Source organism: Myripristis murdjan, chromosome 16 (genome assembly GCF_902150065.1).
Source record: "Myripristis murdjan chromosome 16, fMyrMur1.1, whole genome shotgun sequence".
Taxonomy (NCBI): Eukaryota; Metazoa; Chordata; class Actinopteri; order Holocentriformes; family Holocentridae; genus Myripristis; species Myripristis murdjan.
Window position 1 is genome coordinate 1,288,228 of NC_043995.1, and position 62,119 is coordinate 1,350,346.

Genomic DNA, 62,119 nt, shown 5'->3' on the forward strand with positions numbered 1-62,119 from the left:
TGCCTAAGCTTGTTCTTTAGACTGACTCTCTCTCTAGAATACTTGTTGCAATGAAGAATGACGTGTTCTACTGACTCTTCCACTGAGCATACATCACAAAGGCCTGTTGGATGTTTTTTAATCAAGTGAAGTGTTTTATTCAACCCAGTGTGACCTACCCTCAACCTTGTCAACATGTTTTCTTCTTTAGTGCTCTTTTTAACTGATCTCACCATGCCCACTTCCCGTTGCACTGCATATAAATGTCTTCCCACTTCCCCATTATCCCATAAGTGTTGCCATTCCTTGTGTACAGTGGCGGCTGGTGAAAAAAATTCTTGGTGGGGCTGGTGTGCCAACACATTTCCCTGCCTAGTCTAGTATAAGCATTCAAATGAACAGTGGGAAAATTACTAACAGTTCCACAATAATATTTAATTTCCTTCTCAAAATCAACAGTTTCAAAGATAAAATAACAATTTACAGCTATATTAGACTTTATGCTATCAAATACTATACAATACAATACAATAATGAGATAAATTTACAGAAAGGGATTTCAGCTGAATCTATACAAATCAACAGTGAGTGAGTGAGTTTACAGCAAAGTTCTTTTCAAAAATTAAAACATAATCAGATGATTTACCCTATCTGATCAAGAAAAAATGCAAAATTTGCTTGAAGAAAAAAGCATCAGTGCCATAGAAGCAGCAAAATTTGTCAGTGCATGTCACAAACACAACAGAAAAACAGGGGGTTACGGCAGATCTTTTGTAGCACAGAGGAGATATGTTGCTCAAACACTAGGTATGTAGTATTATGAGTTGTAGAACATAATAAATTATCTTGAAGGAGTAGATGTTTACCAGCAAGCTTGACTCCAATAATTTAACAATATGTTAGATTATCATTTGTTTTAAAAATGTAAATTACTTATCAAACAGACCTAACAATTCAACCACCAATGAATGAGCAGTAGTATGCATGTGATAACACAGATTGAATATGAAAAATAAGCCAAAGTGATACCTCTTCTCTGAATAGACACGCTAAGCCAGTGTGCTGCTGTTAGCCAGTGAAACTAGAGCCGAGTGGCACCTCTTCACTTTGTAATAATCTATGTCAGTGTGCTGCTGTAGCCTGGAAAGTTTCTTTGCCTTGTGGGTGTTGCCTTTTGGCTCGTGCGGTGCCGGTGCCGTTGTTATTATGTCAAATTCCGAGTTAAAAACAGTCACCCAAATGGCCACGAAATTCACCCAAATGGCCAGGCAAAAAGCGAGTTGCGCTTTTCGGCGCGCTGTTTGCATCCCTGGTGTGTGTCTGTCTCTCTCTCTGTGTGTGTGTCTGTCTGTGTGTGTGTCTGTCTCTCTCACTGGGTCTGTCTCTCTCTCTCTGTGTGTGTCTGTCTGTGTGTGTGTCCACGCTGAATCATACCTGTCACTTCTGAAAAGGATGCAGGGGAAGCAGTAAAGTGCACTGGCTGTTCCACAACCTGTTAGCTACGGCTTGCGCTGAAACCAGCTCCAGCAAAAAGTCCTGTTATAGGATGTAGCTTTCTCCTTGGTTTTCTGTTGGATGTTGATTTTGGGCTTGTCGTGTCCCAGCTCCTTAACGCGGATTTTTTCCGCTACCGTCCTTCTCGCAAAAGGGTAATTTAATAAGGATCTCAGCGAATTTGGTGGAAGCTGCTGCTCTTGAACTCCTGTCAACGTCGCCGCCATTATCTCTCTCACTCACTCCTCGCGGTATTTTTTTTTCGTAGGGCACCGTAAGTCTGGGAATCTCACTACGAAAAACAATGATCGCTGGCTCCTCAAGTAGCTTTAGCAATCCGAAACCTTCACGCATTTTACGTGGACGTAGGGGCGACATTTCCAGCGCCCCTACGGCGTTAAATTTGGCGACGTTGATTGGCCAATTATTCATCATTTTCCCCTAGCAACCATAACCGGATTGGCTATTTAGCTGCAGGTCTGGGGCGCTTTGAAAAGCGCCCCTAAAGAGAAATGATACAGTATGTCGGAGGAAATTCACCACTGATTGAATGAGTCAGTTGGTGTAAATGTTGTTTAAATTATTCAGATTGCATGTAGGCACACACTATTAAGTAAAATTGACACTGATGATAAAATTTGTAAATATATACATTAGAGGTTTTTCCCCTCCACGTCTGGAGGGGCGGCGCCCCAGCGCCCCCTATGGGCCAGCCGCCACTGCTTGTGTATATTTCTTTTTATAACTCCTTTTGCTTCACATTTACTGAGTGCAACAGCCATACTCTCCTGTTGTTTTAATGCATGTTTAGCCAATGTATCAGCCATCTCGTTGCCTTTAATTCTTCTATGAGCTGGTACACATAAAGGTGACTACCTTATCCTGCCTCTGAAGTCTGTGCATGGATTCATAGATTTCATTAACTGCATCTTGTCTGCTGCTATGTGTGAATGATTTTATTGATAGTAATGCTGATCTTGAATCTGAGCATATAATAACTTTCTGGAATCTTAATTCTTCAATCCACTGTACAGCTTCTAAAATTGCCAACATCTCAACAGTGTATACAGCCAAATCATCCGATGTCCTCCTTTTGACTGAATTCTTCAATTGTGGAATAACAATAGAAAAACCTGTTCTTCCCGTATGAGGGACTTTGGATCCATCTGTAAATACTGGAATAAATGCATGATATATGGTATGTAATCATTCCTCCACTAAACTCACAACATCACCACAACCTTTATGCACAACTTCTTGAATGTGAAAGTCAACATGAACTGATGGAAAAAACCAGGGTGGTGTTACTGTTAATTGTACCGCAGAAATAATTTTTTTCTGATTTAATTTCATGTCTGCAGCTGTTCTTCCACTGCTCCATGCAAAACATTCTCCTTTGTATCTTTCTCTTTCCCAACATGGAAGAAGCACTTTTACCGTTGGGTGTTTGTCTTCTGTATGTCCCTGGAGATTTGCCCAGTAGGTTACCATTAATTGTTTCCTTCTGAGATACAGCGGCATTTCTCCCACTTCTACCTGCAGAGCTGACACAGGGGGTGTTTTGCGCGCACCACAGCAAAGTCTCAGTGCTTGAGCTTGCATGTGGGCAACACTTTCTCCCAGAATGCATTTCTACTTCTTCTTCATCTTCTTCTTCTGCTGCTGCTGCTGCTTCTTCTTCCTGAGATAAAAACAAGTTGCAAATCAGTGTAGTTCCATAGCGCTACCTCCTACTGTAGTGGAGTACGGAGCTTATACATCGCATTACGTACATTTAATTATACTAAATTATAATCTATAACTTCACCTTCCCTAAAGATACATTACACACACACACACATTATATATAATGTTGGGCAAGCTACTTGGAAAATCTAGTCAGCTGAGCTACTAGTTAGTCTCTATTAAATGAAGCTTCACTACACTGAAGCTACCCACCAGAGAAATGTAGCAAGCTAAGCTACAATACAATGACAAAATGTAGCCCAACTACATCAAAGCTACGTTGTTGTTGTTGTTGTTGTTGTTGTTGTTTTTAACATTGAACCAACTTCATTCCAAGTCATTGCTATCTTAGTGATCAATAAGATTTCTGCTTTTACTGCTACAAACCACTGCAACAAAAGCAAACACCATGCTTCACATAAAAAACAAGTGGTGTGTATATGCTCATGTGGGGGAAGTGTGTATATGTTAGTGTGTGTGTGTGTGTGTGTGTGTGTGTGTGTGTGTGTGTGTGTGTGTGTCTGTCTGTCTGTCTGTATGTATGTGTGCACACCTGTGTCTGCAGTATGCCTAAAATTAGGGCACATTTGGACGACAATGTGTAAATATCCTTAAAACTCAATAAGTTGGTTCAAACCACAGGAGCAAAAGAAGAAACCCTGCTCCGAACACTAACAGCTTGGCAAAAAAAAAAAAAATGACATGTAATGTGTGTGTGTGTGTGTGTGAGAGAGAGAGAGAGAGAGAGAGAGAGAGAGAGAGAGAGAGAGAGAGAGAGACCAAGTTTCTGCTTCTTAAGTTTTTTCCTCAGTGGATATAGAGGCCAGGCATCCTGATCTTTCTTACAACAGCTGCTTGTTCACGTGTTCACGCGACACAACAGAAACATTTCAAAATGCTCACCTCCCTCCTCCTCTGTCATCTTTGTCACCCGCATGCACTATTCCCGCTGCAGCAGACAAGTCCGCATCAGCGGCAGGATAGGTAGGCGACGTTACACGGAAAAACGTCTGGCGGCTGCACGTACAGGTCTGTGAGTGGCGGCGACGTCACCCACCGCTTCTAGATTTCAAACCGCAGCAAAAGCTCCGCTGCGTTTACGGTATAGAAATGCCTGGGAAAATGTAGCTTCTGTGGACGCTACCGCGCCATTTAATCATTAAAAAAGTTTCACTGCTCAAAAGCTATTTGATTTAAGAAACAGCGACGTTACAACCACACTACTGAGAAATGTAGTTAAACTAGTAATATCGCTACTATATATAAATACACTACTCACAAAAAGTTAGGGATATTCGGCTTTTGGGTGAAATTTCAGGATGAACCTAAATGCATTATAACCTTTACAGGTGACCTTAATGTGACCTTCTGTAAACTTTTGAATGCACATGTCCAACTGTTCAGTGTTTCAGTACTTTTTGCACAAGTTGCTGTTCTCTAACAAGGAGTTTAACGGCAAAATTCACATCAGGTGTTTGATCCATGAATCAACCAATAAATTTCCTGGTTCATTTAGAATTGGCATTTAAACAGTCCTCCTCATCATGCTGTTCACATGTTGACATCATGAGACCAAGAAGACACATCAGTAGAGAACTGCCCTACACTTTGTGAATGGTACAGTGACAAGCCCATGCTACCTGAATAACATCATTAATCCAGTCATTGTGCCCCTGCATGACCAACACAGGCCTAATTTCTTCTTCATGGACGACAATGCTCCAGCTCATCGAGGTCGTATCATTAGGGAACGGCTGCTGGAGGCTGGGGTACCTCAAATGGAGTGGCCTGCACTTTCTCCAGACCTGCATCCAGACCTGCATCCCGAGCCTCTACACGGCCGAGTCGCCGTGTAGAGGCTCGGAGCTCTGTACCCCAGAACCTCAATGTCCTGAGGGCCGCCCTTCAAGAAGAGTGGGATGCCATGCCTCAGCAGACAATAAGTCGACTTGTGAACAGCATGAGACGTCGTTGTCAAGCTGTAATTGATGCTCAAGGGCACATGACAAGTTATTGACACTGACATTTTTTGTTGTGGTATATCCACCACTGTTGTTGGCCTTTGTTTCAAGAAATTGTTTGAGATGAGGAAATCACCAGTGTATGCTTTTACTGCACTTCCATTCTTCTGTTTCCTTTTGCTCATCCACCATAAGCTCCCTCTCTGTCTGGTACCTTCTACAACTGTTGACTATGTACGTGTCTGTCCCACAGTGATTGCATTAACATATAGGATGCATCCCAGTGATGTGCAGAGATTTATTTAACATACTGTGCTGCAAGTCACAACCATGCAGTTATCACTCTCTGCTATTAACTGAAGTGCCTTGTCCTGCTGTTGGACCTGATCATGCCATTTTTTTTTACTGCTATTTTCTATATAAATCCCTTTGCTTCAGCTTTACTCCTCTTGATACATAAATCTAGCTTTTCATTCAATAATGTTCCTTTGGCCAGCTTATCCAGCTCTCCCATAATCCCCACATGTGCCGGAACCCGTATGCATTGAAACTACTGTATGTGCCAGCTTGCACTACTCTGTTGAGAACGTCAATAACTTCTCAACTTCTTGAACTAAAATCCTCTAAGTTGACAAATGCTGAACATGAATCAGAGCATATCAATATTTTATCCAATCCCATCCCCTCTACCCACTTTAACACTGTTAACAATGCATTTGATTCCACGATAGACATTTTGGGGTTCATCTGGTACACATTCAGTTGTATGAATTTTCTTATGTCTGGCTGAGATTTTCTTCACTGCCTCCTGATGACCTAGATCCCACCAGCCTGAGCAGAGGAGCTTGAAAGGTGGCAGGAGGCAGAGTCAAGAAACTTTGGCTAGGTATAACAAAAGGTGTGTTATGTACAAAAAAGTGGCACCATGTTACACATGTAACCAAAAATATGTACAAACCCAGAAAAACAACAACAAATACACAGTTAGCTTGGCATAACTGAACCCATTGTAATGCAACTTAACTTAACATCATGTGCACACAGCCACACACTGAGGTCCAACTCTTGTAACAGCCAACAAGCAACTGTTTAAGTAAACCCATCTATCAGCAAGAGTCAGGCTAGGCTGTCCCATTCCTGCAGGTAACTACAATACCTCTCATGCAAACAGAGATAAAGTTATTCACTTCACCAACCTCCAAGTAGAAATTCTTAACACAGGGTTAGGGTTAGCAGAACAACAACAAAGATGGATGGGACATCTTGCCGCTGTGTCAGTGATTCTAAACTCCTTCAATGACACAACACATCTTGACAGAGACTGACTCTGTCCATCCTTATGGTGCAGAGATATGAATGGAGGCTGCAGGCCTGCTGCGCGAGATGATCAGTTTCCCATTCATCAAGTTAGTGCGCACAGTTCTTGCTGTGCTGGACCCACTGAACAAGCTTCTACAGAGAAAGGACACTGACTTGATGGCTTGATGCCACGACTGCCAGTGCATCACTGCAAACAAGAATATGGTTGAGTATGTTGGTGTGGGAACAACAGGACACAGGGATGATGATGACAAAAAAAGAGAACCTCATTTCTTGATGATAAGGCTGTGAAGCAAGAATATAAGCATAATTATTAACACTGTATATTTAATAGACAAAAATTATGACGTTCTGAAATTTTAAAAAGCAACAACAAGAATATAGGCATAATCAATAATAATAGATAAAGGATTCTGACATTCTGACATTTTGGTCCAGCACCCCTAGTGGCAGTGACCAGTGGTCCCTACTAGTGACCAAGGTGAGTGGACAGACCTGGTAATGGTAATGACCTGTGGTCTCTGTTAGCAACCATGGTCATTGGACAGACCACTGAGTTGGCAACAACACCCTCTCTTAGATTTGTTCTGACACCACCTCTGTTTAAACCACAGACACACACTTTTGACACCTTCTGGAAACCTGGAGGGTAAGCTGAAAAGAAAAAGTACTTTATCAAACTTACATTTCCTTTTTTTAATTGGACTTACTATAACGTAGCCTAATTACTTTAGGAATTCAGTATGTCCTTATCTCCCTGTCTCTGTCTCTTTGTCTCTCTCCCTCTCCCCTCTCCACCCAACCGGTCGAGGTAGATGACCGCCTGCCCTGAGTCTGGTTCTACCTGAGGGTTCTTCCTGTTAAAGGGGAGTTTTACCTTGCCACTGTCGCCAAGAGCATGCTCAGGAGGGAATCTGTTGGGTTTCTTTGTTTTTTGTTTTTTTTTTTCCTGTAATTTGTAGAGCATGGTCTTTACCTGCTCTACCTGTAAAGCGTCATGAGATAACTTCTGTTGTGATTTGATGCTATATAAAGAAAGATTAATTGATTGATTGATTGACTATGCATGACTGAAATTTTTGAGATTAACATTTAAAAAAATCTCATGTATCCCTTGCAGTACTCCAACATACCCCTAGGGGGATGCATACCCCCATTTGAGAACAACCACAATAAACAACAGCTAAATTTAACAATGCTGAACTGTGATGAACAGTAGGGTAGACCGGGGTTGGTTGTCACATTGCTTATTACAGAAATGTAATATGATGTTGATATGAAAGAGTTGGCCTGACCTCCTGTTAATTTTGCACTGGTCATTTTGTGGAGCACACAGAAAACATTCAGGTCAGGAGATATTTTGTAATTTTTATGGGTCAGAGTAATTTTTATGTTGGTGTTGTTTTTGTATTAAACGCTTGTAGGTTATTAGTCATTTAAAAATCGAACACTTATTAAAAAGTCGAAGGCAATTGCTTTGATTTGAGTCAACATTTAGCTAGCAAGCTTAAGCCATGTGGTAGCTAACTTAAAATGTTTGTCAAGATGTCAGTTGGGGATGGTTGTCTCACTGCTCTGGGGGTTGGTTGTCACATGTGTGACAACCAATTCTGGCTCCAATGTGCTGTTTGTAAAAGTTGGGCTCATAAAGATCGCACCCCAGGCAATCCAGGGGCATACATTTGTCAGAACTTTGATTCATGTGATTCTGATTGAGGCACAGGATTTGCTAGATGAAGACACACACCACTGGAAATGGACAGTTGTTCAGATCATCAGTATTTGATATTGATGTGGTAGTCCATTTTGTTCTTGAATGTTTGCTGCCAATAAAACATCGACATACTCATGGTTGTTCAAGTTACTTTGTTAAAAAAAATGTTGGACATGTAGGCTCAGTTAAGGTCATAATTTCTTGTGATATTTTTACTTCTTGATTTTTTTTTAACTTCTTGTGGTAGTTTTAATGGCGTTAAATGAGTTCAGAAGGACAGTCGGCATGGCAAACGTTATAGTTCATTTTGATTTTATACACGCATACATACAATAGATTCAATACAGGTTACTTTTTTTCAGCACTGTAAATTGTTTAATTTAACTTCTCATTTCGGAGGATGATTCAAACAACCAGTCACCTGGTTCTAATTTGTGTTTTAAATACAAGGTATTGATGAGCACTATTATACAGGCAGGATTTTTTAAAAACTTATTTGGTGATTCTATCTTAAAAAACTAAAACATTACATGTGATTTTTAAATCACCATTTTTATCACTGAAAACCCATTGATAGCTGTAGGGACAACCAACCCCATACCTTGTGACAACCAACCCTGTGATGGGGATGATTGTCATAATGTCTCAGAGTGTCTTTGATGGTTAATTACTTCTTTTTACAATAACTTGCAAAAATGAAAGGGATACCCTGTAAAAGCCAAGACCTTAGGCTTTCATTTAATCTAGGAATGGCTATTGAGAGATGTTTTGATGACGAGCATTTCACAGAAGAGTAAAAAGTGTAACAACCAACCCCGGTCTCCCCTACATCAACAATATCCTATTAAACATCTCAGTCATGATCAGATGGCTTTTTCAGCCACATATAAATTAATATGAACTATGGTGTCTTTTCAGGAGAAATGACAGCTAAAAAAAACCTTTCAAATAATTATCTATGCCTATCTATGAGTTATTTATCATCTTTTCTGTGTAGCAGTAACATACAGATGGCATATTAGCGCCATTGTAGAGAGAAAATAATTATGGAGCTGCAGGAGGGAGGAGGGTTAATATTCTGAGAAAAAAAACTCAGAATTTCTGAGATTGAAGTTGTAAGTTTATGAAAAAAAAAAAAAAAGTTTGAGAAAAAGCCCTGAAAATTCTGAGATCATGACACAAATATATGAGAAAAAACACAGAAAAGTTGTTTTTCTTTTACTTTTTTTTTGGCCAAGGAAGCACATGGCTTGACTTTGCCAGGCTGGATCAGCCACACACTGCAGATGCTGCAGCTTGCTATGTATCATGCCTGCAGTTGATGGCCTCATCAAATTCTAATTTGCAATGGGATTTAGCAACAAGGAAATCCTAGTGAATTGTGATTCTTGCCCAGAATCACAATATTGTTTTCTTCTGAATAAGCCCAAGGTCTCTTCAAAGTCCGGATGCTGATAATAACACTGTGATTCAGGGCTCAAATCAAAAGGATTTTCTCCTTACTAAATCCCAGAGTAGAAGAAAAACAAGTTTTCCCAGTTTTTCCCATAAATTAATGACTTTAATTTCAGAATTTCTGATTTTTTTCTTGCAAATTTGTGATGTTATAATTCCAGAATTTTCGAGATTCATTTTTGTAAATTCGCTGTTAATCTCAGAAAGCTTTTTTTCTCAGATCATTATTATTATTAACCACCATCAAGATTGTATTACTTTGGCAGATATACTGCTAGTGCCTTTTCATTTTTTTCCTGGAATGACAACAATGCACTGGCATTAGTGACTTTTGTCTTTCTGTTCTTCTTCTCTCTGCCTCATCCTTTGTAAAACTAAAGGCTGGCACACACTACAGGATTCTTCAAACCTTCACAGATTTAGAGACCACACACTCGATGATAACAAAAGACAGATCGCACAAGATCTCTCTCTTCTGATCTTACATTGTGTGGTGTGCACCACGGAGCACACCACACACTAACCGATTCTTCAGCAGAGCATCAGGTTCTTCACGCTCAATATTCCAAATTTCGCGTTGTCAAACGTGACTTCAGTGTAAACAAACATGGCGGACAAACAGGAAGAAGCAATGATGGTTGTTTTCGGCCTTTTACTTTGAGAAAAAACACACACAAAAAATGTAAAAATATTAGTAACGTTTGTTTTGTTTGTTTTTACTTCCTCTTCCATCAGTCGGCTGACTCAGCTCGTGTCTTGATTGGCTTTTGTTCCAATACACGTGACACCACATGCTCGGCTCCTCTCGGAGCACCCCACACACTACACGACTTCTAGTCGCAAATGTTAAATATGTTCCTTATTTACGATCTCACCTTCCAAGGCCTTCCAAGCGGATCGGACAAAATCACTCTTAACACACCCCACACCACAGGAAAATCAGACACGATGTCGTTTACAAACATCAGACAATCGGGCCTTTGCTGGCCTTGATCAGAAGGGGGAAATCTGGACAAAAATTGACCCGATTATCCTGTAGTGTGTACCAGGCATAAGCTGGTCAGGGAAAGCCTGAGGGGTAGCATCACTGCAGCTGTGACACAAGAAGAATGGCAAAATGGAATGCAGCCCAGAGACCAGTGTTGGTGTTGTTCCAGGGACAGGTCGGACCTCCTGACCAGGAACCAACTTAATAGGGTGTCACAACCCTAGGCCTGGTCCTCCTTCACCACCTCTGGAATAGAGGTTGAATACAACACCATCCAGCAAAAGGACTCAGGTCTGCTACACGAAACAAGAATTAATGAATGAATGAATGATGAAGAAATTGAACTTCCATCACTCATCCGAATTTCCAGATCAGATTAGCATAGATAGAAAACAAAATGGCTAAATGTGCCTGCCCACACTACATAAAAGTATGAGGAGTGATAGATAAGTTTGTGGTCAAAGTAAAAAGGAAAGGAGCTACAATTTGTCTGAATTTGTTTGCAGTTCAATTTGGGGAATATTTGTATAAAGGTTAGACATTACTAATTTGAGCTTTTTTGAAAAGGGTTAATTAAACTTTGAAAGTCAGTGGTCCCTGAGAAAATGGAAAACATTAGCCATTGTATAGTCATCTGCAACCTTAGTCTCAGGGGCTTAACACACATGTTACAGAGAGCCTGGGAGATGATCCCTCATCTGGGGAGGCCAGTCACCATAACAACACAGTGGGGCAGTGGCAAGATTAATGACATCATCACAACAGATCAGCAAGTAGCCAACTGTGACATTGCCACCAAGCTGGGTATTTCTCAGGAATGCATCCACGGAATTACCCATAAAGAACTCCAAATGTCCAAACTGTCAGCTTGTTGGGTCCTGACGCTTCTTGGACCTGATCAGAAACTGATTTAGCACAACATGTCAAGGGACAATGCTGACTTTTGGGAGACGGATCTCCCACGGGATCCATGTCCATGGATGACATCTGTGTCCATCGCTTCCATCAGAGATGAGAGAACGATGAAGGCAGTGGAAACACCAAGGTTCTCTTCAGCAGGCAAAGTGATGACCACCTTTTTCTGGGATGCAGAAGGAGTTCTGTGGGTAGAAAACCTGGAGAGGTCTTACACTATCACTGGGGCCATGGCTGCGATCCACAAGTGTAGGTTGAGAATGGTCACACCCATCCGATTCTCCTGACTTGACATCCTGTTACTACTACCTACTCCCAAAGATGAAAAAGAAGCTTGATGGTTACCAGTTTGCCTCACATGATGACGTCATTGATGCTGTGGACCATTTCCTGAGGACCTAAGACAGTGGTTTCTACAAAGAAGGGTTCTGGATGCTCCATGACCACTGGACAAAGTGGTGATTCCATAAGAGGCCGAATCAAGTCTGATAGTTCCTGAATCCCAGTACCGGGCGTCGGGTTCTACCACTTGGTTCTTGGTTTCGTGGTTTCATACTAACTTTCTTTATCTATTACAATCATCTGTTTATTTCAGTTCCATCTGTATATTTCACATCTCATATCGTATATTCTTAGGTTAGCCCTTATTGTATATTTTTAGTTTTTAGTCTTTATGGTCTTTATTGTATGTATTTAGTCTTTATTCTATTTTATTTAACTTTATTATATGTTTCTACTGATGCTCCTGTAACACGAGAATTTCCCTGGTTGGGATCAATAAAGTATATCTATCTATCTATCTATCTATCTATCTATCTATCTAAAGCACTGATCTAAACAGGACCAGGGCAACTACATATAGCTTTAGTACAAAGTTTATGGTGATGTTATTTTGACAGGACACCACATCATTTTTTTTCCATTAGACACATGACCTGCATATATCTAAACATATTTTAGACACAGAATAAGTCCTATACTTTAGCTGCAACTGGCTGCTAATTACTCTCAACTGTTTGGATGTATACTCAGAAAAGACGATATTAAGTCTTTGCTACCTCTTACAGTAATAAGGTGTTTATTTCCTAGTGTCGATATTTGTAGTGTCTGTGCCACTTCCAGTAGACAATCAAAATCTAATGTAGTCACACCCAAACTAGCACACCAAGCACAGTCAAAAACTGTTTGCTTCTCTGTAATTAGCAACACCTGTGTTTACTGGCAATGATCTTAAATGTCCTATGGTCAGCCTCAGCTCTATTCAGTCATAGTGTCGTGAATGGCTTAACAATTGACACTTTAGTATTCTACTGCTTCTATTGCTTCTGTTGTTCTGTTTTTCTCTTGACTCCAGACTCAATTTACACTACAGACTTTAACCCTGACTTTCTGGGTTCCCAAATATCAGGGATAAACCTGCCGTGGAGCAGAGTTTAATAAGCCCTAGGCCAAAGGTGGGGGTCAGGCCTATCCCACATTCTGTAGTTAGAAGTTGAAATGACTCAGGGTTAAGAGCCTCATTAGCCTGGGCTACAATCACTTTAACTTCTAACTTACAGTAGAATGTGGGATAGCCCAGGCCTGACCTAGGTGTGTGAAAAGGTTAAGTGTGAAAAGGGCAGTGTGGATGGTGTAGAGACTCAAAGGGTAAACTGTTCAAGACAGCCAGCACTCGACTATTGAAACAAATGCTGATTTTATCTTTGCAACACAACATACATCAGAATTTCATGCATTATATGAATGCCAATAGATCTTTTTCACAGCAGCCCTTCTGACATAAATAGTAGGATAAACTACAGGTGTTAATGATTACATTAATTAAAGGTTACACCCACAGAAATTGAATGTGTAGAACCGGCATGGGCTTTTATGGGCCTTCAGTTCACAGAAAATCAGTATTTCCGGGTGGCTCATCTCATCAAGGCAACAGCTGTAATGTCAACAGATGTCACCACATTGGCAGAAGAGTTTATTTGAATAAGTTTATTGAAACTTCCAGTATGACAAAGCAGGAACCTGGTCATTCGGTGGATCTCTCTGTCTGTGTGCACAGCTTGTACAAAATTAATTAAAATTATCAGTGTGCTGCTAAAGTTATTTTAAAAATTATTAAAAGCTAATTCATAGCCTGTCTCAGGCTAGTTAATCCTAATTGGCTGCATTGTTGGAAAGAAAGTTATTGAATAATGTTGAGGCAAAGCCACCAACAACTTGCTAGGTAAGACTCAACTCCTCCCAATATCAGTGTTTTTGTTTTTAATTCTAAATCAAATAAAGAGCCACAATGTTACTTTCACAATGCTTTTTTTCATTTTCTTGGGAAATCAGAATGTTTCCATTAGTTGTGCATCAGCTCTCCCAATGTAAACAAATTCGTGTGCTGCCAATGTGACGTCAACATTGACAGCCTACTCCTCATAAAAGTGGACTGTGTTTCATCCATGATACCATCCAAGGCAGTTTTTATACACTCAGTGAAATAGCCAATAGCCAAAATTTTGTGATCATTATTTAGGAGGCTAATTGGGCGCCAATTATCAATAATTTTTCACAGGTTTAGGAATAAGGGTTATAAGGCCCTGAGTTAAAGTAGGAGGGAGAACACCTTTGGCAAAACTTTCATGACATACCTCTAATAAAAAAGAGGGGCCAGATCTCTGGAGACGGATTAATAGAGCTCTGATGTAAGTACATCCTCTCCAGGACATTTCTTGTATTTTAAACTATTAATTGAATCTACTATGTCCTTAAGACAGATGGACAATCACAGAATTCTTGGTCAAGAGAGCTGATTGGGTTTGTGCCAACTACTGGATCCAAAAATGAAACAGCCCTCTCACTGCAGTATTGAGACTAATAAAGACTTTTTTAAAAGTTGGAGTAGAAGTTTGCAATCTGGTTTGCATCATCACATACTGTGTTCTCAGTTCTAAGTTGAAGAATGGCATTATTTTTGAACTGGGAGTTTTCTAACCAAAAGAAACACAGCAAATTCTGTTCACCCTCTTCCAGCCATTGCCCTCTGGAGCAAGATTACCACAATATTTCCTAAACTGGCCAAAATTGGCCAACTTCAAATTTTAAAAATTCCCATTTACTGTCATATGGACTGTTAAGAATATTGAAAAACACTATAGTAAAAAGGACTATATACTGTAACTGGATACACAAATAAATAAATTGGGGGGAGGAGGGAGGGGGCTTTGGGAAGACAGTGCAATGTGTATAAATGCATTTTCCGTGGATTACTGTTATTTTCTCTTTAATAAGCTGCTGAGCTTCAAAAGCCTCTTCAGCTAAAGTTGTTGTTAAAATGCTGGCTTCAGCTGGAACAGGAAGAGAAGGCCTACAGTGTAACTCTCTGACCCAGTGGAAAGGGCTATGTACTGTCTCTGTTGGAACCCAAAAGTAGCATGGAGATAAAAAGCACATGTAGATTTATTCCAATACCACATGTTACTAAAATCTTTACTAATACTGATATTAATTTGACAGAGAATGATGACAGTGGCCTGAATTTACAATCAGACATGTAGGGGAGACTGGGGACAGTTGCAACGAGGGACGGTTGCAACAAGCCTTATTTCTCCAATCAGAAACATGCTAGAGTGATGACACTCACACTGCACATGCTCAGTTAGACCCTCTACCCACAAACAAGAGAGTGGCCATATTGATCATCTGGTCCAGCTTTTATCAAGGCAAAACTGTTTTGGAGGTATGAAAGTAGATTTTTTCATGAGCTGTATTTTTGTCATACTGTCCTGGTCTTTTGTATGAATTAATCCAAACCTACCTAGCTTGAATCACTGTTTTGTTGACTATTCAGTGACACCGTTTACATGTGTCAATGTCACTGTGGCTAGTTAGCACATGGTGTTTTGTCATGACTGATACCACAGGGACGGTTGCAACAGTTGCAACTGTCCCTATGCTAATATCAAAACAGACCACACAACAGTATTTTTGAAGATTTTTAGCTCAAAATAGGCACAATTAATATATTTCATTGCTCATGATGAACAGAACAGGCAATCATAATGAGAAACTAATGCTAATGATAAACAAAATAATTCCCCAAATAACTTGTTGAGCAAAAATGAGCAATTAGTTATTGTTGTATATGTTAATTTTAATTTTGTTAATTTTGTTAACTAAAACCGTTAACTGTTTGTTAACATGTTTAATAAATGTTTTTTGTACTGCAAACTATTCCATTCTTTTTGTCCCAAACTGAAATATTGAGTTTCTATAGCTTCAGTAACATCTACACATTAACTCAGGGTAGGCCTATGTTTTACACAAAACAAAACTTAGTAAATACTTTAATACTGTATACTGTGCTTATTCAGACAAAAATCAGAAGATAATTGGTGAAATTTAATGATTTTTTAATATGTTGCAACCGTCCCTGATCCGTGTTGCAACTGTCCCCAGGTTTGGGGTCAGTTGCAACGTTTGAATTCCTTTATTCAAATAAATATTGTGATTGATATGTTATATGTAGCCATCTTTAAATGGTATGGGTATATAGCAGACAGATGTAGGTTTAATATGTAAAAATTTGGTGTGCCTAGTCCAAATAGTCTCTGAGTAACTGAGGGTAATGTAAAAAGTGTTGCAACTGTCCCCAGTCTCCCCTACTTCATTGATACTCTGAGGGTCACAGTGAGATTCCATATCACAATGAGATACTATAGAAGTCAAGGGCAGATGAGCTGCTGAACTCAACAACTGTCACCAAGACTGCAAACAGCAAGATTACCGCAAAACCCAAACTTGGTTTGACTTTTTGACGTAGTCACTTCTTTTGATCTTCTCAGATGGAACCTGTTTCAACTTTCTGCCAATGGTGAGTTTCAAACACTTTTGCATAAGATTTTCAGAAATTCACCCAAAATAAGCAAAACAAAATCATCCATGTTGCAAAGTTGGGGCAGAGTGGACTTAACAACACCATTTGTCACCTATGTACCTGTTCATTTCTTAACCGTTTCATTATCACACCTTTCTTTTTTTAGTTTCATTACCTGTTACAATAACCATGAATTCCAGTTAATAGTGCCATTACACTACTATCCAGGGTCTGTTTGTGTTTAGTGTCATATATAACCCTCCATTATGTTTGGGGTCAATATGACCCCAGCAGTTTAAACCATAAAATTATTATAACTAAAATTGTTACCAAAGTTTATGTGTCAGGTACTTTATGTTTCTTTGCTGACTACCTAAATAACCCTTTAAATAAAACATAACAGGCAATTCTCAGCCTGTTTAGCATTCAGTGATGTCAGCGACGTCAGCGTCATAGTACCGTAGGAGCTACCATGTTAGAGGAAGAAACTGTTGATGGTTTTGTTTGTATTTCATTTATGCTTTGCAGATGGTTGAGGAGAGTAGCTGATGGTGCATTCAAGTGCAGTGGGAAACTTGAGTTTCCAGTGATAATGATGATGTATGGGTTTTTTTTTCCATTGCTGTATTGGATACAAGGTTCTAACTGGAGCCACAAACCACCAGGAAACAAGGGTTACAATCAGACGTCCAGTTTATTTTATGCTGTAAATGTTGATGTTGTCATAATGGTTGCCATGGTTCTAATGTGTTAGCACAGGTGGTTCAACCTGGTTGGCATTTCTGCCTGTCACACCTCTGACGGTGCTATTGTGCAGGCTGCAGGGTTGTCAGCCAGAAGCCATCCTTACAAGGAATACAAGGAAGTTTATTGGTCATTATAAAACAGGTTGTATAATGAAATTAAAATGTGGTTTCCTCTTGATTGATTAATTGATTGTATAAAAAATAAAATTATTAAACATGGAGGAGTGCAGATGGTGCATTTAGTAGTCTCACAGCCTGAGGGAAGAAGCTGCTCTGTAGTCTGGTGGTACGGCAGTGAATACTTCTGTATCTTCTGCCTGACGGCAGCAGGGTGAACAGGCTGTGGCTGGGGTGGGTGTTGTCTTTTAGGATCCTTTTGGCTCTGCGCAGGCACCTCACCTCCCCGATATCACTGATGCTTGGTAGATGGGTGCCAATGATGTTTTGGGCAGTTTTAATCACTCGTTGCAGAGTCTTCCTGTCCTGGGCCGTGCACATCCCATGCCAGTTTGTGATGTTTCCAGTCAGGATGCTTTCAATCGCTCCTTTGTAGAAGCTGACAAGAACTTGGTGTGGGAATTTTGCTTTCTTAAGTTTCCTTAAGAAATACAGCCGTTTCTGGGCTTTTTTAACCAGGGCAGAGATATGTGAAGTCCATGTTAGGTTCTCTGTTATGTTGATTCCCAGGAACTTTAAACTGCTCACTTGCTCCACCTCAGCTCCATTGATGTAAACAGGGTTGTGTGTCTTTGCCTCCTTTTTTCTAAAATCAACTATCAGCTCTTTGGTTTTGCTGACGTTGAGTAGTAAGTTGTTTTCTGTGCACCATTCTGCAAGATGGTTGATTTCCTCCCGATATGAAAACTCATCATTGTTGGAAATCCGGCCGATGATGGTGGTGTCATCTGCGAACTTCACAATAGAGTTCTCTCCATGTCGGGGGTTGCAGTGGTGGGTGTACAGCGTGAACAGGAGGGGGCTGAGCACACAGCCCTGGGGCGCTCCGGTGTTGAGCACTAGAGTGGAGGAGGAGAGACTGCCAATCCGAACTGACTGGGGTCTGTTTGTGAGGGAGTCCATCCAGTTGCAGAGAGTGGTACTGATGCCCAGAGTGTTCAGTTTTCCAATCAGCTTCATGGGGGAGATTGTGTTGAAAGCTGAGCTGAAGTCAACAAACAGCATTCTGATGTAGGTGTTGCTTTTCTCAAGGTGAGTGTAGACTGAGTGGAGAGCAGTGGAGATGGCATCCTCTGTGGATCTGTTGGTTCTGAATGCAAACTGCTGAGGGTCCAGACTGGCAGGGATGTTGTTCTTTATGTGCTGGAGAACCAGTTTCTCAAAGCACTTCATCAGGATGGGGGTGAGTGCCACAGGGCGGTAGTCATTTAGATTAGACACTGCAGACTTTTTAGGCACAGGGATGATGGTGGCTGTCTTGAAGCAGGTGGGAACACTCTCCTGTGACAGCGATATGTTGAAAATGTCAGTAATGACATCTACTAGCTGGTTGGCACATGTTTTTAGTACACGGCCAGGGATGTTGTCAGGCCCAGCAGCTTTACTCATATTCACTTTCACCAGGACTTTCCTCACATCCACTGTGGATACTGACAGTGGCCGGTCCTCTGGAGGCGGAGTAGACTTTACAGCTGACTCCCTGTTGAGGCGATCAAAACGAGCATAAAATGTGTTTAGCTCGTCTGGTAACGTGGTCTCACACATGATGGGAGCGCTCCTGCTTTTGTAGCCTGTCACATTTTTGACCGCCTGCCACAAGTCTTTGCTGTTGTTGGTGTTGAGGTCTCTCTCCAGTCTCTGCTGATGCCTTCGCTTTGCCTCCTTGATGACAGCTTTCAGTTTTGCTCTGGCAGTGTTGTAGGCTTCTTTGTCACCTGACTTAAAGGCAGCTGTTTTGGCTCTACATAGAGCTCTCACCTCTCCATTCAACCAGGTTTTCTCATTAGGGAATCATTTAACTGTCCTTATTTTTACCACATCATCAGCACATTTGCTGATGTATGATGTCACTGATGATGTGTATTTCTTCAAGGTCGATATGTAGGGATGCACCGATACCACTTTTTTACAGAACGAGTAGAGTACGAGTACTTACATTTCAGTACTCACCGATACCGATACCGAGTACTTAATAACGCCATTACACATTATAGAATTACTTTGATTTTTTTTTTTTTTTTTTTTTTTTCACAGATGTTCTGTTATTTGAACAACATTCCTCAGCATGTTTTTCTTGAACATGGGTGACTGTCACAAGTTTCACTGCAGTACAAACACAAATTTAACAAAATTGTCATACACTGCGGATATGTTGTATGCGGATGTTTCAGGGCTCTCAAGTTTTGAACTGAGTTCAGAGTGAGATTTTGGTGGTGGCGGCATCGGGGAGTGTTATGTTAAATTATTACCGGTATTACTATTTTAAAATGTAAATTACAATATCAACAATACAATATCAAAAAGACCTAACAATTCAGCTACCAGTGAATGAGCAGTAGAATGCATGTGATAACATAGATTGAAAAATAAGCCAAAGTGATACCTCTTCTCTGAATAAACAAGCTAAGCCAGTGTGCTGCTGTTAGCCAGTGAAAATAGAGTGGCAACTCTTCGCTTTGTTACACAATCTATGTCAGTGCGCTGCTGTAGCTGGAGAGTTTCTTTGCCTTTGCTCTCAAGTCTCACACACTGGGCGTGAGGCTTGAGAGCCCTGATGTTTTATGCGGATGTGTTTTTTCACGGAGTCATGCAGCTTCGGTAGCACCGTGTCTGTGATATGGTGACGGCTGGGAATCTCATACCTTGGCTCCAGTACACAGAGAAGACGCCGGAATTCCAGATCATCGCCCACGGACAGTGGCTGGTCATCCAGGGAAATATACTTGGCAAGAGCATCTGTGATTTTGACCGCACGCGTATTGCCTCTGGACATTTTCTCCCACCTCGCCAGCATCTGCCGCAAAGTTTGTTGTCTTTGTCGGTTTCGCTAGTGAACTCTTTATATTCTGTGTTGTGCTGGGATTTCAAATGTTTTATCAAGTTGCTTGTGTTGTAAATTGCAGATTTGGTCCCTCCTCTAGACAGTTTTGCTGAACATAATTTGCATTCTGCTTTGTTTTTGTCACGCTCGCTCTCATCCACCTGAAAATATTTCCACACCGCTGACATGAATCCACACTGCCCGCCTTGCAGTCAATTAACGTAAACTGCGCGCTTCCGTAAACTGGTATCGGTGTCGTGGTATTGGCACATATTTTACGAGTATGAGTAGAGTACTCGCTTGAAAAAATTCCCATGGGAATTCTCGCTCTGGAATATTGGAAATTTTCAGGAGATTTTTGCTGTCGCTTTTTGTCCTATTTTCCCGAAAATTCCCGGGAAAATTCGGCTCGGGAATTTTGGGAATTTTGGGTTTTTTTTCTTGTCATCAGTTTGAATGAGGTTTTTAAAAAGTTTCCATGGAAATTTAAGCTTGGGAATTTTGGAAATTTTCGTTTTTGTTGTTTTTAACTTAAGGTGAATGGAGCAAAAATGAACAATAATCAATACAATGAATGTCAACATCAATATCATGATTTTGGAAATGGAAACCCTAATCTCCTGAATTCAGAACTCACCTCTAACCCAAAGGCCACAATGTCAGCATACTGTAAAATCATCATCCCCATACCCCATACAAGTGTGTGAAATAAAACTTAAATATAAAACTAAAATATAAACAGTCAACTTTGCTTTTTGGTGGAAACAAATATGTTGCATGATTCAATGCAAATTCAGCTGTGCACCATGATTCACATATGCAAATAATTTCGAACACATTTGATCATCATCAATCAGTAGCCTATACTCCACTAGGCTACAGCACTTCCACTGAGACAGACGATCATCACATCAGCATCACGATTCAATTTCCTGCATTTCTATGCATTTGAATGGGTAGTTTGAACCACTTCATATGCACATCTTAACAATAGTACTGCACACAGTCCTATGCCTGAATTAGCCTGCACCTCTTACTAACGCTGTATAACTGCTGGACGTTGTATTAATATCCTACAACAGAACAGACATAGGATTATTATGAAGAGAAAATTCGTTGCACATGGGTGATGCCATTAATATCTTAATGTAGAATATTTACATAAAACACCCCGATGGATCAGGTTAATTTCATTTGAACAACAGATTTCCCGAGCATTTATATGATATGATAAAAATTAATCCACGGACCACCAAAGTAACGTTTGACTATTTAATTAAATCAACTTGTGCTCCCCTTTGCTCCCCCTTATTTCACACACTGGTTATGCCAATATTCACCACAGTTTGACTCAGCGAGGGAAAATTCCCGAAAATTCTCTGGAAATGTAACATGTTTGCATGCATATCTGCTTATAACAAACCAAAATATTTATTATGTATACATGTATATGACCGGGTGAATGCAGTCAATATAAATTCGCGAAAATTCCCGTTAATTCCCGTTAATTTCCAAAAATTCCCATGGAAATTTTCCAACTTTGAAAATTCCAGGAATTTTGCAACACTACGTGTGCATGTAAACGTAGTCAGTGATGTTCTGGGCCAACCTGATGACTGTCTGGAGGGCCTTCTTGTCAGCAGCTGTGCAGCTGGAAAACCACACTAGCATGCCGTAAGTAAGGCTACTCTCAATGCAGCAATGGTAGAAAGACACAAGCTGGTCCTGGAACTGTCTAGATTTTTTTTAGAGTCCTCAGAAAATAGACGCTGCTGTGCTTTCTTCACAAGTTCAGTGATGTTGTGAGTCCATGTGAGGTCCTGTGTGATTAGTGTGCCCAAAAATTTAAAGAAAGGCACTCTCTCCACCATGTTTCCTTTGATGTATAATGGAGCAGGTTCCTCCTCCTGTTTCCTGAAGTTGATTATCATCTCCTTTGTTTTGGAGATGATTGTTTGTGGTGCACCATTCAGTCAGTCTGCAGACTTCATCCCTGTAGCCGGACTCATCCGGCTGTGTCACTGACCACAGTGGTATCATCAGCAAACTTAATTATGGAGTTTGTGCTGTGTGGAGGTGTACAGTCGTGAGTGTAGAGGGAAAACAAAAGAGGACTCAGCACACAACCTTGCGGAGCTCCGGTGTTGAGTGGTAGGGGGTTGAGTGATGTGTCCCAAGCCTGACTTACTGCGACCGGTTGGATCCTTAATCAAGTCCTTAATCCAACGGCATGTATGCTGGTTCATGCCCAGGTCCAGCAGCTTCGTCTCCAGTCTGCTGGGGATGATTGTATTAAATGCGGAGCTGAAGTCCAAGAACAGCAGTCTCACAGATGTTACGGGGTGCTCCAGGTGAGACAGTGCAGTATGCAGGGTTGTGTTTATGGTGTCCTCTGTTGACCTATTGGCTCTATAGGTGAACTGGTGCTGGTCCAGGGTGGGTGGCAATGCAGCCTTGATGTGCTTCAGAACCACCCTCTCAAAGCACTTCATCACCGTGCTGGTGAGAGCTACTGGTCAGAAGTCTTGTAGGCTGCTGATGGATGCTTTCTTAGGGACAGGCACTATGGTGGCAGATTTAAAACAGTTGGGTACACTTCGAAACGCCCTCCTGACGTCTTCTGTGCTGACAGTGAGAGCCAGGCTGTCTGAGGTTGGTGGCAGCAGGTACTCAGTGGCTGTATCAGTTGCCTCAAAATGTGCAAAGAAATGATTCAGTTCCTCTGCTAGAGAGTCACTGCTGCTGGTGGTGGTGTCTTTGCTGTTGTTTTTATGGTTAGTGAGGTGCTGAATGCTTTGCCATGCTTTCTGTGGTTCGGCTCTCTGAAATGTCCCTCTATTTTCTGCCTGTAGTCTCCCTTAGTTGCTTTGATGGCTCTCCTCAGGTTGGACCTGGCAGTATTGTATAGGTCCTTGTTGCCAGACTGGAAGGCTGTGTCCCTTTCCTGCAACACTGCTGAATCTTGTCATCGGGCATCTGGAGGGCCTGAAAACACATGCACGTTAGTGCGTCATTGATTTTACATCAACTTTTAATTACATGTAGCCACATATTTTAGCTTGTAGGCTTGTTGAAATGTCTGTTTTTGATTTTGGCACTATATGCTGGTTAGTTGATTTTTTAACAGTGAGACCACAGAGAACTCATGTTAATGACACTTTCGCCAGACCATTGTTGTATTCAACAGGCTCACCTCAAGGGTGTGTTTTGTCACCCCTGTTGTTTATGCTTTACACCAACAACTGTCAGAATCAATTTGAGTCGAGGGTCATTGTTAAATTCACAGATGACTCCGATATAGTCAGCCCTCTGCAGGACCATGAGGTGGGCCATGGTCCAGTCCTGGATAATTTTGTTAAATGGTGTACACTATTTAACTGTTTATTTAACTATTTCTAGGATTAACTAGGATTAATGCACAAGTAGGATTAATACAAATATTTACACATAACACGCATACTTAAAAAATAAAAATTCGAATGCACATATTTTTATATTTCTTATTTCCTTTTCTATTTTCTTATAATTTCACTAATGCTTACAATATATTCTTTGTTTCGAAATTGATTTACTTTTTTACAACTATATAGAACTCATTGTATATTTGGCATTTCACAATGCATCTAGTATTTCCCTGATTCCTGAGAATTTGGATAAAACAGCCTTCTTGGAAAAAACAGAAATTCTTTGCTTTGTATACAATGTGCCAGGCCTCCATAAGTTTGTCCCTATAATTTTCAAAGTGTCTGTTGAGTGCTTTGTACAACCTCCACATAGCCTTTACAGTACAGAAGCTGCTGGCTAACCAAGGGCGTATTTCAGCTTGCAATTTTCAGGACTTGTGAATCCAACCGATGGTCAAACCTTGGATCCAGGAAGAACAATGCAGATTCCGTCCTGGCAGTGGAACAGTTGACCAGTTCTTCACCCTTGCACAGATATTGGATATTGGGAATTTGACAATCCAGTCTACATGTGATTCATGGATCTGAAAAGGGTTTACTACTGTGTTGCCTGAGGTGTCCTGTGGGGACACACAGGACACTTCAGGGTGGCAGGTTCGCTGCTGTGAGCCATTCCGTCCCTGTATAACTGCAGTGAGAGGTTTGTTTGCATTCTTAGCTGTAAGCCAAGCTTGTTCCCAGTGGGTGTTGGCCTTCAGGACTGTTCCTTGTCTCCAATTCTATTTGTGACTTCCACAGACAGGAATTCAAGGTAGTCAGGATGTAGAGGGTGTCTGGTTTGGTGACCTCAGGATTGTGTCCCTGCTCTTGGCAGATGATGTGGTTCTGCTGACCTCATCAAGTTGTGACCTTCAGCACACACTGTGCAGTTTGCAGCCTAGTGTGAAGCCCTCAGGATGAGAATCAGTGCATCTAAGTCTGAAGCCATGGCTCTCTGCCTGAAAAAGGTGGTTTACCCTCTCCAAGTTGGGAGTGAGTTGCTGCCTCAAGTGGAGGAGTTCAAGTATCTCAGGCTCTTGTTCATGAGTGAGGGTAGAGCAGGAGATTGTCAGGCAGATTGGGGTGGCGGTGTCAGTTATGTGTTTGCTGTAGCAGACCAGAGCCAGAACGCAAATCTCTCAATTTACTGACTGGTTGATCTTTGTTCTAACCCTCAGCTGTGGTCACCAGCTCTGGGTAGTGACTGAAAGAATGAGATGGCGGATACAAGTGGTGGAAATGAGTTTCCTCTGCAGGGTGGCTGGGTACACCCTTAGGTATAGGGTAAGGAGTTCAGACATCAAGCAGGAGCTCGGAGTAGAGCTGTTGCTCCTCCGCGTTGAAAGGAACCAGCTGAGGTGGTTCAGGCATCTAGTCAGCTTGCCTCCTGGGTGCCTCCCTGTGGAGGTGTACCAGGCACAACCAGCTGGGAGGAAACCCTGGGGCAGACCCAGGACACACTGGGGGGATCATATTTCCTGGCCTGGGAACTCCTTGGAATCGCCAAGGATAACACAAAAACCAAGGATAATAAGTGTCAGCTGTGATATGGTTTTGAGTTACTAATTAGCATACATTGTCCTGAACCCAAAACAATCTAGACATGTATCAGATCTATCCGTGAAAAAATATATGGTGCATTAATATTAAGATGTGTTTGACAAAGAGCACCAGTGAAAAGCGACATACTACGACCCACCTTATCAGATTCCAGAAGGGGAGCTTAAAAAAACACAACAGCAGCAGCAGCAGGAGGACTTGACATCAAACTTTACAACAAAGCAGGAACTTTTTTTCCTACAATATGTCCCTATAGAAAATAGTTACTCCTACAACCCTATAAGGAATAAAAATAACACTACTTATATACAGATAGGTAATACTAATACCTATATACAAAATGGTAGATCCATCTGCATATACATATGAAGCACTGCAACTGGAACTGAAGAAGAAATATATGACACAGATACTGTATATTACATTTGAAGTAAGTATACATTTAGATAAATAACTTAAAATATACTTTGCAACATTTCAGTGCGTTTTAATTAGAGATATGTAGATTATTATAATAAGTGCATGTTAGCAGGGAACTACTTTGGTTAATTTAACAACCAGGATTAGAAAACAAAACTTGGAATAAGAATGTAGAATGATGCTGTACGCTTCGATACAGTAGGTGGCAGTATGTGCGTAAAGCTGCTTGGCAATTCGCCAAATAAATGATGACGAAGCAGAAGAAGAAGAAGACGAAGACGCAGAAGAAGCGGGGAGCTATGGCGGGGAGGGGGGGGAGTGGGCGTGATTAACGGTGAATGGGTTGGGAATCGCAAAGACGCATGTCAGACTCCAGGAAAGATGGCGAACCCCTACGAGAGCTTCAATCTGTAAGTTCCGTCGAACATTGAATGCTTTTTTTTTGTCTCGTCAGGTAACTTACTGTTGCGGTTTTCACACAAAATGAGCTAAGTGGTGCCAAAATGTAATATAAGACAGGAAAATTGGCCAAACAAGTATATAGCCGAAATCACAGACCGGTGCTAAGTTGACATCTAGAGCTAGCTAGTTAGCTCGCAACCAACTTTAGCAACTTTACATCTGGTATTAAAAAAAAGCCCATCTGTCTATAGATAGCATGAAAGTATTGCTTTCACGAGCCGTTGGTGCCGCTGAGCTAAATGTACTGCGATTGAGCTAAATGATGCCAAAATAACTGCAATGACTGCCGCTTGTTCCTGACAATATACCGGTGTTCCGAGCCAACTGGGTTTTAGTTGCTTGCGTTGTCTGAATGAGACAGGTTATGATCAGTTCCATTCAAAGTGGGAGGTCGGAATTTCCCAGTTGAAATGTCCGATGTCAGACCTCCAGGCCCTCCAGACGCACCACGCCAAATGTAAACAAAAAACATGGCTGATCGCGAAAAACGCTTAATCCCTACGTGGCAAGCGTACAACGTTGAACCAGAAAAGTAACCGTCAAGTACAATTTCCCTCAGCTCGCTAACAAATAACTCTGTCGACATACGCTAACAACAGTGTACAAGCGGGTACAGGTTTGACAGTATGCCTTTATGGTTTATTTGAATGTCATGCAGTAAGAATTATTTCACTTTTATTTGATTGTTTGCCATCTACTATCAACTTTTTTCATTTCTCTGTTTTGTGCCTCATCTCTCTCCTCCGTCCTCCTGCCTGTGACTCGGAAGTCAGTCTCAGCGCGCCATCTTGACAGATGTCTCAGTTAGTAAAGTGCATCTGGAGGAGAGAGGACAGAGGAGAGAGGAGGCTTACCGGTGAAGCTCAGAGAGGAGGCACAGGTGGATCCTTTGAGGAAGTCATTGCATTTTTTTTTTGATCATGAATGAATAACTTAGGCTGTAAATTCTTCACCTAGTTTATCTGGCATTTGGGATTCTAGTGGGATCATGTTTTAAATGTTAGTGCAGGCCTTCATTTTTTTTCTTTTTTGTTATTGTGTAGAGATTTTTACAGGCATATAAACATCAAAGCTTTACCTGATCAGAACCAGCTCTGGTCCAGCCCAACATCCCATGCTTTAATCCCACCAACAGTCCAACCTGTCAGTTTTCCAATAGGAGAAAATATCCTGATTCTGACGAGTGCCACTGAACTGTCAGCTGATGGACCAAATGCGAACTGACATGCCTGTATAAAGCAGCTGTTTAGTGAATAAAACACAGACTAGCCATCAGTTTTTTTTTTTTAACTTCATCTGTAATTTCTGACATGCATCACATCCACAACTATGGAAAAGCCTCTGTCAGCTTATTTGTTGAAACATTCAAGTTCAAATTAATTTTTCCACTCAATCCGCTCAAACCCACTGGAATGTTGAAATAATGTGAGTAGGAAGCGATGTGATCAGGTGCAGCCTGACAGGGTTTTTCATTTTCACAGTTTCATTTTGCCTTTTGCTGTTTATTTTGAGCACAGAATGAAATGGGAAGGCAAACAAGCCTCGCCTGACTCTCCTAATCGACGTACTTCATTTGACTCATCAGATTGTTTCTACAACTGGCACCACATTTGCTGCCATCCATGCCATTGTAATAACGTGTAGGGATACAATAGGGATGCACTGTATTGGAGTTTTTGCTGATATCCGTTATGCTGATATTTTCCAACTATTGTGGCCTATACTGATATGATATATGCACATATGTTTTTCAAAATTCCTGAAATACTACAGTGGGCAGTATGAATGTGCGTGCTGTTAGCAGACTGGTGGTCAGTGTAAGTGTCTGTACTGTAAACTGTAAACATTCTACTGTTTTGTGTTTGGTGGGAATAGTAATGTTTTAACAAAAGATTGCAGTAGATTGTGATATTTATTTGCACACCCATGCTCACAAATTATTTTTCTGGTTTGCACATATGTATTTTTAGGAGCAAATGCAAGTGAAGTATTTGCACTGTAGGCCTAGATCCCTGAACATAGTATTGACTCAGCATAGTTATCTCCTCTTCATGTGGCTTTGGCACTGTATAAAAATGCTTGTAATGGTATATTGGAAAACCCTGATTTTTATAGATTTTATCACGTTTTGTTAAATTCTGTGATATTCTCCATTTTACAGTTGATTCTGTTTTCAGTATAATTTCCAATTTCTGTCCATGTTTTCTGCATCATTGGAATCACAGGGCCCTATGAAAAGCAGTGCACAATAACAAAAAGCCATGAGCCTATTTTGTTTGGAGGAAAGCAGCAGAACACCATTCAGACTTAAGTTGGCAAACCCCGTGAATTTGTGGCTTACCTCTCCTGCCTGCTACTCGTGTGACTGAAAAGCACGTCGTCTACACCCCTCCTGAAATTTTTAGCGGGGATGTGTACACTTTGATGGAATACTACTTGTGAGCTTAGCTCCATGTCTTACTGTGTCCTATTTTTACCTCAGATTGCTTTTCCTTGCTCTTCTCCACCTTGAGGGCTTCTTTGAACTACATAGTTGTCATTTGTTGTCTCTTTCTCCTGCTTCTCTCTTTGTGGGCATCTCTTTCAGTGTCCTTAGTTTTTCCTTTGGTGGTTCCCTCTCCATGCTCAGGTCTCCATGCTCTGTTCTTCCCCTGTCCTCTGTCTCCTACGCTTCATCTCTTTCCCCTTGATAATATTAAGGATGTTATAGTCTTTGCTAAATCTGCCTCATGCTTTCTTTTCATGGCTGCTGTATGAGAAACATGCAGTGGCCAGTCAGAATCAGCATCTGAGTGATGACTTATTACTCACCTCAGGCCGACATTAGTGCGATACATTCTATCAGATTCTTTGCCAGTCGAGTAATTTGATTTGGCATAGTTTAGAATCAATTTAAGACAATGAATGAATGAATCATTCCACTCTCAGCTGAAGCTGCCCACAGCAGTCTCCTCTGTCAGCCTTCACTGTGCTGTTGTAATAGCCCTAAAGTAGTCTTTCTAGATACATTTCTATGGGGGATTCTATGCAATGCCCTCTGTATGTTGGTTATCATGTGCTGTCTATAACGTATTATGCAGCAAACATTGGAATCACACTGCAGAATTGCTCTGAATGGCCCTGTACATCTCTGTATTTCCAACTCAGTTTACGAAAAATGGTAAAAGTACGCTAATAACTAAGTGGTTCAACAGATGACATGAGTGATACTTGACAATAAACTTTAGGAACTGCAAAAACAGTTTTTTTTTTTAAACAAACTTGATGACAAATGTCCATTAAACTGCATTTTGTTTTACATATTTATTGATTCAATTTGAAATCAAAAACACAAAAACAGTCTAAGTGCACCAGCAAGCATATTTGTTCTACCTATGTACCATAGTCAGCTTGGTAAACAAATGACTGTCAGAGCAGCCTTCTTTGTAATGTTTGTTGATAATCAAGTTAATTGATTAGAATGTGCATTTACAAGGGCAGCTACACTTCCTCTTTCTTGTCGCAACATCTGCTGTTGCCACAAGTAACCACTGACTCATTCAGACAAAAGCTGCCAGTCAATCTGAAAACCAGTACGTCTTCGTACCCCATCAGCTGTTAGAAAACATGGGGGCACTGGTGTTGTACAACCCCTGGCAAAAATTATGGTATCACCAGTCTCGGAGGATGTTCATTCAGTTGTTTAATTTTGTAGAAAAAAAGCAGATCACAGTCATGACACAAAACTAAAGTCATTTCAAATGGCAACTTTCTGGCTTTAAGAAACACTAAAAGAAACAAGATTTTAAGATGTGTTGCCTTTTCAAGGCAAGCACATAATCAAGAAAAAAAAAAGTGGTAGTCAGTAACAGTTACTTTTTTAGACCAAGCAGAGGGAAAAAATTATGGAATCACTCAATTCTGAGGAAAAAATTATGGAATCACCCTGTAAATTTTCATTCCCAAAGCTAACACCTGCATCAGATTAGATCTGCTCATTAGTCTGCAGTTAAACAGGAGTGATCACACCTTGGAGAGCTGTTGCACCAAGTGGACTGACATGAATCATGGCTCCAACACGAGAGATGTCAGTTGAAACAAAGGAGAGGATTATCAAACTTCTTAAAGAAGGTAAATCATCACGCAATGTTGCAAAAGATGTTGTTTGTTCACAGTCAGCTGTGTCTAAAATCTGGACCAAGTACAAACAACATGGGAAGGTTGTTAAAGGCAAGCATACTGGTAGACCAAGGAAGACATCAAAGCGTCAAGACAGAAAACTTAAAGCTATATGTCTTGAAAACAGAAAATACACAGCAAAACATATGAGGAACAAATGGGAGGAAACTGGAGTCAACGTCTATGACCGAACTGTAAGAAACCGCCTAAAGGAAATGGGATTTACATACAGAAAAGCTAAAGAAAAGCCATCATTAACACCTAACAGGAAAAAACAAGGTTACAGTGGGCTAAGGAAAAGCAATCGTGGACTGTGGATGACTGATGAATCGCGCATCTGCATTGGGCAAGGTGATGATGCTGGAACTTTTGTTTGGTGCCGTTCCAGTGAGATTTATGAGGACGACTACCTGAAGAATACATGCAAATTTCCACAGTCGAGATGATATGGGGCTGCATGTCAGGTAAAGGCACTGGGGAGATGGCTGTCATTACATCTTCAATAAATGCACAAGTTTACGTTGACATTTTGGACACTTTTCTTATCCCATCAATTGAAAGGACGTTTGGGGATGATGAAATCATTTTTCAAGATGATAATGCATCTTGCCATAGAGCAAAAACTGTGAAAACATTCCTTGAAGAAAGACACATAAGGTCAATGTCATGGCCTGCAAATAGTCCGGATCTCAATCCAATTGAAAATCTGTGGTGGAAGTTGAAGAAAATGGTCCATGACAAGGCTCCAACCTGCAAAGCTGATCTGGCAAAAGCAATCAGAGGAAGTTGTAGCCAGATTGATGAAGAGTACTGTTTGTCACTCATTAAGTCCATGCCTCAGAGACCGCAAGCTGTTATAAAAGCCAGAGGTGGCGCAACAAAGTACTAGTGCTGTGTTGAAGTGTTCTTTTGTTGTTGGTTTTTTTTTTTCATGATTCCTCAGAATTGAGTGATTCCATAATTTTTTCCCTCTGCCTGGTCTAAAAAAGTAACTGTTACTGACTACTACATTTTTTTTCTTGATTTCTTTTAGTGTTTCTTAAAGCCAGGAAGTTGCCATTTGAAATGACTTTAGTTTTGTGTCATGTCTGTGATCTGCTTTTTTTCTACAAAATTAAACAATTGACTGAACATCCTCGGAGACTGGTGATTCCATAGTTTTTGCCGGGGGTTGTAGTAGTAAATAAAATGTTTTGTGACAGCTGTGAAGGATGGCCTTCTCTCAGTGTTGTTCATTTGTAGCTGTGCCTAGCTGAGGTCATAATTAATTAGCTCACAAACTTGACTTGGTTATCACTGCATGTCCTGCCAGGCACACCACATCGGAAAAGTTTTACATTGAGGCTTGTGATCATGGCTCCACTGATGTCCTGACCATTGACAGAGTGTCAATGGAAATGACCCTCACAGGTAAGCACCGGCTGTCTTAGTGACTTTGAGTTTTCATACCTACGTATGTAGTGGTTTTGCATGTTTAGTGTAATATTACAAAATATATACACTTCACATTTCTGCTAATCTATTCGCAAGGCAAGCAGTCGCATTTTAGAACTCCAGTATAATTTTTCCTCCATATATCCAGCCATAGTTTTTCATTCATTCCACTATGATGTGAAAATGAACTTTCAGAGACTCAACACTTTTTCACACCAGTATTCATCACTGGAATAAAGTTGTCAACATTAGTTTTCCTAAAAGCAGCAGCACTGTTGTGTTTAGATGACTTGAAATTGGAGTGAGTGGAGTGAAACAGTCTCTCCACCGGAAAATAGACCCAGGGAAATGTTTACACAGCAATTGATCCCTTCTATGGTTTACGAATTGGGACAATTTTGTTTGCTACTGCAGCAGAACATTATAAGGTGGGTATTTTAACCAAAAATTGATGGATTTTAATTATATGTTGTGAAAGCTTTAGCATGATTTGGAAAATGGAAAGTTGCAATGTGCGTAAGTGGTCCAAACATTCAAAGTTGATGGTATGATTCTTAAACACATGGGCATTTGTTTGTTGCTACTATGAGTCATTTCAAATAGAGGTATAGTGGTGATAGTGGTTTTACTAAAAAAATAGTAGTGATAGTGGTTTTGGGATGGATGGGAACTGTTTTTTTTTTTTTTTTTTTTTTTTTTTTTTTTTTGAGCTATTTCACTCCTTTAATGTCATAAATTCAACAATTTATCCAGGCTATTCTAAACATTTTGTTCAGTCACCATGGCTGTCTCAGTCATACTGTATGTTGGAGTACCATACAAGTGCCACAAGATGGCGGTGGCCACATTTGAAGAACTGTATGGGGCTGTGCAGATCACTGAACTTTCCACAACACTGTCCTGCAAATATTTCTCAAAAAATCCCTTATTAAGAAAAAGTAGATGTAGCCCACAGCATGTGTACACTGATCAACCATAACATTATGACCATCTGTACAATCGAATGCAGTTCCATGCAACAGCTCTGCCATAAATTCTACCTTTTTAAGAAAGTTTATAGTCCATTTGTAATCAGTTTTTGTTGACATTGTGGAGAATGTGTACATTTAATTTTAAGTTTATTATTGAGGTTGTTGTTTGCAGATATCTTGTGCTGGGCTACATTATATTGAGAGATGTTTCTAATTATGTACATAAGTGGGACAGAATAGTAGAAACACCTCAATAAAATACAGTCCAGTACAACAACACAACTATCTATGACCTCAGTGGCAAACAGAATTGAATGAACACCCAATTAATATGACAAACAGAAAACTTGAACATTATAGGCATCATAAAAGTAAACTTTATGGCAGAACAGTTGGATTGTATTAGATTGTACAGGTAGTCATAATGTTATGGATGACTGGTGTGTACTTGTGTAAAAATGTGTGAAGGCACACAGACATAAAGTGCTTGTTTAGCAGGCAGCGTGTGGGTATTAAGCTGGCAAAAATGCTTATTAACATGGCTCTGCCAGCTTTGGACACATACTGTCCCCAGTAGGTGTCACTTTATTTAACCTGCTTTGAACATGATGCTTCCAGCTTCTGACGGCCGTAACGGCTTTGTAATGTGTGAAAATAGGGGAAAAGAATAAATACAGTAATACAGTATTTACAATAAGTAAATAAATATAAACATAATTAAGTAAATAGAAGATAAATATATGAATGAATGAATGAATGAATAATTAGATAAAAGTCTTACTCCCGAACATCCACCCCCCTCATTTTTGAAACACTGGCCCTGCTGTGCAGCTTAGTGTAACACAGTGTGGTGCTGCCTTCTAGAGGTTATCCCCTTTTTTTAACCACATTATATCGATGGCTGAAATGTTCTTCAAACTTAAACTGTGTTTCTATCAAAGCACAACAGATATCAAGATGATATTTTACACACATCAAATTTCACTTGGTGGTACCCATTAAAACTTTGAATGTTTTTAGGCCAAAGAATGAGGGAGCTGTGAGGGTTTCTGCAATCACTTGGTTAAGCAGAAGATGCTGAAAAAGATTGATGTGTCATATGTATATGTTAGAAAGTACAGCTGCTAGGAGCCTAAAACGAGCAGCTGTTTGGACCAGGAAGTCCTAGTAAAACCTCTTTTGAACATGATGCCACCAACTTCTAATGGCCATAACGTCCGAATTAGCCATCAGTTTCCTCACACTTAGATTGGTGGATATAGATGAGGATGCTGAATGTTTTGATAGGCAATATGTCAAGGTTCGGTGGGAATTGCAGCCTGTTTTTAATGATAAACATTTTTTGGTGGATGGGGGAGATCTGTCCCACTGAGTGTGTTGAAGAGCGGTGGAGGGGCACCCATTGTAGCAGGCTACTATAGTCAGTATACTGTATTGTTCTTTAGACTTAAACTGTGTTTTCTACAGCTATCAAGACGATACTTGGCACACATAAAATTCCACCTGTGCTGACCTTTTTAAACTTGAAATTGAGTTTTTCAGGTAAAGTATGAGGGAACTAGGAAGTTTGTGATTTTTGCGAAAGATTGGTAAGTCAGAGTGATTTGAAAATTGACAGACCGCTTCTCCTCAAAGATGCACATTTTTTGTCTTTTTGTGCATGGATGTAGCACAAATGCTGTGTGATGGAGAGCCTAGCAAAAATTCGCTCATGTTATGTGAATGGGAACAAATTTCACTCCGAAAAGTCGGATTGCTTAGAAAAGTCACAGCACACTTCTCCCCATCAGGCCGCATGGTTTTTGTGTTTGGTGTGTAGGGGTAACGCTAATACCCTGGGAGGAAAATAATAAGTATGTAGAATAGTAGAGAACTAGACAAATCCCCCTGTCACATAAAAGACTTCCTCCAGTAGAGGCCTGGCACCCTCTGCAGCTGAGGTAAATAACAGGACCGGCCTTGATTTGAAGAAATATGGCAAACCAGTTTTTTGTCACTCTGAATTTAATCATGAGAAAGACTGTATGTGTGATTTCTTGGATGAGATCATTGCCAGCTCCTTAAGTGTGATTTGGTGGATTACATCATTGGAATATGTTCTGTTTACAATGGGCAGTGTTCTGTTCTGTGGTTTATGACTGGCCAGGATACATGACATTGTTAAATATCACTCTCACAAGTCATTAATGTTGGTTCATGTAAAACCTAATTTAAACTTTGAATGTTTTAGCCTTACAAAATTTAAAAGTTATGTGCATTAATTATAAATTGTATCAAAAGTATGTGTATTATGTATATTAAGTCTCATCTAGCTCAGGTGAAATTGGGTTGAGTGAGTTAAAATGACAAGGACCAATCTGCACAGTACAATTCATCGCTACATTTTTAAATTGAGCTTTTACATTTGATTTGGTTTCTTATACCACAAAACGTTGTCTTTATTTATCCTCCTAGCCAGTGCAGGTAGGTTTGTAGTACTAATGCTGGTTCTATTGTTTTCCCTCTCTTGTGGTTATTAGTGAGGAGGGATATCCCTCCATCTGCTGTGACCCAGCCAATATGTGGAGTCATGGGTACTATTCGCTTGGTGGCAGGTAGGTTAATATGACCAGTTTAGCTTGGGAGTAAGCTAGGCATCCTGACAGAGTTTGAGCTTACTGGTTTAGTTTATGATGCTTTTATGCTTTTATTCCTAATAGAAGAGCATTATGCAAAGCAGACTTGCAGCGTCACTAACTTGTTTTGTTAGGTATGTACCTGGTTGTTATCACAAAGAAGAAGAAAGTGGGAGATCTTCTGGGCCATGCTGTGTGGAAGGCCTTGGACTTTGACGTGATCTCTTACAAGAAGACAGTGTTACACCTGACAGACAACCAAGTAGGTCGTAGTAGATACCTGGGACCTAGAACCCATGGTAACACTGACTCTTGTTATAAGGGTACAGTGTTTCATGTTCTCAACAAAAACTTTTCTACAGTCAGTATTTTAATCTCTCACATTTGATATGTGTTAATGTCTCCTCTCAGATGCAAGACAACAAAGCTTTTCTATCCATGATGAACAGTGTGCTTCATACAGACGGCTTCTACTTTGCCACAGACTATGACCTGACCCACACTCTGCAGCGCCTGGCCAACACCAGTCCCGAATTTCAAGAGATGAGCCTGCTGGAGAGGGTGAGGGAAAAACTTTCATTTGTACATCAGGTCTCCAGACCAACTGTTTTCACCACCATCCTGGAACCATCCAGAAACTGTCCCAAAGTCATTTTTTTTACTTTGATATTATTGTCAATAAGGGCGGCACGGTGGTGCAGTGGTTAGCACTGTCGCCTCACAGTGAGAAGGTCCTGGGTTCGATTCCCACCCAAGGTCCTTTCTGTGTGGAGTTTGCATGTTCTCCCCGTGTCTGCGTGGATTTCCTCCCACCGTCCAAAGACATGCAGGTCAGGTGAATTGGAGAAGCTAAATTGCCCCTAGGTATGACTGTGTGTGTGAATGTCAGTGTTTGGCTGTCTGCCCTGCGATGGACTGGCGACCTGTCCAGGGTGTTTCACTGCCTTCGCCCTATGAGCGCTGGGATAGGCTCCAGCACCCCCCCGCGACCCTAGTGAGGATAAGCGGTTTAGAAGATGAATGAATGAATGAATTGTTGTCAATAATGGTTTATAAAAAACTCTATTCAAATAGAGGAAACCAGCCACTCCCTGATCTTAGATCCTGGAAGTTTGTCTATCCCAAACACTTTTATTACAAAAGCATTTCTTATCCTATTACTCATTTAATTGATGGAATAATTGGTAGAATACTTGATTAATAAAAGAAATGATAACTGCAGCCTTACTGTTGATTGTCAGTATGCTAGCAAAGTCTTCAGGCTCTGATGTTTGCTAGGACTTAAACATAACGCTTGGGCTGCATCAGCAGTTTTCAAACTTTTGCATGATCTGGACCCTCAAGTTGACTATCAGTAAACCATGGACCCCAGTTTCAAGTGATTTTGCCCCAGAGTGACCCTCACATATATTTTGGGTTGTTCTCAGTGTGTAAATGCTTATGAAAGCAACTATGACGTCTGAATGCAGACAACTATTCCTTATTTTGCTGAAGACCCCCTGGGAAATCTGACCTTTGAATATATTATTTTAATAATTAGAAATATAGTTCTCTTGTCATTTTTCATTTGTTGTGCTCTTTTCGCTCTTTAGTTGTCACAGCAGTGAAGCTGTTGTAACCCTAGTGTATCTGTTATGTTTTTTTTTTCTTGTGCCATAACACTGTCGAGGTCTCAGATCTGTTCCCAAACTTGGCACATTGGTTGGAAATCGCACCCACTACTCTTTGACCAAAAAAAAAAAAAAAGCCAGATGTCTATGAGGGATGAAAAATGACAAAACAATAAATAAATGAATAAATAAATAAATACGCATATAAATATATAAATGCATAAATAATTAAATTAATAAATATTTCTACATTTATTTATTTATTTATTTCTGTTTTTATTCATGCATTTATTTATTTATTTGTGTATTTATACATTTATGCATGTATTTATTTATTTATTTTTACATTTATTTATTTATTTATTTATTCATTTCTACATTTATTTATTCATTTATTTATTTATATATTTATTTTTACATTTATTTATTTATACTTTTATTTATTTCTACATTTATTCATTTATTTATTCCTTCTTTTATTTCTACATTTATTTATTTATTTCTACATGTATTTATTTATTTCTACATTTATTTATTTATTTCTACATTTATTTATTTATTCCTACATTTATTTCTGTATTTCTACATTTCCACATTTATTTATTTCTGTATTTCTGCGTCGTATGTTAATCAGGTGGGCGGTTCTTACATTAGTCTTAAGCACGATTGGTTTGTGGGTGTGATCCTATCCACTGCTACTACCTGGACTGGCAGTAGCAGTCATAGTAGCAGTGGATAGCAGTGGACTAGCTAGCTACTAGGGCATTAACAACGCCAGACTTTTCCATGTCGTCGACGTTACGTCGACCCGTCAACACCGGGAGATTTTTGGGGGGCTAGCGGGGCTCTAACCGGAGGGAGGGAGGGGTTGTAGTGGAGCACCGACCGGGCGACCGGGGGGGTGAGGAGGCTGCAGTGGAGCGCCGACCGTGTGTGTAGTCGGACTACTGGAAGTAGTCGGTGGGTGCATGATTTACCACATCATTCGCCAGTGACCTTAAATCACTGACGATGGCTCTCAAAACGCTTTCCATTGCGTTTTACACAGTAGCTAGTAGGGCATTAATGTAAACATCGACCCGTCGAAAGTCGAAGAAACACCCACACACCCCCACACACACGGTCGGCGCTCCACTGCAGCCTCCTCACCCCCCCGGTCGCCCGGTCAGCGCTCCACTACAACCCCTCCCTCCCTCCGGTTAGAGCCCCGCTAGCCCCCCAAAAATCTCCCGGTGTTGACGGGTCGACGTAACGTCGACGACATGGAAAAGTCTGGCGTTGTTAATGCCCTAGTAGCTAGCTAGTCCACTGCTATCCACTGCTACCATGACTGCTACTGCCAGTCCAGGCAGCAGCAGTGGATAGGATCACACCCACAAACCAATCGTGCTTAAGACTAATGTAAGAACCGCCCACCTGATTAACATACGACACAGAAATACAGAAATAAATAAATGTGGAAATGTAGAAATACAGAAATAAATGTAGGAATAAATAAATAAATGTAGGAATAAATAAATAAATGTAGAAATAAATAAATAAATGTAGAAATAAATAAATACATGTAGAAATAAATAAATAAATGTAGAAATAAAAGAAGGAATAAATAAATGAATAAATGTAGAAATAAATAAAAGTATAAATAAATAAATGTAAAAATAAATAAATAAATAAATAAATGAATAAATAAATGTAGAAATGAATAAATAAATAAATAAATAAATGTAAAAATAAATAAATAAATACATGCATAAATGTATAAATACACAAATAAATAAATAAATGCATGAATAAAAACAGAAATAAATAAATAAATAAATGTAGAAATATTTATTAATTTAATTATTTATGCATTTATATATTTATATGCGTATTTATTTATTTATTTATTTATTTATTGTTTTGTCATTTTTCGTCCCTCATAGATGTCCAGATGGTGGCAGTATAATAATGAACTGGAGTCTCAGAAACAAAACTCTGTCCTCCCATTTAGCTAGTTTGAGAGCTTTTATTTTTTAAATCAAAAAGAAAATGTTGGAGCGCCCCGGTGGCTCACCAGTTAAGAGTGTGTATCATGTATCAGGGCTCAGTCCTGTTCGCAGCGACCGGGGTTCGAATCCGACCTCAGGTCCTTTGCTGCATGTCATCCCCTCTCTCTCCCTGCATTTCCTGTCTATCTCCACTGTGACTGTCAAATAAATCAGAAAAAAATTTTTTTGTTGTTGCACCTAGTTTCATCAGACTTGACAGTCACATGTGAAAACACATTTTAAGTTAAAAAAAAATTCACAACAGTTAAACTACTAGGGATAACATTCTGAAAAATCACAAACAAAATCACATCATTCTGCTGGTTTTTAGGTGTATTGTCAAATACTTTGAAGTTTGATCAAACATTTGGCTAAATACAAAATGTGCATACAATACTATTAAATAACATTAAAGCAATGAATGTTGCTATTTTTTAGCATATCTAATCACTATTTGAAACTTGTGATATTTAGTATCTAAAGAATGTCTGTGTGAATTTTGGTTGCACTGAAATACAGGTTTACTTTTCGGTGGATGTGCTGAAAAAAAAATCAGCTCTCTAGGACCTATGATGTCATTTTAAGGATTTATTGAAATTTGGAATGTGAAGTCTTTAAAAAACACAGGAATTGTTCTAAGAAAGCCACACCCACTTTAATCAATCATAACTAAATTTATTCATCGACTTAATCAAAAAGAGAAGTGTTATTTGGTTTTATCACTGTGTCTTAAATATGAATATCAGCATTTGGCTGACACCTGTGATTTTCTACTCTGGCCAGCTGTACACTTTTTATTTGAACTCATCATGCCATGTACCACCTTGGCATGGCATAACTTTACTTCCTCTTGTAGGCAGATCAGCGCTTTGTATGGAATGGTCACCTCCTGAGGGAATTCATTGCACAGCCAGAGGTGAGAAATTAATCTTTTACTTGATATCATTTGCATACAGAATCATACTAATATCATCTAACACTTGTCTTTCTTGCAGTTACACAAATTCGTTTATCCTGTTGTTCATGGCTGTATCCTTTCCTGCTAGAATAGAATAGAGTATCTTTATTGTCATTGTACATGTACAACAAAATTGAATGCAACCTTCTCAGTGCAAAGTTCAAGCTTCTGCTAGTGTGATCGGCGCTCTAATGTACACCTTATACGAAGGAAGCTGTTATTGTAATGAATTAGTGAGCTCTATCACGTTATGTTCACAGCTTGGGTTTCAAGTTTAAAAATTTGTTTGTTAAACTGCTCTGGTTACATTGCTTTGTTCTCTCATTTACATACCTGCATGCCGGTGACATTGTGTTTTTGGCTTGTCCGTCTGTCTGTCCCATTCTAGTGAATGCACTATCACAGGAACACTGTGAGCTAATTTCTTCAATTTGGCACAAAGGTCCACTTGGACTCAAGGATGAAATGATTAGAATTTGGGGGTCAAAGATCAAGGTCATTGTGACCTCACAAAACACATTTTGGCCATAACTCAACAATGCTAATGCTAATTATGACATTTTGGACAAATGTCACATAAGATAAAAGTATGAAGTGATGACATTTTATATCTAAAAGGTCAAAGGTTAACATCACTGGGACATCATAATGCTCTGCAAAAACACTTTTGTGGCCATTATTCGATGACAGCGAGGACAGGGAGCCTCATGTTCCTCTGGTAGTCCACCACAAGCTCACTCATTTTGCTGATATTGAGCTACAGGTGATTATCATGACCCTTTTCACCATGTCACAAAGCTTTCTATCAATCTCCTATGCTCCTCCTCCTAGCCATTGCTTTGGATGACATCATGTTTCATGAACAAGTTTAATTCCTACATCCACTGTGATTGGCTGAGAGTGGATAGCTCTCTTGACATATTTAAAAGAAGGATGGTCTTACAGTGCATTAAAGGTTAATGAAATGAATTGAATTCTGTGAGAGTCTGAAGTCTGAAGCCAATCAGATGAATCTTTTCGATCAATCAGGGACTTCCACTCACCCCACTGGCATATTATCCAAAGAAATGAACGAGTTAGAGGCTTCTCACATTACCAAGTTTGTACTGTGCCCAAGCACGTTTGCCCCTAAAATCTGGTTTATTTGACTAGTGTGATCGCTCCGTTCTGTGCTTGAATACAGTACACTTCCCCGCTCTGGCACGGTTGGAGAGAGTGTGCTCCAGCACGGAACGGGCGTTCATGCACGAGCACATGCACAGTCATGCACGCAGCGTGCGAACGTGGATATGATGTATATCATGTAACTTTCCTCCTGCATCTGCAAAATCGTTTAATGTGTGCAGCGATTACGGGCGAATTGCCGCGTTGCGGAATCAACAATCAACCATGTTGTCTGTGTTGTTGTCCGATGTGCTGCTGCAACTGCGTATAAACAAAAGTCGGTTTATAATGAAAGTACGGCAGTCTGTGTGCGCGGCACACCCATCAGATCCGGCAGACCTGGTGCCGACCGGTACCGCACGTTGTGCACGGCCACCCGGTCAGGCCAGGTCTGCTGGATCTGCCAGGTGCCGCTCCGGCTGTCAGTTGGACCTTTCTGAAGAAGGAGGAAGTTACCTCCGAAACTTAAGGTAAATAAACATCCCTTAACCTATGAAACAAAAACGTCTTTTAGTTAAAAGGAAGACATGATGAATGTATTTGAACTATATTTATTCATGATGACGTCGGGCCATGCGTGTGTCATAATTCAACGTGATGACGTGCATACCGGGGGCAATCGCGGTTGAGTGCATTGTAATGTGAGTGCAGGCCAGCAGGGAACTGGAACCCCCCCCATCAAATCTCACTCCAAGATTTTTTGAAAAGTTGGCAGCTCTGTAATATATATATTTTCTTGTATTTAAAAGTGTTTTTCTACAATTTTTTCTTAATCATCTTTGCTGTATTTTGACAAATGTCCCAGTAATTTTGTAATGTTCTGGTAACTCCACTAATAGCCTTTTGTCCCCATGATTTTGAAAGAAATCAAGTGAATTTGCTCATGTTTTGAGGGCTTAAACAATTTAACGTGATAAACAGGATGTTGTGTTTTATACCAGGGTCCCTACAGGACAAAATCACTTCAGATGGGGGTCTGTGGCTTCATGAAAGTCAACTGGGAGTGCGGAACATGAAAAAGTTTGAAAACCCCTGACCTAACTGACCAACATTACCATGTACAGAGCCTGATGCGATTGCAAATCGGGCCAAAAAGTATACAGAATACAAATGCTTGGAAGCATGTTATAGTGTGTATATATAGTGTGCATAGTACTGAATCCCACCTCTTTCACTTCATTGCTTTTGACTCCTTAACTTAGATATCACTCAGTCATCACCATGAAGTCATGCTGCATCAATGGAAAGGTCTTTGAATGGAATATAATCTCTAGGAGGAGCTGTTTCAGAGCTGGTGTCCGCTACTATGTCCGAGGTAACTTCACTGGTGCTGGATTCAATGCAGATTATTATGTTATATGAATGGACTTAAAACTCCTGACCGTGACATGATTTTTTTTTTCAGTCCTGTTCTAGAATCTGGCTGGGCTCTTGAATGTCACTTTACCACATTAGTGGTAGTGCTTCCGTTTTTGCCCTTTTGACACTTACTTTTCTTAGCCCTAGGGTACACGAATAAGTGTCAAATGTCTGCAAATCGTGCCACAAGAATTAGAATAAATTTCTCAGCTTTTCCAAAAGGAGAGAAATTGAATTTGTGAAATTACAGAAAAATAAATAAAGCCTTCGCTAAATTGAGGAGCTCACAACTCTAGCCTATCTACTCCAAGAAGATCTATGTGAATACATCCTCCAGTAGTGAGACTGAAGAGTGTCGCTCTCTGATGAGTGATTACTGCATCTGTTTACATTCACTTGAAAAAAAAAAACTTGCATTGTGCCAGCAGAGTGTGTTAAGTTTACACATTATACTTCTAACTGTGGAGGGGTTTCCATTTGCCTCGCTCACTCAGGCAAATGGAGACAAATGTCACCTGTAGAGTATAGATGTTAAATGTAGAGAGAATTTGACAGATCAGCTTAAACTTACCATATGAACAGGCTTTAGGTGTAGAACCCTGTGTTGGAAATTAACATTTAATTCTACCATTCTACCAGCCACCATTTTGTGATTGCAATTTTCTGTGTAACTAACTTTTATGCAACATTTGTCTTGATTTGAACAAAACAATTAATTCATACATTTCCCATAAAAAGTATTAATTTAATATTTCTTCAGTTATAGTTGTGAATAAATATTAGAGGTCAAAGGATCCCTTTGAAAATAGCCATGCTAGTTTGTCCCTTGCCAAAGTTTAGCATCATTCATCATTCATCGTTCAGCATTACACCTAACTTTACATTTTTTATTAACCATAAATGATGCAACATGTACATCTACAACATGTACAAAAAACATTTATCTCAATAATTTGTCTCAACATTTTGATTTATTTTTGTTTTTCATGAACTTCTGCTGAACCAACAGAGCATGTATATTGATATTCTTGTGTATACTGAGTTTTCATATTTTACAGGTTGAACACACCATATACTCACAATTTAGAATGAATATGAAAAATGAATGTGTAGTATGTTTTTTGGACACAGCTTAAGTGTTGTGTGAAAAGGGCTGTAAAAAAGGGTTAGTGTTAGTGTGGTTTGCTGGCAATGGAGATAAGTCAAAAGATGTTATGTTGCAGAATGGCCATTTAGCAGGATGTCCATGCAAATAAGGGCAGTGATTTAATTGGCCAAAAGGATGTGATGAAATAGGGGAGGTAAATAAAAATCCTGGGAAAAACTAACAAAGATCAAAAATCAAACTGAACAAAATAACTGAAATACCACAGCTACACAGAAAGCTGCCACTAACAACTCATCTCTATCAGTGACACAGAATGGCTTTATATACCTTCCTTAGCAGCACTCAAACTGGACTTAACCACTTAACAAGAGAAGGTAAACTAACTATACACCCAAACATGAGACTCATTATACCGTAGCAATATTTAAATACTAACAGTATTAAGCATGTGGACATACGCAAACTAACAATTAGTTCTTTCAACTAGGGTTGTTTTATGGTGGATTTTAGGCAGTAGTCACTTTGAAACTAGCTTTCCAGACGAACCAGACAAGCAAAACCAGTGAATTTAGTTTTTCTACGAGATTGAACCAACATTTCAAGTAGTGCTACATGTTTTTTGTCTTTAGGCATTGATTCGGAGGGCCATGCTGCAAATTTTGTTGAAACAGAGCAGATTGTACAATACAACGGCAGCAAGGCCTCGTTTGTACAGGTGAGTCACCCCACTAAGCCTGAGTTCCAGTGATGCTAGATGTTGGGAAGTTGTGAAATGTTCTGACAGCCCACTAGGAGATATACTGTAGGCCAGCCCTGAAGGCGGGAATGCCTCTGCACCTCCAGTAGTTTGTTCACATGGGGAGCATTTCATGTCCGCTTAGCATAAAGATTTGAAGTCTATAGGAGTCGTTAGCTTGGCTCTGTCAAAGTGAAAAATTAAACCTTACAGAAACTGTGAAGCTGTCTTATTTACACAGTGTGTTGTGGATTTGAAACACATGCAGTTTACATTTTAAATAGCTATTTGTTGGTTTGACTCTGTTTTGTTTTTTTAAATTGCAGACTCGAGGATCCATCCCCTTTTACTGGTCCCAAAGGCCCAACCTCAAGTATAAACCAAAACCACAGATTAGCAAAACAATCAATCACGTGAGCCGTCCTTATACTTACTTTGAGGGAAATGTTTAAAAACAAGTCTCTTTTTGTATTTGTATTGTCATTTTTAACATCCTCGTGCACTTTTCAGTTTTTCTCATGCTGTTGTCTTTTTAATCTCTATAGATGGATGGATTCCAGAGACATTTTGACTCCCAGATTATTCTCTATGGAAGACAAGTGATTTTGAATTTGGTAAGATAAAAAATACACTGCTTTAGTTATCAGTTGTGGAAGGAGATTTTTTGTTGGTTTCATCACTAGTGTGTGATAAAACAGGGTGTCTTCTGGTGCTGTAAAAAGTCTTTAAATGAAATAAATTCCTTAGTTCCTTAAAATGTATTAGGCCTTGTTTCAACATGAACATTATTTATTTAATTTATTCAGTGGATTTATTTATCCTTTTTTTGTGTCAAAATTATTAAATCCAGTCAGATTTTGTGATGTTGTAAACCTCTAAACTTACCACTGAGCCTACTACTTACCAGCTGTTTGTAATACCTATTGTACTCACTTTGTACTTAAATAATCAGAGAGAGAAGTAAAAAATGAAGATCATATTTGCACAGTCACTCTCACCAGTCCTAAAGCATAGCATTCTCCTTTATATTCAGATTTTTTCTTTTACTTTTTTCCTTTTCACATTGTGGTTTGTGAATTTTGTGTGTAAATGTGAGCATATCGCATGAAACTGCCCTCTATTCACTTTCTGTATATTTATATGTATATGTCTGTTCCTCTTAGATAGACATGTCACACACATATGGCTGTATGCTATGAGGACTAATGCTTAGCCAATGCTTAGTCAAGGGTTTTTTTTTTGTTGTTTTGTTGTATATTGCTACCTTCTACTGTTTTTTGAGAAAGACTGTCACGTCACACACAATATGCTGCTGGCGGTGAATGACACGGAAATCAGGAGGGAGTGGGGATGAGACAGCAATAGCTTCACGATACATTATTTACCTATTTAACTTTTACTATTTTTAGCCTCTTGCCCGATCGGGCAAGTGAGTTGCTAGGTTTACATGCCTGGGGTTGCATTTTACTTGCCCCGGGCCATTGGGCAATCCTTATTGTCGAGCCCTGCAATGTATACTTAGATGGGAACCAGCCCCCAGTAAGTAGAAAGAGGCATATAAAATGAATGAATAAATGCATGTATTTTAATCTGCATTTTAATGTTTTGAATGCTAAAGGCGCAAATAAATGTGCATGAATGGCAGTTTGAGCTATCCAGGTAAAACAAAACAAAAAACAAACAAACAAAAAAAAAAACATTACTCCTTATTTGTGTATAACTGAGATGTTTTTTGAAGATGTTTCCATTCTTTTCTGACAGATTAACCAGAAAGGCTCAGAGAAGCCCTTGGAGCTTGCATTTGACAAGATGGTGACCAGTTTAGGTAACAGCATGATCAAGTAAGGAGCCCATTTACTCTCACACTTTTTAAACCTCTATGTATTGACTCCACCACTTGGTTAGGCTCATATTCCTCTGTCTTCAGGTATGTAGCCTTTGACTTCCATAAGGAGTGCAGTCGGATGAGGTGGCACCGCCTGCAGATCTTGGTAGACATGGTTGCTGAGATGCAGGATGAATTTGGGTTGGTGTGCCTTTTGCACTTTGTTTGCAAGTTTTTGCAAGTTTTTTACTGCCCTTTATCAGTGCTAATGGTCTGTGTTGCAGGTACTTCCTGGTGGATGTGGATGGGAAGGTTCTACTGCAGCAGGAGGGGACATTTCGTAGCAACTGTATGGACTGTCTGGACCGAACCAATGTCATCCAGAGTCTGCTGGCCCGACGCTCGCTGCAGTCACAACTACAGGTTAGGGCTGAGCTATTAAACAAAATATTGACATCACAATATGGCCAAGTTCAATATCCAAATTGCAGCATAATTTTGATAATGGTAAGATGAGTGACAAAAAATTGTATTATTCAGATCTGACAAATCATATTTGCTGAATACAGACCCCCCCAAATGATCATCATTTTAATTGATTTGAAAATTAAAATGAAAAATATGATGCAAAAACTGTCATCCCTACTAAAATCATGAATCATATTGCATTTGCAACATCTGTAAAATTTGACAGTACATGATGCTAAATAAAAGGCCACCGACTTATATGGCCTTGAATTAATCTTATGATTTGCTAAATTTACAGTACTATACAGTATATTTGCTGATAGTAGGCAGATGACAATGATCAGAATTTGGAGAGGAGAGAGAAGGAGAGAGGAGACACCACACCACAGACTGTGGTAACGTTCTAAACCTGATTGATACTTGGTGCTATGACGGGGATCACTGTAGGGATTTAAGCCCAGAATCCCAATATTGTTTTCTTGTGAATCAGCCCAAGTCATGGCAGTGTCTCTTCAAAGTCCACATGCTGAGGACAAGATTGTGATTCTGGGCTAAAGTCACCAGGATTTCCTTCTTTCTAAATCTCATAGTATAAGAAAAATGATTTTTCCCATTTTTTTGTGACTTCCTAATATCAGAATTTTGGGTTTTTTTTCTCATAAATTTGTGAGTCTCTTGTAAGTTTGCCACTTTTATCTCAGAGAATATCCAAGTTATTGAATGCAAATCACACACATCATCAATCAGTCAATCAATGTATGACACACACACACACACACTGCACAATTGGCCCATGGCTGTTAGAGAGAGAGACAGAGAGAGAGACACAGACACAAAGAGACAGAGAGAGAGAGCAACAGAGAGAGAGAGCAACAGAGAGAGAGAGCAACAGAGAGAGACACACACACACACAGAGAAAGAGAACAACAGAGAGAGACAGAGAGATAACAAAATTTTAACTGAATACCCGCAACTAAGACTAATATCAGTTCAAACTTAACACTTCTGCTATATAGCAAGGTTTTTTTTTTTTATGATGTTTTAGATGGGTGGTTCTTATTAGGTCCCCACTGTTCCACAATAATGGGTGGCCTTCCTCCAGGCTCCTCTGTATGTAGGCAAAAGCCTGGGACTGAGCTTGTATGACTGAAATTTAAGATTTGAATTAAAACTCACTATCTCGTTTAGTCTCTAAATAACCTTTCACACATAACCTGATTGTTTTCTCCAAACAGCACTGACAACAGATATGGTGCATATTTCTGTGAAAAGGAATGTTTCTCATGGTATTAAAAGTTAATTTGGACTCTTATGTCCTGTCTACCTGCAGAGAATGGGAGTCCTCCATATGGGCCAGCAGATAGAAGACCAGGCAGACTTTGAGAAGATATACAAGAATGGTGGGGCTCACACAGCAGTGACCAGTCATTTACTATTTCTATTCCCCTAGAATGCACACTTTTCAGGTCACCGATGTTTCCTGCATCACTTGCCATGTCTCATGCTTTGTCAACCTTCTCTCCCTCTTTGCTTATCTATCTCTTCATTTCCAGCCTGGGCAGACAATGCCAACGCCTGTGCCAAGCAGTATGCTGGTACTGGAGCCTTGAAGACTGACTTCACAAGGTCTGTTTCCACATGTCTGCTAGGCATTACACCAAGCAACTGGCATACTCTTCTTACCTGTAAATGACAGGGTGATCTTAGCCAGACACACACACACACACACACACACACACACACACACATATATATATATATATATATATAATCCATATGCATTGCTACATCTCCCACTCTGTTGTCCACTTAAGGCTACATCCAGATGGATACAGTTTTTTTTTTTTTTTTTTTTTTTTTTTTTGTCACAGAAAACATTTTTGAGAATTTTCTCCAGAGTAAATTTTTTTTGAAAACACAATTTTACTGTTGTCTTGTAGTACTGGGGCACCTTTGCCTCGTAACGCTCACATAATGCTCACAGCAGGGTCGCTGACCTCACAGTGCATTCAGAAAGTATTCAGACCCACTTTACTTTTTCACTTTTGTTATGTTAAAATGCTAAAATGCTGTTTAAATTCATTTCTTCTCTTATTAATCTACACTCAGTACCCCATAATGACAAAGTGAAAATTGTTGAATTTTTTGTAAATTTATTAAAAAGAAAAAACTGAAATATCACATTGACATAAGTATTCAGACCCTTTACTCAGTACTTAGTTGAAGCACCTTTGGCAGCAATTACAGCCTCCAGTCTTTTTATGACACAACAAGCTTTGCACACCTGGATTGGGGGATTTTCTGCCATTCTTCTTTACAAATCCCCTCAAGCTCGGTCAGGTTGGATGGGGACCGTCAGTGGACAGCCATTTTCAGGTCAAAAAGATTGTTTTGCACTGAGGAGAGGCTTCTGTCTAGTCACTCTGCCATAAAGCCCAGATCGGTGAAGGGCCACAGTGATGGTTGTCCTTCTGGACCTTTGTCCCATTTCCACACAGGATCTCTGGAGCTCAGTCAGAGTGACCATTGGGTTCATGGTAACCTTTCTTACTAAAGCCCTTCTCCCATGATTGCTCAGTTTGGCCAGGCGACCAGCTCTTGGAAGAGTCCTGGTTGTGCCAAACTTCCATTTGAGAATGATGGAGGCCACTGTGCTCTTGGGAACCTTCAGAGCAGCAGAATTCTTTTTGGTAGCCTTCTCCAGATCTGTGCCTTGCAACAACCCTGTCTCTGAGCTCTGCAGGCTGTTCCTTTGATCTCATGGCTTGGTTTTTGCTCTGATATGCATTATCAGCTGTGAGGTCTTCTATAGAGAGGAGTGTGCCTTTCCAAATCATGTCCAATCAATTTAATTTACCACAGGTGGATTCTAATCAACATGTAGCAACATCTCAGCAACTGTAAAGAGAAATGGGAGGCACCAGAGCTAAATTTCAAGTGTTGTTGCAAAGGGCCTGAAGTCTTATGTCAATGTGATATTTCAGTTTTTCCTTTTTTATAAATCTGCAAAAATTTCTAAAATTCTGTTTTCATTTTCTCATTATAAATTCATTTTTTTCTCATTATATGAGATAAAAAATGAATTTAAAGGATTGTAACATCAGGATGCAACATAACAAAAGAGAAAAAGGTGAAGGGGGTCTTTGCACCTGCTGTTATTTTAACAACTTTAAATCACTTTTGACTTTTAGCTCAACCTCCTCCACTGTTGAAAAACACCTTATTTTTTTTATTTATTTATTTTTTTATCATTCCGATTGTTCAAGCGATAGTTCAGATCCTTATCCATATTGTACTATTTGCTGGTCCATGCCTGTGTAATATATCTACCAAGTTTGGTCCATGAAATCCTTCCCTCTTATGTGAGTGAGCACGAGAGCTTTCTTGGGAATATGCTGCCCAAAAGTGATTGAAGTCGATACAGATTGGAAAATAACAGGTTTTTTAGTGGTGACATTAAAAAAATGTTTGAAGGTTCAACAACACACGTGTTTTAGTTTGATGTTTGAGCGCTAAGCATGTTGCTTTCCAAAATGTCAGAAGTGTCTAACACTGTGTAACCATGCAGTGGCACTGTGGTCCCACAGTCAGCCTACAGGATGATAGTGCTGCGAGCAGGTCAAACTGTTGCTGTGGCTGTACTACAGCAGAAACAGTTTAGTTAGCCAGCCAGCTGAAGAGAGCGATCACTTGAAACTAAAACTAGAAATTGACTTAGTAGAGCAAAGACCAAAGAGACAGATCCGATATTTTCCTTCACCCAGGAGTGCAGTATAACTCGATTCTGTAAGCTGGTCAGATCTGATATGCACACATTAAAATCAGTGGAACAACCTCCACAGGTTGTATTTCATCTACAGCAGTTACGTGGATCTGAAGCAGATGGTGCGCTCAGTAGAGCAGCCATTCACCTCCATTCATTTTATTCATGAACAACATGATATAACAACAGCCTGGGAAGTAGTGCTCCCAGTCAACACTGGGAGCAAATTACAAAGAATGCGACCACCGGTATCTCAGCTTCTTACCTTCCACATGTTGTCTCACCACCATTCACTGTTTAACTCCAGGTATTTTTAAAAACATGCCCATCTTTGCGCCTGCACAGTGCAAAGCATGTTACAATGTTGATACTTGCTATTAATGCAGTTAATTGTCTTTACTCATAAAGTGTGTTGCATCATAGTAAAACAACACAGTGCTTTTATACTGTTTATCATCATCCTGTCATATTGTGCCTCCAGAACTAACGGCTGTACAAAAATAAATAAACATGATAGTCTTTTTTGGCTCTTGCCTGCTGTGCACATGCTGCATGCAGCAGTATCTTCAAGAGACAGTGGAAGGCAAGTATTTCTGCAAAGATATTGATGCATTAGAAAGCTGCATGTTTTATTACAAGCTTTTCTTTTAGAACTGGGAAGAGAACACAATGGGGATTGCTGATGGACGGCTGGAATTCCATGATCAGATACTACAAAAACAACTTTTCAGATGGCTTCAGACAGGTATGTGCATTTTTCTTTGTGATTCTGCATACACATAATATTTTACCTTCTCAAAGGATGTGCATTAAAGTAAAAGCCATCTTTGAGGGCTGTATGCAAAATCTTGGTGGCCACCCCACTATTTCAAGCGCCCATGAATACACACCAAACCCGCATCATATTCCATATGATTTAATATCCATAATAATGTTTTATTTAGTAATTATAATAATGATAATAATAAAATGTCTGTTAATTATTTTTGATAGTACATTACTGCCTAATAGATACCTATCTAGCTTATATATTATATATTTGCAATTAAACCCTGTTTAATAAGTTTTGGCCTAATTGCAGTAGAGACCAAAAGGTCAAATAGGTCATATGTAGGCCCCAACTCTAACCAACAGGATAGGAGACACTTAACCTGTATAATAACCAGTCCTGACCATATTTAAAGTCCTCCAAGATGTAATCATATGATAAACTGTGCTAATTATGGTAGTAACACTTGTTGTGGAGCCTGCCCTCTGTCTCAGATATAACCTTGTCCCTGTAAAAGGGGAGATAAATGTGTTGATTTTTCCCATTTTCAAACACATTGGTGTATTTTCTGCCACTTTTACATTTGTTGTGGTTTACAGTGCCCTCTTGTGGTAGTAGCGGTCATATACAATTCATCACCCCTGTATTTTATTTTGGTGTGATACGTGATGTGGTCCCGTCTGTGCATATGTTAACCTGTCGGATCTGCATGTGTTAGCATATTCTTGTTTTGACTGGTGAAGCTGAGCTGGTGAGTTAAGAGATGTTTTACAAAGTGTTAACTACCTGTGCTAAATATCACAATTATGTCCATGTATACGGATTATATAGTGGAAATTGTCCGTGCCATTGATGTTTTATTTTGTCTGTATTTGTGTCATTTCAGTTGATTACCTGGCGAACGACACGGTTACTGTAGTGGTGTTAGTTTAGTTAGCATAGCACATGCAGTGTATGTGTGAATGTGCGTGTGAAATAAAACTTGTAAACGACAGTAATCGGGTTGTCCGAGCTTGAGTAAGACACTGTTTCATCAGTCAAACACACCCTTTACGGTGGGAGTTATTGAATTAAGGTAGTTAGTTTAATAAAACCGTACAATAAAGGATTTTTTTTTCCATTTTCTGTAGTCAGGGGGGATTAACCCAATATTGCCCACTGGCCCATTTTGGGTTGTGCTCTGCCTGTAAACCATGACCACATTATTCTGTTTCAACCAAAGTCAGTATACATGTGCATGTACTTTGATGGACCATGTGACCAATGGATGGACTAACTTGATACTGTCAAATGATATTAACAGCCATTGTATTTGTAGCCCAGTCATTATGTATAGAACAAACAAGAAAAACAAGAAACAAGAAAAATTTAGAAACTCCACTCAAAATCATTAAACAAGGTACCATGCTACAGTAACATCACAGTAATGAACTAGGCAGTGCTAGTACAGACACCTCACTTAATAGAACATACACATAGCAATTACCAGTCCCACTCACCCATATTAACCAAAAATCAAATATTTCACACAGCACTCAACTGCACTCACGTGACGCACAAATGATGATAAATGTTCTCACAGTTTTTTGCACATAGCACTTTGGGATACCTCCTACTCCTGAATGAACAACGTCCTCTGTTTTCCTGTAATCTGGAGGAAAAGTTACTCAAATGGGTGTGTGCCAACTGCTACAGTGGCTGCCCCTCAGAATTGCCCCGTCCAGCTTATAGCGAGCAGGACACCAGTCAGCTGCCAACAAGTTACCAGTTGTTTGGAGTCCTTCCTCCTCCTGGGATGTGTCTGTCTTTTACTGCAAACACACCCATTCATGCAGTTGCAGGGTGTCACCATTAGATGGTGCTTCTTTCATAAAATCACATTCACACAAACACTGTGAAATTATTGCTTATTGGGCAAAGAATTTAAATAAGCCGCGCTATGGCTGCACAATTTATCTAGGTCGGGCAGAACAGATCATGCTTTTGTGACCTTCTGTTTAGACCTCAGAAACTACAATTCCATAAGGGCCTTATTAAATAAATGATATTTTGCTGTATAATATTGATAACATCTTGTTCAGGAGTGTCAAGTTACCTGCTACAGCATCCGTCAATTGCCTTTTTATTCAGCGCAAAGACTACACAGTCACACTGAACAATCTACTGGGCCAGGCATGGAAGCAGATTATATTGTTTTTTCCATCTGTTTATGCCACAAAGCAACAAACTGTAATTTCATCCATGCCTCATTAACAGGTTACATAAACTGTATGTAGGCTTAGATGTGATATTTTGGCTTGTCATGCTTTGATTTAACATGCTAAATTAAGATTTAGGCTTTGAGGTGTGGCCTTGGATGATTAAGATTAATATTTATTACATGGCATATAATACACACAGTCTGAAAGTTTTCAATATGTTGTCACTGACCAAGCACATACGAGTTTGTCCTCTTGGCGTGTAGTTTGACTGATAAAATGCACACATTCATATTTACAAAATACTATGTAAAATACATGGAGGTTCATTCATGCCATTCACTCCCACAACTCAGCCATCATATACCCAGTAAAATGAATCCTGTAACATGTATATTTCGTTGCATAAACTGCATAGCAACATACAAGCTTGCAAATTCAATTATTGTGAACAGAGCTTTGTTCTTTCTCTTCTTATTCTTCCACTTCCATGTCCCCTCAAATTCAGAATTGGTGATATTTGTCAGTTGCTGCATGTGGCTATATTTTTGATTTTATTTTAGCTTTATGAACAAATATTTTTTGTTAATCACAAAATGTAGTCTTGAATTTAATTTCTAACATTTTAAAAAAGTTTTCACTTTGGTGTGTTAAGTAACCTTGCACTTAACAGGAAAAATGAGAGGAAAGGGTGAAACTGTGTGAAACAATAGGTGTGTTTTGATGTAGGACTCCATCGATCTGTTCCTGGGAAACTATGCAGTGGATGAGGCTGATTTGACCACACCTCTCCGCGAGCCCAAAGACTGGAAGTTCCTGACGGTAAGGTTAAGAAGTACTGAGGAACATCCATTCTGCTAATACTTGCTTTTATGTGTTTAATATGACACTAGTTCCTCTTCCCTTCCAGTTGCCCATCATCATGGTGGTAGCTTTCTCCATGTGCATCATCTGCTTGCTGATGGCAGGTAAGACATCCCTGGAGACCAGTCCTTTATACAACTGCAGGTTAAGGAAAATGGTGCTATAGTACCACTAACAAGTCACCAGAATCATATCACCTCTTAATAATATGCATGCTGCATATTGTACTTTAAACATTGAAGTGATCGCACTTTCTATTCTCTGAACAGAACAAAACAAACAAACAAAAAAACAAAGTTATGTACTAAATACTGTTTGGATTCCATTCTTAAAACCTAAAACATCAACTCCATATCGCTGCAGTTGACACCAAGTAAAATCCACTCCATTTGAAAGTTTCATAACCATGAAACTTTACAGATGCATTCAAAAAGTGCCCATTTAAGTCTGAGGCAGTCACTTAATGCATTTGGGCAAATGAGTGGCATTTTTACTTGGAGAACCCTACCTTTTAGCCATCATTAGTTGAGTGATATGACCAAAAAATAAAATCTTGTTTTTTTTTTTTTTTTTTTAATTCAAATTTGTCAAATTTTGATCAATTTATTTTTTCTTGTGGTTCCCTAAACAAACTAACTGACTCAGGATTCAAAACAGTTGCCGTTAATCCATTCCGTACTGACGCCACTGAGTGCCTGCAGGACGCTGTGAAACACTAGAGTGACTATATTTGACAATAGCGTATCATTGGGCTTGTTATTTTGGTTATCACAGGTGTACGATAATTTCCCTCAAAATACGATAATTTTGAGCCTCTGGTACGATAATCCTACATTTCCCACCTGGCAACACTGTGGGAGTGACATGCTTTTACTGATTATGTTTGGAAAAAAAAGTTTTTGCCCTCCCAGTTCAGCAGGACCAACCAACTGTAATGAAAATATATCCCAGTTGCACGTTTTAGTTTGCTATCCCTGTAATCTTTAAAATAATAAGCTACCAGAAGGTTTCAGTCATTGTATCATTAGGTACTTGAATAATTTAAATTGACAGTATTTTATAGTTTGTTGAATGATTCCTTCTGTAGTCATTGTAGTCACGTAGCCAGATCTGAATATACAGTGACAGTAATAAGGTTAGTAAACTGTCAACAAAGTGATTAAATTGAGTGTCATAGTAAAACAAATGGCGGGGCAGAGCATCAGACTCAGTACTAGAGTTATGGAGCCTATAGGTTCTGGGGACGAAAGATCTCTTTAGTCTGTCCATTGAGCAGCTCTGTGACAGCAGCTTGCCACTTAAGATGCTCCTCTGTTTTGGGATGGTAGTATGCAGTGGATGACTATTATTGACCATGATGGACAGCAGTTTGCTGACACAGAGCCAGCTCTCCTGATCAACTTGTCCAGCCGCATTGTGTCTCTCTTCTTAATCCTGAAGAACCTCTTGTGATTACAGTGATTCAAAATTTGTGAATGACTGATGAAAGCAGGCATGGCCTCTTACAACAAATATAAATTTCTAGACATTTCACATACCAAACTTCAACAAATGACAAAAAAAATCACCTGTACATCCAATTGAGCTGAAAATTTTAAGCCCATCCACTGAATTTTTGAGAATATGTAAAATTATTAACATCTTGTTCTCTGAAGTGCAGACTTTCAGCTTTAATTTTAGGGGTTGAACTAAAATATGGCATTAACCGTTTAGGAATTACAGCCAGTTTTATACATTGTACCCCATTTCCAGAGGCTCAAAAGTAATTGGACAAACTATACATGACATACATAACTATAAGAATTATATTCAATATTTAGAGGAAAATCATTTGCAGTCTATGACTGCCTGAAGTCTGGAACTCAAGGACAGCATCACCAATTTCTGAGTTTCCTCGCTTGAGATGCTCTGCCAAGCCCTTATTGCAGCTGTGTCATCTGTCCAAAGAACCCTGTTCCAGAATCAGGCAGGCTTTTTTAGATGTTTTCTTATAAAGTCTAATCTGGCCTTCCTGCTATTGAGTGACACCAGTGGTTTGCACCTTGCTGTGCACCCTCTGTATTTATTTTCTCACAAACGTGTCTTGACTGTAGATTTGACTCAGCCTACCTCCTCGAGAATGTTTTTGACTTCCCTAGACATTGTGAATGGGTTTTTCAGGATTTTTTTCTGGATATACCAAACCGTTGATTTGGCTTCTCCTAAAGTTGTTGCGCTCTGTCTGATAGAAGTTATTTGCTTTTTGAGCCTAATGACGGCCTCACCTGCATAGACACCTCTTTGGATCACATGTTGAGGGTTCTGATAAACAGCTACCAAATGCAAATGCAAACACTTCAAATGAACTCCAGAACTTTGATTTTCTTCATTTGTCATGGAATAACAAGGGAAAAGATCACAACTGGCCATGAAACTGCTTTTTAGTCAAGTGTCCAATTACTTTTGAGCCTCTGAAAATGGAGTGACAATGTATAAAACTGGCTGTAATTCCTAAACGGTTAATACCATATTTTTGTTCAACCCCTTAAATTAAAGCTGAAAGTCAATTACATCTTGATTACTCCATTTCAAATCAGCTGTGGTGGTGTACAAGGACAAAATTATGAATATTGTGTCACTGTTCAAATACTTATGGACCTGACTGTATGAGATATCATAGATTTCAAATGGTATTAACGTCTGTCATTGAGTCTGCAGTGACATTTAACGTGTTATTGTAATTAGTACTGTATACATATTTTCTATTTCTCCAAATGTATATGACAGTACATCCAACTCACGCACAATGATACTTCCACAACAGGTAAATTGTTGTGAATTATTTTATGTATATAAAGACAAAAATACCCAATATTTGCATGTTGATGCAATTAGCTCAAGTTGAGAGAAGATGTGTGAAAAAACTGTCCCCCTAGTGGCATAGCCATTAAGTCATCGTCAGGGGATCTGAACGTCCAGGGTTCAGTCCCTGGTTGGTCAGCTCCTACTTGCCAGCAGTGTGGCAGTTCACATAATTTATGTGGTATGTTTATAAGTGGCTCTTGAGGTAGACAGCTTTCTTTATGCTACTTAGGCTGTGTGCAAATTTTGGTGCAAAACAACTATTAAATAGCAGTTTTTTACAAATTAGACGACCAAAGGAATCCACCAGTATCCACTGGTAAAATCCATGGCCGTATAAACTATATTACGTTATCAGCAAGGGGGATAAATATCACTTCAAAGTTAGGCTAAATGCTGGCCTATACGTCCCTTTATAAAATGACCTATTGTGACATGTAGGATAATCAGAGCTTCATCACACTTTGTCTCTCTTGAGGCTGTTATCCCACTGGTTAAGCATCCCTCATCACTGTTCTGGACCTGAGGCTTACCTCGGACATGCGGACCTGTGGGTCCTACTTGCGGCTTCTGGGTGTGACCTGCACAGGGGGCTTGAACTCTGTTAATACCTGGCTCCAGGTCTAGTTACCACTGCTGTTCTTATTACACCTCCAGCTGGAGTTGAACAGTAAATTATGATGATGCTTCTACCTATATTATTATATTACACCTATGGGGTGGATAAAATTCTGTCTTCCTCTCAGTCATCTCCGTCTCCAAAGATCCACTGAATCATTGGTCATTTTAGAAGACCAGCGTTAAGACAGTGGATTCATGAGTCATTTGATTTAGGCATTTTATGTGTCATTTTGTTTCCAATGATTTTGTCAGTTCATGCATTAAAAACTGTGGTTATGTTGTCAAATTGCAAATCGTTCACAATCACAAGGACTTGCTGAGTTAGCATTAATTAACATACTTGCAAAATGACAAAACAAAGTGGTGTTAGAGCTTTTATGACTCCCCCCTCACAATGCAGTTCTACACTCACTATGGCCTCCCATTCATCCTGCCAGGTGACACATGGACGGAGACGCTGGCCTATGTCCTGTTTTGGGGGACAGCTAGTGTGGTGACAGCTGGTGTTATTCTCTTCAATGGACGAGACTTTGTAGATGCTCCCAAGCTGGTCCAGAAGGAGAAGCTGGACTGAATGTGTGTGTGTGGAAAGCAGCTGGGCCCTGCTGACCTCTCTTCCTCCACCTCATCTTCAGCTGCTCTATCACTTTGCCCCCATTATCAACATCAGCGGGCCTGGAGCCTGTACTAACATGTAAGGATGGAGGTGGGGTTTTGGGGTGGGGGCAGGCCAAGGCCATGTGTGCAACACAAATGCAAACTCAGAGACTTGGAGTACACAGGCCTGCTGCTGTCCACACGGCTGCTACACTCTTTCAGACAGGACTGGCTTGTCCATAGGTTTTACTGTAAACACGGAACTCTAAGATTTCTTATTAATATGAGATGCAAAGGTTTCCCATTTCAGTGGAACACTTCCAAAGGGATGACAATGCAGAATGGCTGCTGTGATGCCACAGTACAACTGTAAGGGAACTATGTATTGTCTTTTGTCTTTTTTTTGTCTACTGTGTGATTGTTTGGTCTACCATTGCCCCCCCCCCCCCCCCCCCCCCCCCCCCCCCCCCCCCCTCTTTTTCTTTCTCCCTCCCTCCCTCTCTCTCTTCCGTCACACATGTTCTGTACGTGTGTGTGTGTGTGTGTGTGTGTGTGTGTGTGTGTGTGTGTAAAAAGAGAGAGAGAGAGATATTAATTACATATTGAAAATGTATTAAATGACATCCTTGCTTACCTTTTCACTGTTGTATAGTGTGTTTTGGAAATAGTAGTTGTTTTGGTTTCCCCGACACAGTCTGTGTTTTTCAGCCCGTTATCTTCAACAGCGCTGATGGGTGGGCAGTCCTTGGAAATCCATGTAGCAGCTGCATCGCTCACTTCTGCTGTGTTGACAGATTTACTCCTTGCAACCTCCACTAGTGTGCTTTTAAAAGCATCACAGTTCTCCACGTGTCTTATCTGCCCACTTGTGATTGAATCGCATGTCGCATCCGACTCCTTATGCAGATAAACACTTATCATTTCCATTTGCTAAGACCAAATACTTAGGTGTTCTTTTTTTGGACTTTTCAGTTCAAATTTATATGTATTGTGTCAAATCATAACAAAAGAGCATAATGCGTATAAAATATCGGCTAAGTGATAACCATGCTATTGATAACTTCGTGCTTCCAGTAGTCATAGTATTAGGTTACTACTAGCAGCAGTACTCTCAAACCACACTTGTGGTGTGTAAGGGCCAAATCTCTCAGCACAGCAGAACTCACCGAAGCAGTCGCCAAATGGGTTTCTATGGATTGTCCATGCCCATCAACATTGAAAACAACAGGCTGAAAAACATCAAATTACATTGGGGAATGCATTATATTAACCCCCTTGAAGAGCAACGGGTGTTTTCAAAATACACTATACCAGTGTTTATGAAACTTTTTTTTCAATATTTGAAATATTGTTGTCAGCCAAGTGTCCCCTGGCCAGTGCCAAAAAAAAAATGGTAGGAAAAAAAGCCTATATAATGAGGTCCAATCCAGCTCCATCAGTGTCTCAAACAACAATCTGATACTGATATACGAGTACTGAATATAAAATGTGATTTATCAGACCGAAATTATTTTTTTTAATTAGGTAGGTTGATTATTTTATCAATTATGCATTACTGAAAAATTTTAAATTAACATTAAAAAATCTCAAATACACCTGCATTACTCTAACTCTAACCCTAATGCACTATTAGGGGTACGCGCACCCCCATTTGAGAACCACTGCACTATACAACAGTGTAAGCAAGCAAGTAATATACACACTTCAAATATGTGATTAATCCTAATCCATGACTACCATGATTAACAAAAAAAAAAAAAAAAAAAGGAATGAATCACTTAACAGATGTCAGTTACCTGGAGGCTGGTGTGCTGTACATGTATCAGGAAATGTGACTTTTAAAGCTAAGTCAACACAGGAATTTAAGATTTTGTTCAGGGATTCTTAGTTCCCACAGCATATATTTTAGGTCAGCATAGTTTCTCACACTCCTACCACAGCCCCCCGACCACACCCCGAGCACCTAAAAAGTTTCACACACATTTTTTTTTTTTTTTAAATCAATCAGAGTTAAGTGTATGTAGAGACCAGCTTTTCAGCTTTGACACATAACAATTGAGATGTGGATTGTGCAAAAGGGGCTGCATTTTTCCTGCGTACATATAGAATTTTATGACTGGAGTGGAAAGGCACAAAATGCTCACTTGTAGATTTCTTGAACTAATTAAACAAAGATATGTCATGGCCAAAGCTTCTTCAGATAATCACCAAGACAGGATTCTAAGCAAGATCTGTCTTCATTGGTTTTTCATGACTGTTTTCCTGGATCAGAAGTTGAGATGGCCACCATCTGTTTTGACAAAGCATCCCTCACAGGGTTTTTAAGATAGAATATTTGTCATGGATGTTGTCTTAGTTATCACATCACTTTGACAGTACAGACCCTTAAATATTGATAGAGATGCCATCTTTAGTGCTTAATTACTTTGAGAAATCTTTATCCTTCATATCCTGAGACATAGGTGTCTTTGTGGTTTTCCACCCTTCTATAGAAAGCTTTTTGAAAAATTCTCAATAAAAAGAATACCTTTATATTTAGAACAGATCTGCAGAGTCTCTGGAATGCCAGTTATTAATGAACAGAGCAGTCACTTACCAGCACATTTGTGAGATTTGATCTCCCAGGTGAGATTTGTATCATGCTGCGTTCCACTCAGACTTGGAGGTCCAAGCTGTTAATTGCCAACCTCAACGTCCTCATTTACCCATGGTGCATTTCATTGGTTTTGCATAGAAAAAGCAGAGAGAAACATGGATGACCACAATATTTTCTTTGCCCAAAATACCGTTCCGGCAGCTGATGTTATATCAATATTTGGCAACACTAGACACCTAGTAAAGTAGAATGTTAACAACTGTGCAACTTACATTTAAAATGTATATGTTTAACCATTTATGGCAGGGGTTATTACATGTGATGTTGTAATGGGAATGCTGTTAAAAGTAATGCTGTGTGGTGTTCATGGTGTATTCCACCATGAAGTGACCTCAGATAAGAGCATGCCAAAGCCCGGGCTGACAAATCTATGTCTAGATTTGATTTGAATTTGAAAGGCAATAGAAATGGGGTCATTTTGACACCATTGCAGCATTAAGAAGATGCCATTGATGCACAACAGACCCACAACAGACTGCTGCTGACTGTTGGTGTGTTTCTATATCCTCTTGACATTCCACCCCATCCTGTTCTCTTCTCTGTTTGACTTGCCTTTAAATCATAATCTCTCAAACTTTCATTTGTGCTGTAGCGAGTTAGTCACACTGCTGCCTTAAACTGATTCATGAGGGAAAGGTTGGCTGTGTGTAAATAATCATTAACAGCAGCTATTACAGGATTTCCCTCCAATGCTTCTTTTCTGTCAGAACAGCTGATGTAAGAATGTATAATGGAGTAAGTATTATTGATGTAATTAAAGGACTGATTATTTTGTCTGTGTCTTTCCATAAAATTGTTTCAGCTGCCAGTGACATTGCTCCTTTCACATCAAATGTCGTGGTGCTGTAATAAACAAGGCAGATACCTGTTACTGCTATTGCAGTGTGTGCCAGTGTTATTTTTATGTGGCTGCTGTCAATATTATGCAAAGTTGTGCAGATTTCCAACTGTGACAGCTGACCCGGGCTGGAAACGGGGCTGTTCATGGCCCTCTCTGACAGTGGTACTCATGTTTTTTTCTTCATTGCAACTCTAGCTTGATAAAATGTGCACAGGTGGAATCAAATAATGGAAACATCACATGGAAAAGATTTAACAAGATGGTAAAACCAGTTAAAAACGGAGATTTTAATTTTTATTACTATCTTCATCTACCAAAATTTGAGACTTCCTAAATGTTAATAAGTGTTAATAACTTAAAGGCTGCATTTTCTACAGTAATCCATTCCAGCAGGGCTGAGCGGGCATTCCCCTGCAGCGGGGGCTCCAAAATGATTCATGCTCCCATCCACATGTAGAGGTACTGTTTATCCTGAGACCCCCCAAATATTTTAGG

The 62,119-nt window shown here is 39.7% G+C and overlaps 1 protein-coding gene across 1 annotated transcript; it reads left to right on the forward strand.

Moving 5' to 3' along the window:
• The first annotated feature begins 25,893 nt into the window (after window positions 1–25,893).
• sacm1lb (SAC1 like phosphatidylinositide phosphatase b) lies at window positions 25,894–58,568 on the forward strand. The gene is made up of 20 exons (XM_030072895.1): window positions 25,894–25,986; window positions 31,509–31,606; window positions 35,121–35,195; window positions 35,351–35,478; window positions 35,628–35,777; window positions 39,713–39,772; window positions 39,852–39,885; window positions 42,192–42,293; window positions 44,075–44,160; window positions 44,508–44,594; window positions 44,727–44,795; window positions 45,943–46,022; window positions 46,109–46,207; window positions 46,291–46,429; window positions 47,805–47,874; window positions 48,028–48,100; window positions 50,889–50,982; window positions 53,934–54,026; window positions 54,115–54,172; window positions 57,968–58,568. The coding sequence occupies exons 1-20, from the start codon at window positions 25,958–25,960 to the stop codon at window positions 58,102–58,104; spliced, it is 1,761 nt and encodes a 586-aa protein (XP_029928755.1). The 5' UTR covers window positions 25,894–25,957; the 3' UTR covers window positions 58,105–58,568.
• The last annotated feature ends 3,551 nt before the right edge of the window (window positions 58,569–62,119 follow it).

Bases quoted from the DNA above. Each gene is read 5' to 3' on its own strand.
- sacm1lb (XM_030072895.1), top strand. From the start codon at position 25,958: ATGGCGAACCCCTACGAGAGCTTCAATCT. The intron at 39,773-39,851 runs GTGAGAAATTAA...TCTTTCTTGCAG, and splicing joins AATTCATTGCACAGCCAGAG to TTACACAAATTCGTTTATCC. The intron at 42,294-44,074 runs GTAACTTCACTG...TTTTGTCTTTAG, and splicing joins TGTCCGCTACTATGTCCGAG to GCATTGATTCGGAGGGCCAT.